At 47.3% G+C, this 68,113-nt stretch overlaps 2 protein-coding genes across 12 annotated transcripts; one reads left to right on the top strand and one right to left on the bottom strand.

Annotated features, from left to right (window-relative positions):
* Positions 1-17,276: 17,276 nt before the first annotated feature.
* On the bottom strand, positions 17,277-31,185 carry TSR3 (TSR3 ribosome maturation factor). 10 transcript variants are annotated; one of them, XM_063934562.1, is made up of 7 exons: positions 31,111-31,185; positions 28,262-28,388; positions 23,565-23,781; positions 22,676-22,869; positions 22,325-22,498; positions 22,170-22,233; positions 17,277-18,094 (listed from the first exon to the last, which is right to left on the bottom strand). In XM_063934562.1, exons 2-7 carry the CDS (start codon positions 28,374-28,376, stop codon positions 17,926-17,928), a joined length of 933 nt encoding a protein of 310 aa, XP_063790632.1. In that variant the 5' UTR covers positions 28,377-28,388; positions 31,111-31,185; the 3' UTR covers positions 17,277-17,925. The 10 variants fall into 10 exon arrangements, with proteins under 10 accessions (XP_063790632.1, XP_063790636.1, XP_063790633.1 ...); XM_063934566.1 differs by having other exon boundaries at positions 28,262-28,385; positions 31,111-31,184; XM_063934563.1 differs by lacking the exon at positions 31,111-31,185 and adding an exon at positions 30,974-31,086.
* GNPTG (N-acetylglucosamine-1-phosphate transferase subunit gamma) lies at positions 27,518-65,167 on the top strand. Of its 2 annotated transcripts, XM_063934557.1 has the most exons (12): positions 27,518-27,597; positions 31,018-31,190; positions 32,980-33,034; positions 33,742-33,809; positions 42,868-42,922; positions 44,690-44,773; positions 44,860-44,953; positions 54,837-54,951; positions 55,042-55,124; positions 62,066-62,194; positions 63,031-63,109; positions 64,899-65,167. In XM_063934557.1, the coding sequence occupies exons 1-12, from the start codon at positions 27,533-27,535 to the stop codon at positions 65,000-65,002; spliced, it is 1,104 nt and encodes a 367-aa protein (XP_063790627.1). In that variant the 5' UTR covers positions 27,518-27,532; the 3' UTR covers positions 65,003-65,167. The 2 variants fall into 2 exon arrangements, with proteins under 2 accessions (XP_063790627.1, XP_063790628.1); XM_063934558.1 differs by lacking the exons at positions 27,518-27,597; positions 31,018-31,190 and adding an exon at positions 31,244-31,284.
* Positions 65,168-68,113: the final 2,946 nt, after the last annotated feature.

The following is a 68,113-nucleotide window of genomic DNA, read 5'->3' as shown; positions in this document are numbered from 1 at the left end:
AAGCTCCATTAGGTTGGATGGGAAGCGTCGGTACACAGCCATTTTCAGATCTCTCAAGATTCAAGTCTGGGCTCTGGCTGGGCCACTCAAGGACATTCACAGAGTTCTCCTGCAGCCACTCCTTTGATATCTTGGCTGTGTGCTTAGGGTCGTCCTGCTGAAATATGAACCGTCGCCCCAGTTTGAGGTCAAGAGCGCTCTGGAGCAAGTATTCATCCAGGATGTCTCTGTACAATGCTGCATTCATCTTTCACTCTATCCTGACTAGTCTCACAGTTCCTGCCACTGAAAAACATCCCCACAGCATGATGCTGCCACCACCATGCTTCACTGTAGGGATGGTATTGGCCTGGTGATGAGCAGTGCCTGGTTTCCTCCAAACATAGCGCCTGGCATTCACGCCAAAGAGTTCAATCTTTGTCTCATCAGACCAGAGAATTTTGTTTCTCATGGTGTGAGAGTCCTTCAGGTGCATTTTGGCAAACTCAAGGAGGGCTGCCATGTGCTTTTTACTAAGGAGGGGCTTCCGTCTGGCCACTCTACCATACAGGCCTGATTAGGGGGATTGCTGCAGAGTTGGTTGTCCTTCTGGAAGGTTCTCCTCTTTCCACAGAGAAATGCTGTAGTTCTGACAGTGTGACATTGGGTTCTTGGTCACCTCCCTAACTAGGGCCCTTCTCACCCGATCGCTCAGTTTAGACAGTACTGGTGGTTCCGAACTTCTTCCATTTAAGGATGATGGAGGCCACTGTGCTCATTGGTACCTTCAAAGCAGCAGATACTTTTCTGTACCCTTCCCCAGATTTGTGCCTTGAGACAAGCCTGTCTCGGAGGTCTACAGACAATTCCTGGTTTCTTGGTTTGTCCTCCGACATGCACTGTCAAGTGTGGGACCTTATACAGACAGGTGTGTGCCTTACCAAATCATGTCCAATCAACTGAATTTACCACAGGTGGATTCCATTTAAGCTGTAGGAACGTCTCAAGGATGATCAGTGGAAACAGGATGCACCTGAGCTCAATTTTGAGCTTCCTGCCAAAGGCTGTAAATACTTATGTACATGTGATTTCCTAGTTTTTTATTTTTAATAAATTTGCAAAAATCTCAGAAAAAACTTTTTTCACGTTGTCATTATGGGGTATTGTGTGTAGAATTTTGAGGGAAAAAATGAATTTATTCCATTTTGGAATAAGGCTGTAACATAACAAAATGTGGAAAATGAGTAGCGCTGTAAATACTTTCCGGATGCACTGTACATGCTTCTGCGTATATAATTGTAGGTTATATATTTTTTGCTTTAAGAAAATGCTAATTCATTTATATAAAGGGTGCCCAAAGACATTTCTAAGCATCTGGTAATTATCCTCTAGTGCACAGGTTCTCAAACTCAGTCCTCAGGACCCCACACAGTGCATGTTTTGTAGGTCTCCTCACAGAAGTGCAAGTAAAATAATTAGCTCCAGCTGTGGACCTTTTAAAATGTATCAGTGAGTAATTAATACACCTGTGCACCTGCTGGGTTACCTGCAAAACATGCACTGTGTGGGGTCCTGAGGACCGAGTTTGAGAACCTGTGCTCTAGTGTATTGCGACAATAGTGTGTGAGGCGGCATTAGGGCAATGTGACAAGAGATGTGATGCAGAACAATTACATCTACTGTGCACAATATTTATTTTTGTGGTACACTGCATCATACACCGAGTATATACTATTTGTTATAGTATTCATTTACCTTGTACATTTATCATGAGCACCTGAAATACATCACCTGTACTCCTTCCTGGCTGCTTTCACTTCATATTGAGATTGTATTCACTAGATAATTTGTATCTTTAAAACTGGGTGTGCTGCATACAGATGTGTCCTCACGTCCAGACACCATACGGCGCAAGATGCCCGGCCCGACTGACGTCTTAGTCGCATCACAGACGCAGTGACACACCACTCGGTGTAATACAGACATTGGGCTGCAACTTTTACCACACAGGAATTAGTATTACAGGCGTACACAGTCACAGATGAAGCATAACAAAACATGGCATGAGAAAAAGCTGTGGCCGAGGCATTGCAGCACTTCGTATACAGATTCAGACTGACTGGCACACAGATGTACAAATGTCGCACATCATCAAACTGATCAGTGTAATCTAACAAAGTTTTGTCACTCCCAGGTGTTTAATGTATGTGAATAAGACGCTCGGTGTAGTTCAGTTGCCCTGGACTTGGTGCGCTGAGAGGGGCTGTTTGGCGCGACTGAAGCCGCAGTGTATGAGGACACAATGTGAAAAGCATAGATAATAGGATTTTAATACCTACCAGTAAATCCTTTTCTCGTAGTCCATAAGGGGTATTGGGGGAAACTAGTATGATGGGTATAGACGGGGTCCAAAGGAGCCTGTGCACATTAAATTTCTTCAACTGGGTGTGCTGGCTCCTCCCCTCTATGCCCCCTTACACAGGCAGTTATAGGTAAAAACGTGCTCGAAGGAGAAAGGACATATATGAGAGAAAGAACATGAAAACAGAAGGTGATGAGATTTACATATCAGCACATCACTAACATAGAACAACCAGCAACGGCTGGCAACAACAACAGCAACAGCTGAATAGGTAACTATAGAACAAGTACCTGCAGAAAAGTCCACACACAGAGGCGGGCACCCAATATCCCTTATGGACTACGAGAAAAGGATTTACCGGTTGGAATTAAAATCCTATTTTCTCTAGCATCCATAAGGGATATTGGGGGAAACTAGTACGATGGAGACGGTCCAAAGCTTCCAGAACGGACGGGAACGTGCGGAGACTACTGCAGCACCGCCTGCCCAAACTGGGTATCCTCTTTGTCCAGGGTCTCAAACTTGTAGAACTTTACAAAGGTGTGCTTCCCCAACCAGGTAGCTGCTCGGCATAGTTGCAAGGCCGAGACTCCACGGGCAGCCACCCAGGAAGAGCCCACTGAGTGGGCCTTCAGAGACTTAGGAACAGGTAAGGCTGCCGACACATAGGCCTGTTGGATAGTGAGCCTAATCCAATGAGCAATGGACTGCTTTGAAGCATGGCAACCCTTTTCTGCGCATCATAGAGCACGAACAAGGAATTCGTCTTTCTGACCCGAGCCGTGATCTTGACATAGATCCTCAAGGCACGCACAGCATCCAATGACTCTGGAGGAGCAGAAATGTCAGAACTGGATGGAATTACAACAGGTTGATTCAGGTGAAACGCAAAGACAACCTTCGGCAGGAACTGCTGTCTGGTACGGAGCACCGCTCTGTCCTCGTAAAAGACCAAATATGGATTTTTACATGACAAGGCATCCAATTCTGAGACACATCGAGCAGAAGCCAGGGCCAGTAACATCACCGTCTTCCCCGTGAGGGACTTGTCTTCTACCATCATCAGAGTTTCGAACCAGTAGGACTGTAGAAATTCCAACACCACATTCAGATCCCAGGGTGCCGTAGGCGGCACAAAAGGAGGTTGTATGTGGAGTACCCCTTGAAAGAAGGTCTGAACTTCTGGCAACACCGTCAACTTCTTAAAGAAAATTGATAGAGCTGAAATCTGGACCTTAATGGAACCCAGACGTAAGCTCTTATCCATACCAGCCTGCAGGAAACGTCCCAAGTGGAACTCAGCAGGCGGATACGTGCATTCCTCGCACCAAGAGACATATCTTCTCCAGATATGATGATAGTGTTTTGACGTCACAGGTTTCCTGGCCTGAACCATGGTAGCAATAACCTTCTTGGAAAGGCCCTTGTGAGCTAGGATGTTCTGCTCAACCTCAGTGCCGTCAAACGAAGTCTCCGTAAGTCCGGGTAGACGAACGGTCCTTGTTGTAGAAGATCGCTTCTGAGTGGTAGAGGCCAAGGGTCTTCGACAGACATGTCCAGAAGATCTGCGTACCAAACCCTCCGAGGCCAATCCGGGGCAATCAGAATTGCCTTGACACCTTGATTGCCGATTCGCTTTAGCACCTATGGGAGCAATGGGATCGGAGGAAACAGGTAGACTAGCTGGTATGGCTAAGGCGACGTCAGTGCGTCCACTGCCATCACCCGTGGGTCCCTGAACAATACCAGGGAAGTTTCTTGTTGAGACGAGAAGCCATCATGTCTATTTATGGGCAACCCCACCAGTCGATTATCTGCTTGAATACCAGATGGTGGAGTTCCCACTTCCCCGGGTGGATCGTGACACCTCAGGAAGTCCGCCTCCGAGTTGTCCACACCCAGAATGAAGATTGCTGACATGGCTCTTGCATTTCTTTCCGCCCAGAGTAGTATCTTTGACACCTCTCGCATGCAGGCTCTGCTTTTTGTCCCTCCTTGTCGATTGATCTACGCCACCGCCGAGGAGAGGCTTGAAGCAGAGCATTGTAGATCTCCCGAAGTTCCAGAATGTTGACTGGAAGGAGGCTTTCGTGGCCTGACCACCTGCCCTGGAACTGCGCCCCTTGGGTGACAGCTCCCCATCCCCTCAGACTTGCATCCGTCATGAGGAGGGTCCAATCCTGAATCAAGAAACTCCGGCCTTCCAGGAGATTGGAGGACTGTAGCCACCACAGGAGAGAAATCCTGGCCTGAGCTGACAGCTGAATCATCCGGTGCATCTGTAGATGGGAGCCGGACCACTTGCTCAGGAGATCCAACTCAAACGTTCTGGCATGGAACCTCCCATACTGGATCGCCTCGTATGAGGCAACCATCTTGCCTAACAATCTTATGCAAAGATATACGGACACTTGAGTAGGTCGGAGCACCATGCGGACCATCTCCTGAAGTGTTTTCGCCTTGTCCTCTGGTAGAAACACCTTCTGGGCCACAGTATCCCGCAACATCCCCAGGAACAGGAGCCTCTGAGTTGGCTCCAAGTGGGACTTCTGTAAGTTGAGGATCCACCCATGGTCTGACAGAAGATGGATGGTGCGGTCGATATGGAGCAACAAAAGCTCCCTGGATCTTGCCTTTATCAGAAGATCGTCCAGATAAGGGACCACATTGAGCCCCTGGACCCGGAGTTGAAGCATCATCTCCACCATCACCTTTGTGAATACCCTCGGAACTGTAGACAGGCCGAAGGGTAGCACCTGGAATTGAAAGTGATCGTCCAGCAGGGCAAACCGTAGGTACGCCTGATGAGGCGGCCAAATTGGAATATGGAGATAGGCGTCCTTGATATCCAAGGAGACTATAAACTCCTGTTCTTCCAGGCCCGCAATCACTGCTCGCAGGGATTCCATTTTGAACTTGAACACCCTCAAATAAGGATTCAAGGATTTCAGATTCAAAATGAACCGTCCGGCTTTGGCACCACAAGCAGGTTTGAGTAAAACCCCTTGCCACGTTGCGGTAGTGGTACTGGAACAATGACGTGGGACTGGACCAACTTTCAGATAGCTTGTTGCAACGTAACTTGCATATCCTCCAAAGCTGGTAAGCTTGAATTGAAAAAAAAATCGTTGGGAGGAGTACTGTCGAACTCCAGCCTGTAGCCCTGAGAAACGAGCTCTCTGACCCAGGTATCCTGGCAGGAAGTCTCCCAGATGCGGCTGAAGTGACGCAGTCGAGAACCCACCTCGAGATCCCCTCGGGGTGGGTGGGCACGTCATGCTGAGGCCTTAGTGGAAGTAGAACCGGTAGGCTGTTACTGAGAACTGGTGCTTGCAGGTTCTCTGGACTTACCTCTGGTGCCTCTAGCCCATAGGTCTGCAAACTCGGTCCTCATTACCCCACACACTGCATGTTTTGCAGGTCTCCTCAAAGAATCACAAGTGAAATAATTAACTCCACCTACGGACCTTTTAAAATGTGTCTGTGAGTAATTAATACACCTGTGCACCTGCTGGGTTACCTGCAAAACATGCACTGTGTGGGGTAATGAGGACCGAGTTTGCAGACCTATGCTTTAGCCACATTGGAGGCCCCTCTGGCCTTTGATCGAAATCTATGAGACCGAAAGGACTGGACAGACGGCCCCGGATAGGAGCGTCTCGCCGGCGGGGCCACAGAGGAGACAAATGTGGATTTTTCAGCCGTAACTTTGGAAATCCAGGTATCCAATTCAACCCCAAAAACCACTCCCCAGAAAAGGGGAGGGATTCCACACTACGATTGGATTCTGCGTCCGCAATCCAAAGAGGACACGGGTAGTGTCCTGAATGTGCTTCAGGAGGGTTACCATAGTAACCAAGGGCATATCTCCCGAGAGGCCCCCCTGAATCTGAATGGCCCAGGAATGAATAGCATGGGGCATCCAACAACGACTGGTCTTTGGGATAAATCGGCTGCTGTGTATATAGACTTTAGTGTAGTCTCTATCTTCCTGTCCTCAGGATCCTTCATGGTAAAGGAGCCCGGAGCAGGCAGCACTTTTTTAGACAGGCAAGAGACCGAGACATCCACCCCAGGGGGCTCCTCCCAAAATTTCCTACCTTCAGGAGAAAATGGGAAAGTGCGCAAAAACTTTTTGGACACATGGAGTTTTATATCTGGATTTTTCAAGGCCTGTTTGAAAAAGTCATCTAACTCTGTAGAGTCAGAGAAAGTGACATTAGTCTTGTTCTGTACAAAGAAGAACGACTGTTGTGACGCAGCGTCCTCTACGGGGAGCTTTAACACGTCCCTTAGAGCCAAAATCAGGGGTTCAATACCCTGAGCAGAATTGGAATCCCCACTAACGGGAACCAGGTCATCCCCATCATCCTGTATATCATCATCTGTATCAGATAGTAGGGCAGGTAACCGACGCTTCTGTGGTCCTGCATGAGAAAGGGGGGCTGTGCTAAATCTGCAACATCTTGTTGTAGTAGCTAAGTTTTATGCACATTAGCACTGAGCTGGGATGACATATCTGACATCATAGTCTTAAGAGACCCTAACAAGTGGGGCTCTGGACGCTCTCCCCCAGCCCCTTCACGGATTTGTAAAGATTGACTGCATTGTTCACATGAAACAGAATCAGTATATAATGGAGAGAATCTAGTGTGACATACTGTACACTGTACAGCTTGTTTACCCATGTTTCACAGTAAGCACAATAAAAGACACATACACACAGACAGTTATAATGCAAGACTCTCTTTCTCTGTGAGAGGAGACACAGAGAAAGAGAGGACACCAGCACACCCTGAGCTGCACTGCCCCAGTGAGGCTGTCAGCTCCCTAAAATACAGTAAACACTAACAATTTTAGTCCTAAATAGGATCAGGATAGTGTACACAAGCGGCTCTCCCCCTTTGCTACATCCTGTACCAGATATCCAGCGTGGCTGAGGAGTCAGGAAGCGCTGTGTATGCTGTATATGGCTGCAATAAGCAGAGGGAGGCGCCAAAACGCCTCAGGTCCCACTCTGAGGTAGCTCCGCCCTCTCCAATGGCACCTGAGTTACATATATATATTATACTGGCAAAGTCTCCTAGTTAGCTTAAAACAGCACACAAGTGCTAGTCAAGCCTTTAGTGCCAGTTCCACATGGGGCATTTTAGCGGGACCCACCCAGGAGGTTCCCGTACGCCGCGCCCGTGGTCAGCCGCACTTTGAACTGGGTGGTCCCCCCTAGCAGGGCCCCCGGTTTGTACTCACCATCAACGTCACCTTCAGGCAGCGTTTGGGGTGTACGGCGTGCTGCGGCTGTGACAGCCAAGGCGCAGTGCACTGCTGAACAACCCCTCAGGACAATGGTCCTACAGCGGGGTAGCGGCTCTGCACCTCGTAAGGCCGGTGAACGTGTGCCCCCACCCCCAACTCCCACGGTGCAGGTATGCTGTTGCCCAGACAGCATACCTAAAATAATAAAAGTTTTAAAGAAAATGAAGAAAACTCTCTGGAGCTGCACAGATATGCATCCTCTCCTGAGGGCACTTTTTTCTAAACTGCCTGTGGGAGGGGGCATAGAGGGGAGGAGCCAGCACACCCAGTTGAAGAAATTTAAAGTACACTGGCTCCTTTGGACCCCGTCTATACCCCATCATACTAGTTTCCCCCAATATTACTTATGGATGCTAGAGAAATGTAGTTGTGTGACAAATAAGCACCTCACATGGGCCCTCATTCTGAGTTGATCACTCGCTAGCTGCTTTTAGCAGCAGTGCAAACGCTAAGCCGCCGCCCTCTGGGAGTGTATCTTAGCTTAGAAGTGCGTACGAAAGGATCGCAGAACTGCTCCAAAAAAAGATTGTTCCATTTCTGAGCAGCTCGCAACTTACTCCTAGCTAGGGATCACTTCAGACTGTTTAGTTCCTGATTTGACGTCACAAACACGCCCTGCGTTCGGCCAGCCACTCCCCCGTTTCGACAGCCAATCCTGCGTTTTTATCGGGCATGCCTGCGTTTTTGCACACACTCCCTGAAAACGCTCAGTTTCCGCCCAGAAACACCCGCTTCCTGTCAATCACTCACCGATCAGCAGTGCAATTGAAAAGCGTCGCTAGACCTTGTGTGAAACTGCATAGTTTTGTGTGAAAGTACGTCGCGCGTGCGCAGTGCGCACCATACGCATGCGCAGAAATGCCGCTTTTTCACCTAATCGCCGCACTGCAACCGAAAGCAGCTAGCGATCAACTCGGAATGAGGGCCATGGTTCATACAAGAAACTTACATCTGCCCAGCTGTTACTAGACTTGTATCTTCTGTATTGGAACCACCTCCTGAGATGCACACACGCATTCCACTTCTTATCCTTGGTGTATGCTGCTGGAAAATCTATAGCGTATGTCCAGCCATGGAAATGAGATCCCATCAGTAACATTGCAGCAAGTCATTCCTTCCATCTCCGGATCAGGCCCTTTCTCACCACTGATGCCAAAACCCCCTTGTCCTCTCAATCAACTTCTCCTGCACTGACAGATAACAAAACTTCTTGTGTATTGAATTATGATATATAACAGGCTAGGTCTGCTCGCTGAAAGCATGTGCACTGTACTGTACGCAGTAACTTACTTGTAAACTCCAGGTCTGCAGACTAGAAACATTGCTTACCCCTTTTCCCCTGGTTCTCCTCCTATATTCTCATCAACGTACTAATCTGACTCCCACTCCCAGTGAGACGAGTGCAGTTTAATGCTGTCCAGCTACTGGTGCTCAGGCCAGTGACATCACTCCACTGCCAGCTCGGGAGCAGCTTCTCACAAAATCCATCCACTTGACTCTAGCGCTGCAGCACACAACAAGAGGTGGATGGGTTACTTCATTTTGTCATTTAATGAATGAACGTATAAGACAATGCTCTGCCTCTCGGGGTGAGTAATGTCATTTCCTCAGTCAGGAAAAGGCAGCATCGCCAGCATTCATTTACATGAGCATGAACTAACAGAAATATTAAAACATTAAAAAAAAGCATAAAATAATAGAAGACTAAACATTTGTATCTCACGTCTGAGGCGCCTGACACCTATCTACTGGTGTTACCATTCAGTGGCCAAATTATCTTAGCAAATATGGAGGTTCCCCCTAGTGCACTGGAGATACCCAACCTTCCTAATACATGTATAGAGCTATTCTGGGAAGCTGCAACACTAACCTGGCAGCAACCAAAATATACAATTCTGTTCTATGAAGGAAAGTGCCTCATAGAAAGTAATATTATCTGACCAGTATGTGTAACACCGATGATGCAGCCAGCTCATATAACACCATCCTGAAATAATCTGATTCAGCTGGCTAATGGGGAAGTGTATTGTGTAAAGACAAACACCTTAGAGCACTAGTTCCCAAACTTTTTAGAGTCACTGTGCCCTATAGTATCAGAATTTAACCCAACAAAATATAACCTTAGCATGAATGTGCGTGCATGTACATGTGGTAGGGCTATAGATTGTAAACTCCACTGGGGCAGGGACTGATGTGAATGGTGAAATATTCTCCCTAAGTGCTGCAGAATATATGTGCACTATTTAAATAATTGTTAATAAATTATATATATATATATATATATATATTATGACTTTCAACAGCAGCCTTCTTTAATCCGTTTACTGTATAAGCCTTCTGTGAGCTGCTGGGAGGCAATCATCATGGATCTGCAGTATTTCTGTAATAATATTCTTCCTTGTTACTTTTCAGTCTTCCTTCCTCCAATACCACAGTGTTGCATGTTGTTCCAGAAGCCCTATGATGTAAATAAGGCATCCTGTATGCTCAATTACTTCTCATAGATGTTTCCGCCACATTCTCTTTGGCAATAGAGGGCCTAAAATCTGATATCAGGATTTTGGTACTTACCGATAAATCCCTTTCTCCGATTCCACAGGGGCCACTGGAGTACAGTTACAATGGGGAAATAGTAGGCAGTAATTGGGAGCTGGCACTTTAAAAATTCTAACACTGTGGCTAGCTCCTCCCCTACTATGTCCCCTCCAAGCCAGTCTACATAAAACTGTGCCCGAGGAGAGCTGTAACAAACAAACTTGAATGTAGAGGAGGTTAACGCCGCCATGTAAACCAGGATAACACAAAAAAACAACTCTGGAACTTAACCTAACCAAAAAAGGTTAAACTGTACCAAACAAACAGTCACATAGTGATCTGCAAACCGTTAAACCAGAAAGGAGGAACAGCGCTGGGTGGGCGTCCAGTGTCCCCTATGGAATCGGAGAAAGAGATTTATCGGTAAGTACCAAAATCCTGATTTCTCCTTCATCCACTAGGGGCCACTGGAGTACAGTTACAATGGGGACGTCCCAGAGCTCCCAAAACGGGTGGGAGAGCGCTGAGAGTCCTGTAAGACCGCTCGGCCAAACTGCGATGCAGAGGCCGCAAACGTGTCAAACTTGTAGATTTGACAAAGGTATGTCGGCCCGACCAAGTAGCCGCCCGACATAAAGTAGTGATGGAGACCCCACGGGCAGCCGCCCACGAAGGTCCCACCGAGCGCGTAGAGTGCGCCGAAATTGAAGATGGAGGTTCCAGAGAAGCCGCCAAATAAGCTTGTCTGATGGTTAGTCGAATCCATCGAGACAAAGTCTGTTTAGAAGCCGGCCAACCCCGGCGAGCAGCATCGTAGAGAATAAATAAGGAATCTGACTTCCGAATAGCTGAAGTCCTATCCACATAGATCTTGAGCGCCCTGACAACGTCCAATGATCTCGAATCCGGAGAGTCCCCTGAGAGTGCCGGAACCACAATAGGCTGATTGATGTGAAAATCAGACATCACCTTAGGTAGAAAAGACATACGAGTACGAAGCTCGGCCCTATCCGTATGAAACACCAGGTAAGGCGACCTACAAGAGAGAGCCCCGAGTTCCGACACACGTCTAGCTGAAGCCAGCGCCAGGAGAAGAACCACCTTCCAAGTGAGATATTTGATCTCCACTGATTCCAGGGGCTCAAACAAAGAGGACTGCAGAAAGGAGAGGACCAGAGTGAGGTCCCATGGTGCTGTCGGAGGGTGGAAAGGAGGCTGTATTCGAAGCACCCCCTGAAAGAAAGTCTGAACTTCCGGCAGCAGGGCTAACTTTTTCTGAAAGAAAACCGAAAGAGCAGAGACCTGCACCTTTAGTGAACCCAATCGTAAGCCTGCTGAAAAACCCGCCTGCAAAAACCGGAGAAGGCGGGCTAAGCAAAACACAGAAGGAGAACATTCTCGATGTTCACACCAGGCTACATAAGCCTTCCAAATTCGGTAGTAGTGCGAAGATGTGACTGACTTTCTAGCCTGAAGCATAGTAGGTATAACCGTACGAGGAATCCCCTTCCTTTTCAAGATGGCTTTCTCAACAGCCACGCCTTCAAACATAGCCTGCGTAAGTCTGGATAAAGAAAAGGACCCTGCTGTAGAAGATCGTCTCGTAGTGGCAGGGGCCAAGGCTCGGCTACCGACAACAGGTGTAGGGTGGAGTACCAAACCCTGCGTGGCCAATCCGGAGCCACCAGGAGGACCAGAGCATCTTCTCTCTTGATGCGCTGCAGAACCCGCGGTAACAGTGGGAACGGAGGAAAGAGGTAAACGAACTGGAAATTCCAAGGAGCCGTGAGAGCATCCAAGCCCGCCGCCGCCGGGTCCCTCGTCCGAGAGTAGTAAAGAGGCAACTGATGGTTCAGGCGGGACGCCATGAGGTCGATCTGTGGTTTTCCCCACCGGCGGACCAGTTGCCAAAACACCTGGGGATGTAGTGACCATTCTCCCGGGTGCATGTCCTGCCGGCTTAGATAGTCGGCTTCCCAATTGTCCACTCCCGGAATGAATATTGCCGAGAAGGACAGAGCATATCTCTCTGCCCAGAGGAGGATGTTGGTGACCTCCCTCATTGCTGCGCGGCTGCGAGTGCCGCCCTGACGGTTGATGTACGCCACCGTCGTGGCGTTGTCGGACTGAACTCTGACCGATCGACCGCGGAGTAGGTGATGTGCCTGAAGCAGAGCATTGTACACCGCCCTTAGTTCGAGAATGTTTATGGGGAGAGCGGATTCGTCTATTGACCAGCGCCCCTGAAACTGATGTTCCAGGGTCACTGCCCCCCCAGCCTCTCAGACTGGCGTCCGTGGTGAGGAGAGTACAATCCCATACCCCAAACCGCCTTCCTTCCAACAGATGCGTCGACTAGAGCCACCAGAGAAGCGACGACCGGGCCTTTGGTGATAGTGTCACCCTTTGATGAAGGAACAGATGAGATCCTGACCACTGATGTAGAAGACACAGCTGAAAAGGTCGAGAATGGAAGCGACCGTACGGGAGAGCTTCGAATGCTGCTACCATTTTTCCCAGAAGGCGAATGCACAGATACACTGACACCCGACGGTGTCGAAGAACCGACCTTACCAGAGTCTGCAGAGACAGGATCTTGTCCTGAGGCAGGAAAACCTTCTGAAGGACCGTGTCGAGAATCATCCCCAGAAACAAAAGCCGTTGTGAGGGGTATAAGTGAGACTTCGGGAAATTCAGGATCCACCCGTGACGAATCAGAAGGTCCTGTGTCATCCGGATATTCTGAAGCAACAGTTCTGCCGAGCTCGCTTTTATCAGTAGATCGTCCAGATAGGGAACAATCGTCACACCCTGCTTCCGAAGTAGGGCCATCATGACCGCCATGACCTTTGTGAACACTCTGGGAGCAGAAGAGAGACCGAAAGGAAGGGCCTGGAACTGGAAATGAGCGTCCCGTAATGCGAACCGGAGAAACGCCTGATGAGGAGGCCAAATGGGAACATGCAGGTATGCATCCTTGATGTCTAGGGATGCCAGAAACTCGTTTCTTTCCAACCCCGCAATAACAGACTGAAGGGACTCCATCTTGAACTTGAATACCCTCAAATACGGATTGAGATCCTTCATGTTCAGGATTGGCCTGACTGAGCCGTCCGGCTTCGGTACAAGAAACAGGCTTGAGTAATAGCCCTGCTTCTGAAGATGAGAGGGAACAGGGATCACCACCCTTGCGGATAGAAGCTTCTGGACCGCTGCCTGTAAGGCAACTCCTCGGTTGTCGGAAACTGGCAAACCCGTGGTAAAAAACCGATGGGGCGGTTGTTCCTGAAACACGAGCTTGTAACCGCAAGAGATTAGATCCCGGACCCAAGCGTCTGGGCAGGACTGTACCCAGACCTCCTTGAAATCCCACAGATGAGCTCCCACCCTGTGATCCCCCAGGTGGGAGGGAAGCCCGTCATGCGGTGGTAGTGGCAGAGGACTTAACCTCTGACTGGGCTGAGGTTGCGGAGCCTCTACCCCTGCCGCCGCCTCTACCTCTATGGCCACGGAAGGCAGAAGCTCCACCCCTGGCCTGGCCTCGAAACCTGGAAGGGGCACGAAAGGATCGAAAAGAGGGACCCCTATATGGCCTGCGAGTAGTTGGAGCAGCAGAAGGAAGATAAGTTGACTTACCTCCGGTGGCCTGAGAGATCCAGGCATCCAGATCCTTACCAAACAGAAACTCACCCACAAAAGGGCAACGTTTCTGCCGCCCTTTTGGATTCCGTATCTGCCTGCCACTGCCGGAGCCAGAGAGCTCTGCGGGCCGCAATTGCTAAAGCGGAAATTCTAGCTCCTAGAATACCTATGTCCTTGGACGCCTCGCAAAGGTAAAGGGCTGATTCGCGGATGTGTTCCGCCAACTCTATCAATTGATCCGCTGGTAACTCGTCACGAATTCCAGAGGACAAATGCTCCGCCCAAGCTTCGATCGCCTTGTTGACCCAACAACCTACCTGCGCCGGGCGATGTAATACCCCTGCCGCAGAGTAAATATTCTTTAAGGTAGATTCCAACTTCCTATCTGACGCCTCCTTAAGCGAAGTTGCTCCCGGAACCGGTAGGACCGTCTTTTTGGACAGATGAGACACCGAAGGATCCAGAATCGGAGAGGTCTCATAACGTGTCCTGCTACCTGTGGGAAAAGGGTAGGAAGACAACAGCTTTCTTGATACCTGAAATTTTGCGTCTGGATGTTTCCAGGCAGCCGTTATGAGCGCATCCAGCTCCTCCGAAACTGGAAAGGTCACCGGCAGGCCTTGGTTGGTGCCAAACCTTGAAGGGCATAAGGTGTCTTGCTCCGTCTCCTCCACCTGTAATACTGAGCGAATAGCAGTAATAAGAGCCTCTATACCCTGAGCTACTGGTTCAGAGTCTCCGTACACCTGATCCTCATCAGTATCCTGTATATCAGCATCCTGAACATCTAACCCCGCCTCATCTAATTGAGGCATATCATCGTCAAAGTCCTGTAACACAGAGGCTAGCAATCTCTTTTTAGAAGCCTGTTGAGGGGGGCTAAAGGACGGGGCTTGGGAAGGGATCACAGCCCTAGAAAGCCCTTCTACGGACTTTGCTAATGAGACAGCCCATGCAGGTTCTGGCTCCGGTACCTGGACAAGCTGTCGGAACCGGGCCGCCTCCCTGTCTTCCCGAGAGGCTTTAAGTTCCCCAGTCAGCAGGGACATCACCTCTGTGAGTTGTGTCGTCCATGTTGGGACGCTTTGGGGTTCTGAGGAGGGCTTACCGATGACTCCTCACCTAAAACCAGAATTTGCTTTTGTGTTGCCTTGGAGCCTTTATTGGCCATGGCAGCACCTACCCTTGAGACCCTTCCCCCACAGTGAAACAGCAATAGTAGAATGGGTGGGAGGGGGGGGAAGCCGGGGAAAAACGCAGCCACAGCAGCCCAATCTGTCCTGCACAATACTCTGTGCAGTGACAGGCTAACTGTAAGTTATACTAGTGCCTGCAGTGCCCCCGAGTGCCCCCCTTCCCCACTGTAACAGCTCACTGTGTCCGTGGCCGCCGTCCGTACCACGCTGTTGAGACAGGAAATGCTCCGGAGCGCGCGCTACATCCGGGCGCGCAGAGCGGGACTAAGCCCCGCCCCCCTGCTCAAAGGCGCCAAGTTCAAACATGCTGTGCGCCGCTTTGCCGGATCCCCGTAGCGGCTGTGAGCCGCGCTGGCGGGGATCCGAGCAGGGAGGGAGGAGGGGGGGAGCGGCGGGCGGACGGGCAGCGGGTTTTTTTTTATTTTTTTTATAAATAATAATAAAATTAATAATAAAAGTAATAATAAAAGTCCGATTGTGAGAGGTGGGGGTGCGCTGTGTCAGACAATCACCCCCTTACAATCCCATTCAAACCCCCCCTTGTCGCCATCACTGGGGGGAAGAGGTACACACTCACCTTTCAGTGGTGGAGGGTGGCCCCAACACACGCCGCACGCCGCGGTGTCCGGCCGCTGATACCGCTGCCGGAAATCTTCTGCTGGATGGAGTGGCCCCGACACGCGCTGCACGCAGCGGTGTCCGGCCATCTCAGGAGAGCTCAGCGTCTCCCTCAGCCGGGGACCATCCCGAGCCGCACGCAGCTGCGATGGGACCCCGCCGGCAGCTCCCACGGTGCAGACTGGCAGTGGCAGAGCTGCCAGTCTGTGAGTGTGTGAAAGAAAAAGAAAAATAATAAAGAAAAAATAAAAATTCTTTCAGCTAAACCCAAGTGAACCAGCTCCCTTGGGCACAAATTAAAGACTGGCTTGGAGGGGACATAGTAGGGGAGGAGCTAGCCACAGTGTTAGAATTTTTAAAGTGCCAGCTCCCAATTACTGCCTACTATTTCCCCATTGTAACTGTACTCCAGTGGCCCCTAGTGGATGAAGGAGAAATACATGTAATGTAAACTCAATTACAGATGCAAACAGAATCCTAATTCCACTATATGCCCATATTCTGAGAGGTACGCTCCTGTGTGAGCGCGACGCCCCACTCCTCTGTCTGTGAGAGCCGCCGCCATTACACCATCATCTCCATTTGCACCGATGCCATGCTAGGTGCAGAGATTCCTCTGGCTTTGGTGTCCATTCTGTATATGCAGGACATCTTTGGCTCCCAGGCCCACGGTTCTCCTGCATGTGTTATTGTCACCTAGAAATGCTCATATAGAAAAATCGGTAGAAGCAGCTGCATTCAGATTTGCATGTGCCACAGCATCAGCCCCGAGCCTCCAGACTGTACCAGTCACCTATAAACTGGCAATATAACTTCTCCCTTCCACTAATACATTTTCCTACACAGCCACCTATTGGGATTACTTTCCCCATGGTCCGACTATACCACTTCATATCCTCTATAATGAGTTTTCCTCGGTGGTGTTGGTTGTGGATTAATGCATTGAGCAGGCTGCTATGGAGACGGAAGAGTAAAAAAGGAACTCCTTTGTAATCATGGTTCTCTGACACTCAGATGCAATTCAATTATCTGAGATGTGAGGCTGCGCACATCACGGATAATTCTAGGAGTGCAACATTGCGAGTTAAAATGAGAAATGTTGAGGTCTCATGGTGCCACAGATCTACGTGATGTTTATTAACACATCGCATTAACCCATGACAGCAAATCTAATATACACTTACACTCACTGTCTAACTTACACTCCTATTAAAAAAGGTGCCAGAAATCACCTAGTGTTACAAGACTTGTAGCAGCCTCCATACTCTGGGCAAGTCTGTAGATGTTTACTTTGTTCATTTTGGAAATTATATCACCAATTTTTTCCAGTTGCCGGAACTAGTTATAAGAATAAAAAAAATGAGACCACAAAATAAAAAATAAAAAGTGGTGGTAGGATTTATTCTTGGATTCCCTCAGAAAAAGCAACTGCTTACACTATATGAAACAGAGCTAACTGCTAATTTAATGCTCCTGGTATTTGCACAATCTTGGTCTATAGCAGGCCTGGCCAACCTGTGGCTCTCCAGCTGTTGTGGAACTACACGTCCCAGCATGCCCTGCCACCGTTTTAGAATTCCCTAATAACAAAACTGTGGCAGGGCATGCTGGGATTTGTAGTTTCACAACAGCTGGAGAGCCACAGTTTGGCCAGGCCTGGTCTATAGCATTCTCTGAGTTTGTATGGACGTTGCAGCACCAAGTGAGACAGGAAACACGGACATGCACGTCGGGTGAGGTCTTTATCACCACAGTCTGACACAGACAAAGAACTATGGGGGCAATTCAGATCTGATCGTAACGATCATTTTCTCTGACATGGGGGGGGGGGGGGGGGGGGGGGGACGCCCTGTACAGGGCTAGTCGGCCCCGCATGTCAGGCCCAAACCCCAAGGGTGCAAAAGCATTGCATGGCGGCGATGCTTTGGCTCCCGCTTATTAACTCCATGCTGTGCAGCATAGCTGCACTGGCAGGAGGCTACTCGCCGCGTCCCGGGTGACAGCGGCTGCGTGTGATGTCAATCAGGCAGAGGCTATCGCAGCCCTGAGATGCTGTTAGCATCTCACTGGCCTATCAAGGTGCGCACGCTGCAGCAATCCAGTCTGAATTACCCCCTATATCCCTCTGCAAGCACACTTATGGGATTATATTGAAACCAGTCACCTGTACACTGCAATTACTGAAACCATTTCATTTATAAACAGCTAGTCTACAAAAATACTGCATAAATAGTATACATTTCATAGAGCGTCAGTAATATTTGAAATTGCAGCCTTTTAGTCTCTAAGTCTCTTTTTGACTCCTTTCCAAATAACAGAATTACTAGCGACTGCGGAGTCCTCTTCATCATCATCACTCTTCTCTCCGGAGTGTGGCCATTCCTCATCTTCATCTGCAGCATCATCGCTGTCATCATTCTCACTCTCCTCATCTTCATTTGTCAATCTGTGAAAAGTACTTGTAGTTTATTTTAAAGCAAACTCTAATTAGTATGCCAAAGAAATAAATACACCGTCGAGTCACATTATTATGACCGCCAGCTAATAGCCGGAGTGACCAATGTGTGCACCACGGACAGCAGCTAGACGGGGTGAACTGTCATTTTAGACACGTCTGGTAGGCCCCAGGTTAATTTTGACGGCGAGCTGCTCCACTGTAGCGTGCCGGTCGGCCTTCACGCACCTTCGTAGCCGACATTCACCTCTTACATCAAAGTTTCCACGTCAGTTATTCATAATGGTGCCATTTGTCCAGTCACTGTACACCTTCACCACAGCAACACGCACACAGTAAACAAACTGCGATGTTCTAGAAATACTGGCACCTTTGGCCTGAAAGACGATAATCATCCCTTTTTGCAACTCGGATAAATTGCCCCATTTACCCATGACAGCAACGAGTGATATGTGTTCAGACGGCCTATCTCAAACCTTATATTCCCACCAAGCCAGCGCATGGCACGTCACATGCATCATGGGCTACATACTGCCGACGTCAAATGTAGTAGGTGGTCATAATAATGTGACTCGACCATGTATGATGTACATAACTTCAACTGGAGAAGTTTAGCGTTGTTCTGGAGACAGGTTCCTATAACATAATTATTCATTTAAAAATTCCTCAACCTCCTTGCCATTACAGAAACCTGGCTTACCAGCCACACTCCTAGCCCCAGAGACAGACATGGTGCAGTGTAGGCGTCTTAGGGGATGTTGCCCAAAGCAAGAAAGCAGATTCTGGCTTTGATCTTATAGGTACTATATAAATGATAAGTAGAAACCAGCCACGGCAAACATTTCCACTTCTATAAACCCACACATTAATAAATATACCCCCTAGTGTCTCTGAATTGGACCTGAGACATAGCCCGACTCTCCGAGAGTCTCTCTTACACCCTGCATCCATTGTCTCCACTCCACCTAAAAGATTTCATCCTTCCCATGGACACCATCAGCTCTACTGCCACACAACTACTTCCTCCTTTGGTCTCTCACAGAGTAACTCACCTTATAACCACTGTGATGGACAATCCCTTGACCTTGTTATCTCTAAGCTTCTGCATCATTTCTAGTCTCACCAACTGGGCCTTTCCCATCTCCGACCACATCCTCCTATTCTCCAGCCAAACCCAACCTCAAGCTACTCTCCCTGCACCCAAATCCATATGAACCCAGCGATACCCTAAATACTCTTGACTCACCATTTCTCAGATTAGAAAAAACTACTCCTGTCTCATACAACGTCCCTGCCCTGCCCTGATGTTGCCACCTCTTTCTACAACATACTCCACCTACACAATGCAGCCTCACCCATCACATACAGGGCAAATTCAGACCTGATCGGTGCTGTGCATTTTCGCATGCCAGACAGCCGACGGCCGTCTCAGCCCTGCAATCGCCACTGTGTTTAGCTGAAATTTAGAAGGCACGGTCTGGGCAATGCAGGCATGCCCGGACCATGCGGTGGGCGGGCCGCGGCGGCTGCGTGACGTCAAACGCAGCCACTGCGACAAGTAGCTCCCTGCCAGCGCGAAGGAGCTGCGCTGGTAGGGAGTTACTCTTCAAGTACAAAAGCATCGCCGCTGTGCGATGCTTTTGTACTTGTGCGGGGAAGGGGGGGGCCTGACATGCTGGGCGTCCCCCCACGTCTGTGTTACTGTTCGTAGATGTGCTAAATTATGGGACAGCAGGTGTGCCTGCAGTAGCCCACTGCTAACAATAAGCAGCTTCTCCCAAGGATCAGGAGGTGAGCACAGGGCCAGCACTGAGTAGCAGTGACTCATACCCCTTTTCCACTAGCTCAAAAAACACGGGTAAATGCACGGGGGCGCGCATTTACCCGTGTTTTTTGCAAGTGGAAAAGGGTAAACCCGGATCAAGTGACCCGTGAATCCCACCCGGCTATCTACCTGGGTAGGACACGGGAATGATCCGGGTAGGGTTGTAGTGTAAACGGGAGCCGTGTCGATGCGACGCGGCTCCCGTTTACACTGTATGGAAGGGCGGTGCTGGGAGATCATGTGATCTCCCTGCGCCACCCCTGCCGCGTCACTAGAAGCGTCACCAACCCGGCATATGCCGGGTTGTGACTGCTGATGGAAAAGGGGCCGAGCACGGGTCGCAGCAGGGGGCAGCTCCCGTGTCAGGCTCCCGGCTGCGACCCGTGCTCGTAGGTGGAAAAGGGGTATTAGTGTGGCTAGCAGACAGATGGTCTGATTCAGAGGTGAATGCAATGTCCAGGTTGGACGCAGTGGAGAGATTGCTGGGCACTTCACATGCATCACAGCTGCACTGCGGATGCTGGGAGGATTTATTCTCATAGTGAGTGACTGGTAGTGACCGTCTGGGGGAGGTAACGGGGGATGGCTACATAACGCAGGATGGGCGTGTCCTAGTCAGGGCCAGATTTAGGGGGGGCGAAGGGGGCGACCGCCCCCCCTAACACAGTCATAGCCACGCCCACTTTTGAGCAGATGAGAGCTCTCCGGGGAGAGCATGAGGCACAACAATGTGCTGCAGCTTATACCAAAGCAGCACAGAGGAGCCAGGAGAGCAAGGGTTACAGAGCATTTGCCCCTCACTTGCTGGTGTGTGGGTATTAGGGCTAATAAATACAATTACCCCATAGCACAGTCACATGTACGTACAACAATCCAAAGCTCTATCTCAGTCTCACTCAAAAAGTTCAGTCAGAAGTGAGAGAGGAGGAGTTAGGATTGCAGATGGGAGGAGTTGGGACTGTAGAGGGAGGAGTCAAGATTAAACAGTAAACCGCCCCTGGTCCTAGTCAGCCACTGCAAATTTGTTTACAGTTTGACTGACCCCGGTGTCTTAGTAGAGACATCCTAAGACACCATAGGATCGCTCAGAAGTTTGATTGGGTGACCAATGGGCGACCGATGTTGCATAGTTGCACATAAGCAGCGGTGTACACAAGACAGCAGCCAAGTCCGGTGTGTCCGGAACAGCAGTTGCACCTCTGCAACAGGCCCAGATCTGAAAGGGAGGGGGCACGATGACACATGTCCCAATTTTGCAATGGGGCCCACATAGTTCTAGTTACGTCACTTCCCTACTCCCACCTATACTACTCACAACAGCTAGCACATTCAGCTTAAGACCCGCGCACATCTTATAGAAAGTGGCATATGGAATGCAAGAGGTCAAAAAGCAGAATATGCCATCATTTCAGTTACTGTGGCATCACTGCTCACCAATGTAATGCCATAGAACAAGCCAGCAAGCCTATGTCAGTGTGTGCCTGCTGTATTATAGAGGCACCTTCCTCCTAACATGGCAGCTTGCTGCTGAGGAATGACAGAGAGAACTGTGGACTTATTCAGTAAAGTAGGAATGTTCGGGTACAGTAATACACATAATGTCATTTATATTAAGGATAAATTGTGGCTCTTTTTGTGCTCTAAGGAACTGCAACACATTAGTTATACAGTCAGATGGCGAGTATATGTATATTTATTTATTTATTTTATTTATTACCAGTTATTTATATAGCGCACACATATTCCGCAGCGATGTACAGAGAATTTTTGCCCATTCACATCACTCCCTGCCCCAGTGGAGCTTACAATCTATTTTCACTACCACATGTACACGCACACACATTCATGCTAGGGTTAATTTTTGTTGGGAGCCAATTAACCTACCAGTATATTTTTGGATTGTGTGAGGAAACCGGAGTACCCGGAGGAAACCCACGCAAGTACGGGGAGAATATACAAACTCCACACAGTTAGGGCCATGATGGGAATCGAACCCATGACCTCAGTGCTGTGAGGCAGTAATGCTAACCACTACACCATCCGTACTGCCCTTATGCTGTTTGTTTGCGATGTGCTGCTGCTTATGGAGAGGGCCTGCAAGTGCTAACAGTGTGGAATACTGCGGATGTCAGGAACCGTAGTACTGCTGCAAAGGCTGTTACTGTGATAGGAGCTTTTGCACAGCATTGTATAGATTGTGGCTTATAAAGTTTTTGTTTCATTTAAATATAAGTATTTTACCCTTTTGAGCTGATGACTCTGTTAAGATTAGAAAATTCTCTTCCAGATTCAACATCGAATGGATCTAAAATGATACAAACCATAGAAATGATGGGAGTATTTTACTTACATATGGTGACTCACTATAATATGCATACACACAGGTGGTAATGTACCTATTTCTTCCTCCTCTGTATTGTATGCACCAGCCAGGAACTCCGCTTCTACCTTCTTTACCTCCTCCACATCCTGGCACTTGCTGTATCGCTCAAGTAGATCCTTATTTAGTTCAAGAAAGACTTTTCCCCATTTAAACTTCCGTAGTAGAATTGTGGCCAGTTCTGGAAATCCTTGAACAAAAAATCATACAGCAGAATAGAGAGAGGCCCTCCACTTCATCGTGGCCCCGCTTCATTGTGGCCACACCCTTACCGGAGGAGGCAGTAAGAATATCAGCAAGAATATGGGCAAGTATAATGCAGAATAAGGACTCTTGCAAACACAATACATTCAGACCATTTCCTTACCTACTATACAGAACGTTGCAGCAAAAGCTTCTACACAAGACAGTTTGCACGGACGCCCATAATTCACGGGGTTTGCAGCCACCAGATACGGCAACAGGCGAGGATGGCTTCCTTTCATTTTGGAAAACGGCGTCTCATCCAGCTTAGCCCAGGAGCAATCAATGACCGCCACGCCACCGTCTGCAACTGTCTGTCTGAGTGAAGTGCAGACAATGAGTGCAAAAGCGCTCTTCCAGAACCAATTATGTCCTAGTGACTGGAGTCACAACGCTCTAAGAACAGATTGTTTTAGCTAAAAAAGTTCAATTACAAATATTGAAATGATTTCACTGTGACTTGAATCTTACTCAAAAGGAATGTTAGGGGCCTCATTACCAATGCAGACTCTAAGGGCAATGAAAAAAAAACGACAAAAAAAAGTGTGGACCCACCATGCTGCTTCTATGGACATGTTACATGTTAATGCTAAAACAGCAGATAGTTGTAACACACACAGAACTATTGCATCTGATATCTGGATAATAAAACAAATGATCAGATATTTATTAGTCATGTTGCAGAATGAGGTCAGAAGATTATGTCCATCGTGTGCCAGGGGTGATCTGACTGCTTGGCCCCTGAGCCGAGGGGCTGGATCTCCTACAACTTGGTCATATACTGTAGGGTTTGTGGGCAAAGCATATACTAATCTGGTTGCACAGTGCACAGGCTCAGTCCCTTTACAGCAAACATAAAGCAAAGAGCATACTTGGGAACGACTATGGAGTAAAGATTATTCCTCAGGAAGTGCTCTGAAGTTTACACATATAATTAAAGGATAATGTATATAATATAGTAGTGCGAGATAAAAGTGTTAAACAACAAAAAGGTTTTACAACACATCACTCACTTGTCAGCGGGGGAGACGTACAGAGTGCCCATAGGGCTTAGAATGAGCCCATTGAACCTCTGGTTTAGACGAATGCTCCTGACCAGACCTTTTCGTACCAGCTTCCGACCTGTACATCTCTTTGGATCACAATGTCCTAAATCCCACATCGCCAGTGGGCAGGGGAACTTCACCTTAGCCTCTCTGTCTTCCACTTCATCGTCCCTCTGTATACTAGCTTCCATGGCCAAAAATAAGACAGATAAAGAGTGACGTTAGAGACTGTGGACCTGATACAGAGGTGAGCGCTAACTGCACGCCTTCACATGCAGCGGATCTGAGAAGATATGCAAATAAATACGTAGAAATTGATGGCTGTTAATAACCACTTGTCCCATCTACTCTGCCCATAGATAGAAATGAGATAGATATATTAGAAATATATGAGATAGATGTAGATGGATTGGTATGAGGTAGGTAGGTAGAAGATAGAGATAGATAGATAGATAGATAGATAGATAGATAGATAGATAGATAGATAGACAGACAGATAGATAAAGAAGGCAGGTAAATATATAGATATGAGGTAGATAGATATGACCAGCGGCGGCTCCTACCTGCCCGGGGGGGCGCCGCTGCCCTGCCTACCTGGAGAGGAGAGCCAAGCCCCTGTCAGCCGAGTCCCAGCATCTGCACAATGGATCTGGCAGATGGTGAGACTGGTGCATGTGCAGAAGTGGCAACCCAACGGCACATGTGTGAAACTCTGGTTTCTATGGACTGCATCGGCTGCAGCCCACAGAAGGCGGCTAGGGCTGCATGAAAGGCAGGTGGTGGCTTCCCACAGGAAGCCCTCTCTCTCTGCTAATCACAGCCTGGTCTGGCACTCCCAGAAGGAGGAAACACCTCCCAACAGGACTGCCTGTAGCGTCTGACTGACAAGTAGAACATCCAATAGGAAGGCACTGCTAGTCACAGTGAAGCCAGTACAGACTATCTGTGTGAGAGGAGTGAAACTTGCAAAACCATTTTGGGATAGTCCAAGGTTAATATCGGGCCCAGTGTCTCGGTATTTCAGAGCCAAACCTTGTATAACCCTTTTTATGTTACAATATTTGCTCTTGAAGCCATTACATGCACTGTGTGCTGCTACTTAATTTTCTCTCCACTAACAAGCCCTAAATGCTTTTCTATCTTGTTTTCACCCCAAATGTATTCCATTTAATATGTATGCAACATTTTTACCATAGCTTAGTATCACACATGGGTAGATGACAGAGGTGTCTGCGTTAATCTTGTTTTAACTGAACCCTCTCCTGATATAGACAAGTAAAAGGTGCACATACAATAGATTGGTCACAACCGAGTTTCAACCATTTTAGAGTTTTGTGGGTTTCTTCGGGGGCTGGTATGCTGCCGGTTTCATCAAGATCTAGATTGTGAAGTCAACGAATATTCTTTCAGAGAGGAAACCTCCGGATCCCTCTACATCTGTCCCTGATAATGGCTGTGCAGGCTGACAGCTGCACATGCGTAGTGAGCACAGGTGTCGAATCAGAATCAGCATGATAGTGTAAGTCATAACTCTGCTTCCAGCTCTTTAGCTCTAATAAGAGTCCATTCAGGCTGTGTGCCAGCCACAGGTTGTTATTAAATGTGTGTCAGGCTCCGGAGATTTACCTCTGGCGGGTGCTCCCGCGGGTTACCATCCCGCTGGTTGGCGCGGCTGCAGCGAGCTGCTGGCGGCGGGTCCTTCTGGACGGATGTGCGGCTGCCAAGGGCCGAGGGTCTGGAGAGCCGGGTGCTGCGGCGGGGATCGCTGAAGTAAGGTCCTCTAGTGGTGACACAGTATAGTGCGTCAGAGACAGAAGCTGGCTTAAGCTGTGTGCTAACTGTTTCCTGTGCTGGGGGCAGCCATGTTGGAGACCAGAGTATTACCAATGAAGTTCCCAATCTGTGTCCAGCCAATCCTGCGTGTTCTCCTCTTACAAAAGGGGGCTGGCTCAGAGGGACAGTGCCAGTGCTTCATGTTACCTCCTTGTGAAAGGTTCTCCAGCTCTGTGCTCCCAGGTTACTTCTGGTTCCCTGGTCCTGGTTGCTCTCATCCATCGGTTACCTAAACGTTGCTGCAGTCTTGCTGTCTAAGTCCGTTACCACTCGTGGAAGCGCTCACGGGGTCCCAGGTCGTAGAGGAGCTCCCGGTGCTAACGGCGGTTCCCGCAGACATCTTCATTTCTTCAAAGTCCAAGTTCTTCAGCCTCGTCTTTCAATTACAAACCAGTCTTCATTTCTTCAAAGTCCAAGTTCTTCAGCCTCGTCTTTTAATCATAAAACACAGTCTTCAGTTCTTCTTTACCTGAGTTCTTCAGCTTCACTCTTCAAATCATTTAACCATAGACTCTAATTCTTCCAGTTTCTTCAATTGCAACAATATTCGTGTACAGCCTGATTATTCATTAAAACTACAATTATCTTCCATCGAAGTCCTCCTTTTCTTTACGCCCTCCGGCCAACGTTAACACTAAAGGCCCATACACATTAGACGATGTCGCTCTGTGAGCGACATCGTCTAACGTCTCCCTCTCCCGGGCCGGCCGGTCGGCGGCCGCCTGTACGCACTGAGCGATATGACCGCTCATATCGCTCAGTGACGTCACGCCCCCGCCAGCCCTGCATGAAGGTCGTGGACGACAGTCCACATCCTTCATGCATGCCCTACCGACATCGACGATCGTTGCCGACCCGCGGGGCCGCGCATCGGTCGTCGCTGGCGGCATACACACTTAACGATATAATGAGCGACGTCGCTCAAGGAGGGGGAAAATGAGCGACGTCGCTCATTATATCGTTAAGTGTGTATGGACCTTTAGTTTGGCTTCCACCCCATGAGGAGGAATTACATTCAGCCACCTCGTTTACTCTCCTCACAGGTAGCTGTCCCTTCAGCCAAAACTCAGTTGTCGGAACCCCAACTTACGCCGAGCGTGACAATTTGCATGAAAATGTTCATTTCCATGCTGCGAATTTAGGTGATATTATCATAAGTAATCTGCGTCATATGTGATATGATAAATAGGTTACTAATGCAACTGCTATTTTTGTATAGAGGCATCTGCCGCCCGCTTCTCAGATCTGCCGCTTGCGTACTCGATGCACCATCAGACAACCACTGTGTAGGAAGAGGCAGTGGTTGGCCGTGCCACGCCTTCAAAATGGTTGCGACACGTCTGCGTTTGAGTTGCCACACTCATGTTACCTCCAACTAATAGTCACTACAGTATGTGTCCAGCACTGTGTCCTATTCCATACTAGGAGCACCGTCGCATGACCATTACGGTACACGTACAGTGTGATTTCTCAAAAGTCAACATACTAAGCTTATAAACTCAATTTTTGCACAAACAAGACACCTGTTACCATCTGGAGTGGACAGTGCTCCTCATGTTATTTTCTTCATATCTTAAAAGGATATCAGATACATATGGCTTATAGTGCCGAGATTGCATGGGCTGAACAAGTAGCGAGACCAGAAGTTACCAAGTAGCAGAAAGTGATCCCCAATCGTCCCTGAGCCCAAAGGCTGCAGCAAGTAGCCAGTAGGACCTGGCAGCCTTTTAAAACACTTGTGGCACAACTGCTTGTCCAGAAGGACCTCACTTAGCTCTTTGCTGATGACAAAGCTGTCTTGGCCTTAGAGAATTGATTTCACATCTATTCTCTCCTTGAACCGTTATGGTGGAACCCATACAATTTTGCTGTAGGAATATTTCACACATGTAGACCCTGGGCTCATGTGCACAGCATCTATACACCGCTGCTCTGCTCAGAACAGCGAGTGACAGGAGGGATCGACCAACTGCCCCCTCCCCACGCAACCCCCCCACCCCCCGCAGGATACTGCAACCCGCGGGCGGGACAAACCGTGAAAAACAGGACAGTACCGTCAAAATCGAGACAGTTGGGAGGTATGCAAAGGGGTCCTCGTCACCATGAACCAAGCAAATCCATTCAGTGAACTGGGGCAAAACACTAACACCCATCTGAAGCAGAGAAGGTGAGAAAAAGACACTTTCCAGGTGGGCAGGTGGAGACGTCCGCTTTCTAGGGAAGAGATTTGGGGCCGAGGTTGTGATGGAGAGGATGGACTAATTGTAGTGGCTGGAAAAGGCTGATTGTCTCCCAAATTACACTACATTGTCTTTACATGTACCAATTACAGTAAGCAGCATATTGTGACTGAACTCCATGTAGGAATTGCTGCTGAACTCCATGTAGGAGTTCTCTGTCTTGTGTTTCCCATTAATAATCCTCAGGCATCGTCTATTGATTTTATGCCAGAGTTAAAGATAATCAGGTGCCATACCCCCCAAAACACTGCATGCAGGCCAATCTAGCAGCAGCGATAGCGATGCGCGGGGCTGCGCATCGCTATCGCTGTAGGGGGCTACACACGGAGCGATAATGCTTAAATTCTAAGCAATCTAGTCAGATTGCTTAGAATATCGCTCCGTGAGTACCCCCCTTTATTCCCTCCTTCTGTAGATAAGTGCCACTTAGTGTTACATTTCACCACTCAGTATTTATCCATCTCAGCTATATTACATGTTCCATAAACACAGCTCTTGCCTGGAGCCTCTCTCTCCTCCAGCATTTCATCCTAGTTCTAGATATTGCTCTGCAGGTAATACATAAGGCACATTACTGGGGGCAGAAATTACCATGTAGAGCTTCATGGACTTCACACGTAAATGTCTCCAGACTTTTAGAGGTTTTCTTAAACCTGGATTCCTTCTGTTTAGGCCTAACAGCTTTCTGTGGCTTCTTGGGTCCCATTGTAGTTCACTACTGAAACACAAAATAACAGCAAGTTTAATATATACACATCACTTTATAGGTGTATGTGTGTGTATGTATGTATATATATATATATATATATATATATATATACACATATACACACACACACACATCACTTTGCTTGGATGTGTCACACACATGCCAGTTAGAGCACCAGAGGGATTAGACAGCTATCTTTCAGGATTATAACAGATGCTCATTAGGTTCTCCTTGAGGGTTGGCAATCACCAGACCACCTGTCGGGATCCCGGCGGTCACAATGCCAATGCCGGAATCCCGTCAGGCGGTGAAATGCCGCTGCTGGAATACCGGCGCCACAGGCTTTTCTCCCTCTATGGGTGCCCCGCAAGGAGCTTTCTAATGCTCGCACCGCTGCCGGAATACTGGTGACTATATATTTGATGACCCTCCCCCTTGCTCTTCAGACAATGCAGTCTCTTCTACCTTTCTTTGCACTCTGCATGTCTCATCTCTGCTGGTGTCAGTGCAGTCTCTTCTAGCTCTCTATACTCTTTGCATGTCTCATCTCTGCTGGTGTCAGTGCAGTCTCTTCTAGCTCTCTATACTATTTGCATGTCTCATCTCTGCTGGTGTCAGTGCAGTCTCTTCTAGCTCTCTATACTCTTTGCATGTCTCATCTCTGCTGGTGTTAGTGCAGTCTCTTCTACCTCTCTGTATGTCTTATCTCTGATGGTAACAGTGCAGTCTCTTTCACCTCTCTATACACTGTGATGTCTCATCTATACTAGTGTCAGTGGAGTATCTTCCACCTCTTTACATGTCTCATACAGTATCTGCTGGTTTCAGTGCAGTCTTTTCTACCTCTCTGCATGTCTCATCTCTGATGGTGTCAGTGCAGTCTCTTCTAGCTCTCTATACTCTTTGCAGGTCTCATCTCTTCTGGTGTTAGTGCAGTCTCTTCTACCTCTCTGCATGTCTTATCGCTGTTGGTAACAGTGCAGTCTCTTTCACCTCTCTATACACTGTGATGTCTCATCTATACTGGTGTCAGTGGAGTATCTTCCACCTCTTTACATGTCTCATACAGTATCTGCTGGTTTCAGTGCAGTCTTTTCTACCTCTCTGCATGTCTCATCTCTGCTGGTGTCAGTGCAGTCTCTTCTAGCTCTCTATACTCTTTGCATGTCTCATCTCTGCTGGTGTTAGTGCAGTCTCTTCTACCTCTCTGCATGTCTTATCTCTGCTGGTAACAGTGCAGTCTCTTTCACCTCTCTATACACTGTGATGTCTCATCTATACTGGTGTCAGTGGAGTATCTTCCACCTCTTTACATGTCTCATACAGTATCTGCTGGTTTCAGTGCAGTCTTTTCTACCTCTCTGCATGTCTCATCTCTGCTGGTGTCAGTGCAGTCTCTTCTAGCTCTCTATACTCTTTGCATGTCTCCTCTCTGCTGGTGTTAGTGCAGTCTCTTCTACCTCTCTGCATGTCTTATCTCTGCTGGTAACAGTGCAGTCTCTTTCACCTCTCTATACACTGTGATGTCTCATCTATACTGGTGTCAGTGGAGTATCTTCCACCTCTTTACATGTCTCATACAGTATCTGCTGGTTTCAGTGCAGTCTTTTCTACCTCTCTGCATCTCTCCTGGTGTCAGAGCAGTCTCTTCTACCTCTCTATACTCTCTGCATGTCTTATCTCTACTGGTGTCAGTGCAGTCTCTTCTACCTCTCTATACACTGTGCATGTCTCATCTCTACTGGTGTCAGAGCAGTCTCATCTACCTCTCTATACACTGTGCATGTCTCATCTCTACTGGTGTCAGAGCAGTCTCTTCTACCTCTCTATACACTGTGCATGTCTCATCTCTACTGGTGTCAGAGCAGTCTCTTCTACCTCTCTATACACTGTGCATGTCTCATCTCTGCTGATGTCAGAGGCGAGCAGTCTCTTCTACCTCTCTATACTCTCTGCATGTCTCATCTTTGCTGGTGTCAGTGTAGTTTCTTCTACTTCTCTGCATGTCTCATTTCTCCTGGTGTCAGAGCAGTCGCTTCAACCTCTCTATACTCTGCATGTCTCGTCTCTGCTGGTGCAGTCTCTAGTAAATCAACCCTTAGGTTTGGGCACACCACAGCTTTAACCGGCTGTGGAACTACAAATCCCAGAATGACCTGTCATGCAAGCTAGGGTTTGTAGTTTCACAATACCTGAAGAGTCACAGGCAAGCTCTTCTACCTCTCTACATGTCTAATCGTTGCTGGTGTCAGAGCAGTCTCTTCCACCTCTCTATACTCTCTGCATGTCTCATCTCTGCTGGTGTCACTGCAGTGTCTTCTACCTCTCTGTGTGTATCGTCTCTAGCAGTCTCTCTATCTCTCATACCAGTGACTGTGTAATTATCAGACCTCAGCTCTGAGTCCTCTCTCGCTGCTCTGCCTCAGCTCTATGCAGGATTCACACGTGTTCTCTGCAACAAGAATTAGTGTCACATCCCCACCTGACCAATATTTAAAATTCTTGCCATTTCTGAGTAGATCCGATCATCTGCAACAAAAATAACAGCAGCTGCGTTACATGTCCTTCCGTATTGACTATGTACAGAGAGATACCTTCCAAACCTCTGCGCCACAAACTCGTTTACATTCTTTAACAGTGAGCGCTGCAAGAGAAAAGAAGCAAAACACAGCCTCCCGCTTCACACCAAAGCACAATGCTGTCTGTATCCCAGAAAACTGACGCTGCGCACCTGGGCTGCTAGTTCCGGGTTGTGGAGAAGTCATGTGACACAGAGGATGGAGTTCCTGCTGGGGCTGCTCATGCTGCTGGGTAAGTCCCTGTATATAACTGTATTATATATAAGTATATGTAATGCGGAGTCCATTTACTCTGCACTGCCCAATGCAGAACAGGGAGCTTGCCTGTAATTTTTTAGTTATTTTGAAACTACAAGCCCCAGCTTGCAACAGGACATTCTGGGATTTGTAGTTCCACAGCAGGTTAAAGCTGTGGTGTGCCCAAACCTAGCGGTAGATTTACTAGCGACTGCATGTTAAAGCTTCTAAAAATGAAAAGTGTTGCTCATAGCAACCAATCAGAAAATCTGTCATTTGCAATAAAGTAATGATAGCTAGAATGTGATTGGTTGCTATGGGAAACAATTTTTATTTTTAATTTTACAGTTTTAGAACTTGTAGTAAATCAGTGTAGTTTCAAAACTCCATTATTACAAGCTTGTTTGTATCCCCTCCATATACCCCTTTCACGCCGCACAAATAACCCGGTATCGAGCCGGCATACTGCCGGGTCGACACGGGTCAGTGTGCAGTGTGAAAGCACCAAGTCCGAATTCCTGGGTCATTTGGTGAGAGGGGAGGCTGCGCTCACATGGGGGGTATTGATTAAGAGTGCAGCTGACCTGGAGGTGTCCCACCTCCTGTTGCAATTTGTATTTGGTATTGGTCAGCGCGCTCTATATGGGATAACGGGGGATTGTGTGGTGAGAAGTGTGAATATTCACCAGTGTGATGATGTTTATCTGTGTACCTTATGTGAATTGGTGCGATAATGATAACTCAGTATGGGTTGTGTCACAATGCTTTATTGAAAATGTCACCGGGTCAGAGTCTTGGGTTATCAGTGAGTGATTGTCCCAGGATAATTCACCACTTATCAGGTGTGTCCTGCAGACTACCCTTGAGGTTTGTCACAAACACAGCCTACGACCACACCACTCATTGCCGCACTTCAGAGGGGTCTGACAGGCGAGACGCCGCACCAGTCACACCTCAAACCACAATACAGACATAGAGCCAGAGGACACATAGGCCTAACCACACCTATGGTAAAGGTAGCCCTTAGGGCATACCTGACATTTTTACCTGAGTGGTAAACCTCATCAGTATACCATTAAGGAGGGTATACTAGATAAAAAGGGTAGTCTGCAGGACACACCTGATAAGTGGTGAATTATCCTGGGACAATCACTCACTGATAACCCAAGACTCTGACCCGGTGACATTTTCAATAAAGCATTGTGACACAACCCATACTGAGTTATCATTATCGCACCAATTCACATAAGGTACACAGATAAACATCATCACACTGGTGAATATTCACACTTCTCACCACACAATCCCCCGTTATCCCATATAGAGCGCGCTGACCAATACCAAATACGAATTCCTGGGTCGGCTGACCCGGTAATTCAACCTGGGTTATAAGCAGTGTTATTCCCAAGTTGAATACCGGGTCAGTGGCTGCATAAACGGATTCCCGGGTCAATGTGATCCAGGACCCGTTTACTAGATAGGGAGAGGCGGCGCGGGGATGAGCTCATCTTCCAGCGCCGGCTCCACCCCCCGGCGCTATAGCAACCACCCCGGCATATTGCCGGGTCGGACAGCCAGCAAAAGGGTTAGGAGAGTCTCCAATGCCGGATCCCACCCAGGAAGAACCCGTTTCCAATTCCCGGGTGGGATCCGGCATTGGAGATGTGAAAGGGGTAATAGACAGGGGCAGTGCTGCCTAGCTGGTCACTGGTACTTTGTATATGTGATGTGTGATATAATATGCACCATATGCCACTAGCTGAGCCTAATCTTTTGTTTTTCAGTCCAAAATGCTGCAGCAACAAAGATGAAGATTGTGGAGGAACCAAACTCTTTTGGGTAGGTGTTCAGTGACTCTGAATTGCCTCATTCACTTCCATTTACATAGCATTTGTCGTACGGTGTAAAGGTTAGCATTACTGCCTCACAGCACTGAGGTCATGGGTTCGATTCCCACCATGGCCCTAACTGTGTGGAGTTTGTATATTCTCCTGTACTTGCGTGGGTTTCTTCCGGGTATTCCAACTTCCTCCCACAATCCAAAAATATACTGGTAGGTTAATTGGCTCCCAACAAAATTAACCTTAGCGTGATGTTGTTTGCGTGTACATGTGGTAGGGAATATAGATTGTAAGCTCCACTTGGTCAGGGACTGTTTTGAATAGCGGCCAAATACTCTCTGTAAAGCGCTGCGGAATATGTGTGCGCTATATAAATAACTGGTAATAAATAACAAATTTGTACAGTTATAGTAATACCACACGCTGATTACACGCTGTCACTACAGAAACACCAGTTTACCTGGGTCAGATGTCTGTAGGTTTCCTGGTAATTGTAATGGGAAGATTTTTTAGCTGACATAACTGCTTTAGGGGGCACGAGACCAGTGATTATAATAATCAGGCTAGTATGACAATTAAGCAGAAGGCAAGCAGCCAAAGGTGTGACTGTAAATAATGCATTAGATGTCTGCTGCGGAACATTAATTGCAATGTATTCATGTTACAATGAGTGGTGCTGACTTCTAATACACATTTCTTTCTAAGGTTAAACAACCCATTTTTATCACAGATAAATAAGCTGCACCCGAGGACGGAGCCCTCTCCAGTCTCAGGTAACACAGATGTAATGGGAGGGTTGTTCTATGGTATTTAGAAAAATAAAACTGTAAAGATCTGGTGTGTTCAATGCATTTATGCTGATGACTAATGTAGTGGTGTGCGCAGGGCCTAAACTAGGATTTTCGGCACCTGGGGCAAGGCAGTAATTTGCTCCCCCTTCCAAAAAAAAAAAAATAACCTTTTTTTTTAATAGAAAAAGAAATGAAAGGTACAAAAAAAAAATTGTCTCAGGAATATCAGTCAGGCAGCATCTCAGCAATTAGCTCCTATTAATAAGCTTTATATTGGTGCAACCTGCAAAACGGATGCTTCCACTGTGTATCAATGACAGATACTCTGTAACTTGAGCTTAGATAATTAACTGATCTATAGCAATTCATTTACTGAGGCCAGGTTAGCTCAGTGCCAAGTTTTGGAACAGACAAATATCTCCCAGACAAAACGCGCTAGTTTAATTAAATTGGTATAAATAAATATATAAATAAATCTAAATAATAAAATCATGCACAAGTTGTTGTTATTAATTATTATCAAATAAAAGTTTCATATAATAGCAACTCCTTTAGTATGTTAACCTAGTAAAAAAATAATAATATTAAAACAGATAAAACAATTCTGAGATTTATATAACAGGAAAGGTGTTGGGAGATTCGAGTTCCTGCACAAAGCTTCTGTGTATACTAAATTATAGAGTATAAACCAATGTAAGTGACCGTCGCTTCTCCTCTACCCTGGTCACTGCATCCCATGCACGAATCCAAGATTTTACCCGCGCTGCCTCCTTCACTGGAATGAGTTCCCTCGCTCTTAGACTCTCCCTGACCTTGCAAAGCTTCAAACGGGCACTGAAGACCCACCTGTCCATCAAAGTGTACCCTTTTGCATAACCTAGTTGCAAGGCCACCCTCCCACCCCTCTGCCTCATGCCTTGGCCATCTATGCCTCGCTTACTTCTTACCATCAGGCCGCCTTTCACTTGCTCGCACCTCATGTCACCTGTCTCCCCCTACCCCCTAGATTGTCAGCTTCTTGTAGCAGGGTCCTCTTCACTCCTGTTCTTACAGCCCTCTTCTCTCACACTTCGATTACAGCTCTCTCCTACGTATACCTGCATCTTCTCTCGCTCGTCACTGTTTACCTCTTCCAGTGGCTGCCTGCCCCCAGTAGTGTGACAACTACTCCTTTGCTTCCTTTTATCTCGGCTGTAGTGTGTACTGAGAATTGTTACCTGTGCTCTGTTTTTAGTTTTTCTGTTACTGTAATGTTAAGTTCATATACCCTGTTTTGCTCTGTGTGCCTTATGTACGGCGCTGCGAAACACTTCTGGCACCCTATAAATAAAATGTGATAATAATAAAAAGTTACATTGACATGTAACTTTGGGATAACATTGGGATATTGTCGAGCGACAGCGAAAATGGCACCAACACGGTCACGAGCTTTCTGGCCTCCCAGGATGCATTGGGGCCTCCACTATATAGTCCCGCCCACTGATTCAGTCAGATCAGTTTTTTGCTTGGTGCGGCAGGAAGCCGCATGGTCACAGGGCTGCTGTGAAAGCAGCCTCAAGTTTTCATTACTTTATTTTTATAGACTTACTGTTTTGGTTTGAGCGACTTCTCTTAACAGCGTCTTAAACGTGTATTAGAAAGAGTCGCTCCAACAACTCCCCACCGGGTCGCAACAACGCTTACCTTCGCGGTACAGTGCTGTCTCGACGGGCGTCTGTGTCGGATGTTCTAGCAGGTCCAGCAGACGTTACCAGGCTGTGGCCAGAGCATGGGGAGACAGTGAGTATATGGACTTCCTCTTACTAGAGGGGTCAGAACACAGCTACGCTGATTTGGTGGAGACTACAAACAGCGTGTTGATGCGCCGAACATCTCGAGTGTGACAGCGCTACGCTCCGGGGATCATAGGCGCCAGGACTAGGTGAGGCCGCGATCCTGGGAGTTTAAGTCAACAGGGGGTTTCAGACGCTCTCCTGGCCGTCCCTCCTCCGAGTTCATGGCCAGTTCCCGCGGGTCTCTCGTTTCATGAACTGAATGACCTCACTTCCGGCTCAGACGCTACCACGAGGGTACTCGGTCGCAGCTTAGATGCTGCGGTTGTGTACACTGGATATAAACCCGCCCAGACCGAGTCGCAGGCCTTTAGTGTCTGCATGCACGTGGAGTCGCTCAGCGTCCGTGTCCGTTGGTGAGCATCCGTGTCCGTTATCAGTTACCAAGAGCGGCAGTGTACACCAGTAGCGTCTGAATCCACTCAGCGTCTTTCGAGCGTCTTTGCTTGGATATGGAAGTGTGGTGAGTCTCCCTGTATCCCGCTCCCTGGAGGCAGGGTATACAGTACTAAAAATTCCTTCTACTTCTTAGTGTGCACTGTTAATTTTTAGTACCTATTGCATATGAGACCTGTATATTACTGTGTTTTCTGCATGTTATGTTGAAAAAGAACCAGTTAAACAGAAGTACAATTTTCCTACTTATGTATAAGTTATTATGGAGGTTGTATTCTCATATGACAATGTCTAATGCTTTAACATGTGACTGACAGCTAGTATGTGTGCTGACTTTTCTGTGTAATGTCAGTCCTGTTCTGACCCTCAAATCAGGTGCACTGTGGTCAGATTGATTTCACCTCTATATACTGATTATAGGGTGTGGTTCAGTCACAAAATTGTGTAGTCAATATCAGAAAAAATGTCTGTGAGCGGCAAAAGTGATGAGGAGAATTTGTCAAGCACTCCTACAGCCCTAACATGCTTATCTTGTAAGTCAGGGGTAATTGATATGATTCAATTGGTCACTTATGAGGGTTTGTGTGCAAACTGTTTCGCTTTTCAGCGAAGTAAAAAACAGGAGTTAGTTCAACCTCCAGTAGAGCCACCATGGAATATGTTCGCAAAGACTCTGTCTTCAATAGCGGACAGGTTAGCTCCAGTAGCACCACCTCAAGGGTTAGTTTACACTATGAACCCATACATGCAGCTTCCTTCCTATGGTTTGGTTCCAGTAGCCTCTACAAGCAACCAAGGGGTAGGTAAGACTAAGACAGATACGTCTGTATGGCAGACTACACAAGAGGATACATCGGATGATGGTGCGGAAACAATAGATTCAACTCCGTATGATGATCAGTCGCAGAGCTTTAGTTCAGATGATGTAGCTGAACTCATTAATGCAGTAAAGGCTGTGCTTTCTCTGGAAGAACCAGCCAAGACAGCGTTAAAAGCAAAAGCACCTGTATTCAAACGAACAAAGTCAGTGAAAGCTGAATTTCCAGCGTCAGAGGAGTTGACGGAAATGATGGATGAGTCTTGGGCAGCGCCCGGTAAAAAGTATAAGATTCCTAGGAGATGGGATTCTTATTATCCATTTCCTGCTGGAGATTGTTCGAATAGAGAAGTTCCTCCAAAAGTAGATGCACATGTTCTGCGACTCGTGCACAAATCTGCTTTGCCACTGTCATCTACCTCTTTGAATGATGTCACAGACAGGAGGGTAGAAAGCCTATTGAAAAATATTTTTTCTCTTGTGGGTGCAGTGGTAAGACCTGCTATGGCTTCGGCCTGGGTAGCAAAGGCAATGGGCGAATGGATAGAGGAACTAGAGAATGACATCCCCTCTCCTACTAGGGAGCAAGAGGATCGTCTTTGCCGTTTAAGACAATCTGCCCAGTATTTAGAAGAAGCAGCCATTGATGTAGGCACTGTTGCTTCTAAAGCTTCAGCCCTGGCAGTAGTCGCTCGCAGAGCAGTCTGGCTACGGACCTGGAAGGCAGATGCGGAGTCCAAGAAGGAATTGGAAGCATTGCCTTTCGTGGGTAATATATTATTTGGAAAACCTTTATCGGATATCCTAGAGTCAGAGGCTAAATCGAAGAAGGTCAGATTTCCGGCTACCTACAACCCTAATTCCAAGGGTTTAAAATTTCGCTCATTTCGCTGGCAAAGCAAAGCGAAAGGTAAAGAGGAGCTTAAACAACCCCAGTTTAAATCCAGGGGTAAGAAGCAGTGGGCTAGCAAAAAGCCAGCTTCCAAACCTGAACAAAAGCCCTCAGCCTGAAGAGACGGGCCTCCGCCTGGAGGATTCCAGGGTTGGGGGCCGACTCCTGCAATTTGCACACACATGGCAACAGTCAACAACAGATTCCTGGGTGCAGAAGGTAGTATCTCAGGGGTATGGGTTCCCATTCAGGAGGCAGCCTCCTCAAAGATTTTTTTGCACCAGCCCGTCTCGTATAGAGTCGAAGGCCAATGCCCTGCAAGAAGCAGTCCAAAATTACTGCAGTCAGGTGTGATTGTCCCAGTACCTCCATCACAAAAGGGACAGGGGTATTACTCCAATCTGTTTCTAATCCAGAAACCAAATGGGTCATATCGACCAATTCTAAATCTGAAGATGTTGAACAATTACATATGGATCCCGAAGTTCCACATGGAGACGTTACGCTCCATAATGTTGGCTATGGAACCGGGAGACTATATGGTATCTCTGGATGTGCGGGATGCTTACCTACATGTGCCTATAGCACTATCACATCAGTGTTACCTCAGGTTTGCCATCCTCAAGGAACACTTCCAGTTCCAAGCTCTGCCCTTCGGGCTAGCTACAGCACCCAGGGTGTTTACCAAGATCATGGTGGTTATGGCAGCTTGTCTGCGCAAACAAGGGATAAGGATATTCCCATACCTAGACGACCTAGGTGATAAGCAGATGATAAGGATTCCAGTAAATGTAAAAAGGTCTCTAGCATGGTGGCTACAGACAGACCATTTAAACAAGGGGAGACCCTTTTGTATAAAAGAGTGGCAAGTCCTGACGACAGATGCCAGCCTGCAAGGTTGGGGGGCGGTACTCGGAAGCCTATGGTTCCAGGGAAAATGGACCGCAAGGGAAAGTCGCCTGCCGATAAATCTGTTAGAAATAAGAGCCATTTACTTGGCCCTAGTTCAGGCAAAGGACAATCTACAGGGAAGACCAGTCCAGATCCGCTCAGACAATGCGACGGCAGTAGCATACCTAAATCATCAAGGAGGGACTCACAGCAAGAGTCTGATGGAGGAAGTAACTCCCATTCTAAAGTGGGCAGAACTCCATCTCCCAGCATTGTCAGCAGTATTTGTCCCGGGTGTACTAAATTGGGAAGCGGATTTTCTCAGTCGGCACACCATTCAGGAAATCGAATGGGCACTACACCCAGAAGTGTTTCAGACACTGGTGAACAGATGGGGTCTACCGGAGATAGACCTTATGGCGTCTCGTCTAAACAACAAAGTTCCGAGGTACGGATCAAGAACAAGGGACCCAGGAGCAGTCCTGGTAGACGCCAGTAGAATGGAGGTTTCAGCTGGCATATCTGTTCCCTCCAATATCTCTGTTACCCAGAGTAGAGAGAAAGATAAAACAGGCAAAAGGAGCAATCATTCTAATAGCTCCAGCTTGGCCAAGAAGGCATTGGTACACAGATCTGTGGAGAATGTCCGTGGAAGCACCGATACTACTCCCTCAACGTCCAGATCTGTTAATGCAGGGTCCTTGTTGTCACAGTCATCTGGATCGCCTGTCTTTGACGGCGTGGCTGTTGAAACCTCTATCTTAGAGGCTAAAGGATTTTCAAAGCAAGTAATCCAAACCATGCTTAGAGCAAGAAAGCCTTCTTCGGCCCGTGTATATCATAGAATATGGCAAGCCTATATTCATTGGTGTTCTGGAAAAAATTACAATCCAAGAGCCTTTAAAGTAGCTAGAATTTTGGATTTTCTGCAGGCAGGATTGGATAAGGGGTTGAAGGTTGCTTCCTTGAGGGTGCAAGTCTCAGCGTTGACTGTATGGTTTCAGCAGAAGATTGCTGACCTACAGGATGTACGTACGTTTTTCCAAGGAGTAGTACATATTCAACCTCCATTTGTTCCTCCTGCAGCTCCCTGGGATTTGAATTTAGTTCTTAAATTTCTCCAGGGTCCTTTGTTTGAACCACTTGAGAGAGCGGATCTTAAGTGGTTAACGATTAAAGTTCTTTTTTTACTGGCAATGGCGTCAGCCAGAAGAGTGTCAGATTTAGGAGCATTATCATGTAAGTCTCCTTTCCTAAGTTTTTTTCCAGACAGAGCAGTTCTCAGAACGAGATCTAGTTATCTTCCAAAGGTGGTGTCAAAGTTTCACCTGAATGAAGAGATTGTAGTCCCAGCTTTTCAGGTATCGGGACTATCTGCGGGAGAAGCGTCACTGGACGTGGTCCGGTCTTTAAAAATCTATATAGATCGTACTAGTGCCATCAGGAAAACATATTCCCTCTTCATCTTCTACGGATTCCATAGGAAAGGTTGGCCTGCTAGTAAACAGACGCTGGCGAGATGGCTCCGAGTGGTAATATCTGAAGCTTATTCTCATGCAGATCTCCCTATTCCGGCTAATGTCTCTGCACACTCTACACGTAAGGTAGGTCCTTCTTGGGCAGCACAACAGGGTGCATCAGCAGAACAGATATGTAAGGCAGCCACATGGTCTTCCATAAACACATTCATCAGACATTATGCCTTGGATACTTTTGCCTCTCATGACGCAGACTTCGGGCGAAAGGTCCTCCTGTGCAATCAGGAGCGTCCCCACCACTAAAATGGCTTTGGGAATCCCAATGTTATCCTGTGGATAATCCTGTGGACCCAGCCAGAGAAATAAACGTTATGGTAAGAACTTACCGTTGATAACGTGATTTCTCTTATGTCCACAGGTATCCACAGGGATCCCACCCGGACGCATCTGATTTGAGGATCTAGACAAACACTAAAAACCTCTTCCTTCTTGTATGGAAGGGTGTGCATGTGTGTTCTTATCGCCTGTACAGGTCTCTACCTAATGTTCCTGCCTATAATCGCTGTGGAAAGAACTGATCTGACTGAATCAGTGGGCGGGACTATATAGTGGAGGCCCCAATGCATCCTGGGAGGCCAGAAAGCCATTTTCGCTGTCGCTCGACAATATCCCAATGTTATCCTGTGGATACCTGTGGACATAAGAGAAATCACGTTGTCAACGGTAAGTTCTTACCATAACGTTTATTTCTTTGTTGGAGGCGGCTTGGGCCCGGGTCAGTTTTTTGTTTTAAAGAGGGGGTATGGCTATGCCCCCCTCAGTACCCGGGCCCGTGGCCGCTCTTGTCGGCCCTGACAACATAGTTAAAATGTTAACATCTGCAAAATGTCTACAGATGACATGTCAACATAGTGAAAATATTGACAATACAAATGTTAGGGTTACAATTGCTAGTTGAGATATCATGCTTGCATGTCGGCGTTTTGTCTGTCGACTTAATATACTGAACCTTATTATAAGTGAGGTTTCTCCAGTCAGAATTGTTGTCTCTATTATTTTGAATGTATATCAAAGATAAGTTATGCTTTCAAAACACTAGTTAGGTCTAGTATAAGCGTCAACAATAACAGTCAGATTTAGTATCATTTGATCAAAGCAAAATGTACATGTCAGTTCATCAGTAGCACCAGGTTACTACAGTGGATTTCAGGTGTAATGAGTACACAAGAGTATTATGCTAATGCATAAATTGTACATCAAATACAATAGGTTATTCCAATAGATAGAAGGTTACACAGTAAATACTATTTTAGCACAGTCTGACAACAAGGGAACCATCACACTGATGAGTGTTTACTGGAAGTCTGAACCTTGTTTCCAAAGTGTAGAGAGGAGGAGCGTGGCACATTGAGTAACTTCCCTACTGCTCTCTGCCATATACCATAAGGCAGTATTTACTGTATGTGCATCAGCAATGCTGAAGTAACAATGTGTTGCATCTGCTGTCAGTTTAATTGTTTAGGCCAGGGGTGGCCCAACAGTCAGAGGCAAAGAGACAGAAAAGATCTGTAGTCAAGGGCAAGAGCCACTGCCCCTTTTTTGTGCGCACACCTTTCAGTATGATGTTTGTAGGAGTATGACCTTGTGTCATAACCCTGTTTTTAGTCATGTTGTACAGTGCCACATACATATAATGCCCCAGTACAGTGCCACATACATATAAAAATGCTAAAAAATGGATGCCTCCACAGTGCCAGACACACATATGTCCCCACAGTGCCAGATACATATATGCTTCCAGTGCCAGGTACACCTTTGCCCCATAGTGCCAGGTACACCTTTGCCCCACAGTGCCAGATACATATATATGCCCCGCAGTGCAAGCTATGCCCCCAGTATCAGATACACATGTTCCTGCAGTGCCAGCTATGCCCCCAGTTCCAGATACACATGTCCCCGCAGTGCCCCACTACCCCTTCCCCCCCCCCCCCAAGTTCAGCTCACCGCGCTGCAGCTGTTTATGAGGGGAGGAGAGCGCAGCGTGCACCTCTCCTGCCCCTCAGTCTCTGGCGGCTGTGTTTATCTTCAATTTGGCGCCGGTCCGTGAGCCAATGAAAGCTTGCGGTCCGGCAGCCAATCGGAAGCCTTGGCTGCCAGTCCGCGAGCTCTGACTGGCTCACGGGCCAGTGCCGAATTGAAGCTAAACACCGCCGCCGGAGAGAAGTGTGTGTGCCTGGCTGTGTCAAGCAGTGGTGGCCAGGAGCCAACCGAGCAGCATGCAGCGGATGAAAGAGCCGCATTCGGCTCGAGAGCTGCTGGTTTAGGTAATCAGTGTAATCAGTGCTGGGGTTACATGAATTTGTAAGGTGTTAAAGCTTAACTGATTAGATTGAAAATAAGGTAGAAAACTATATGGCACAGTATCTGCACATTTCTGTTATATTCCACAATCAAAATGGGTTATGAAAGTGTCATGGCCATATATAAAGGCGCCTACCCTGAATTGAAATACACCAGTAAGTAGAGGTGGCACTCAGCGACTTGGTACTAAGAGTAATACAAAATTAACTTCAAAGAGTTTCCAACGTTTCGGTTTTACTAACAAACCATCTTCAGGTATACAAATACATAAATGAAGCACCCATTTCTCACTATATTCTGTTGAATAAAAGCAGTATCCTGTTTTATGTGCCACTGGATTCATATTGACTTGTCTTCATGTATTGCATTACAGGTCCATCACACCTTTTCAGGCTGGCCGGGAAGTGCTTCAGTTTTGTGGAATCCACGTAAGCTAATGCTGGCATCACAGCATACAGAGTCTGGTTTAGTTTATGGGTTAAAGCAGTGGTTCTCAACCTCGGTCCTCAAGTACCCCCAACAGTTCATGTTTTCCAGGTCACCTAGCAGTTGAACAGGTGTATTCATTACTCACTGACACATTATAAAAGACCCACATGTGGAGCAAATTGTTTCACTTGCAGTCCTGTGAGGAGACCTGGAAAACATGAACTGTTGGGGGTACTTGAGGACCGAGGTTGAGAACCACTGGGTTAAAGTAATAATGAGTGTGGAGCCTGGGCCCTGTTATAGAACGTGGCAGTTTTGGGTGGGGTGGTCTTCAGTATGCCGGCTGTCGGGATCCCGGTGCACAGTATACCGGCGCCGGAATCCCGACAGCCGGCATACCGACACTTATTCTCCCTCGTGGGGGTCCACAACCCCCCTGGAGGGAGAATAAAATAGCGTGGCGCGCATCACCGTGCCCGCAGCGTGGCGAGCGCAGCGAGCCCGCAAGGGGCTCATTTGCGCTCGCCACACTGTCGGTATGCCGGCGGTCGGGCTCCCGGCGCCGGTATGCTGGGAGCCCGACAACCGGCATACCATGCTACACCCTTTTGTGTGTGTGAAGCTATATTTCATTGCTCTGAGTGCTGCTAGGAAAGCGTTTCTCTGCTGAACGGAGGCATGGATACACTAAACTGGTCCCATTAAAAGTAAATGGTGAAACCCGTTTTGTACAATGGAAATGGGTGTGTGCAACTTTTCCATTTAAATAAAACACAGTCGCAATAGGAAATGTCATTTCAGCGGTGCTTTGCGAAAGTAGATGCACTGTGCCCCACTCCCCCTGTCTGCCTGTGCAAGTGTCCTACATCGCCCGCTACAAACCTGTGCTGCACAGTGGAAATCTAGGGCTACTTGGGCAAACCAAGTTCTGCTCTTTGTAAATTACCTGTAGTGCTTTTATGTGCCCCATTTTCTTGGCGGTGGATAGCTTTTAATGTCCACTAAAGCTAAACTGGTAGTTCAGATTGAAGAGGTACTGATTACATTCCACAACTCTCAGGAACACTGATTTTTGTTCTACGCACAGCAGACTTCCTTTCCACAACACTGCCCACATACAGGTTCTTCAGCCTGATCAGCAGATGAAAAGAATGATGAATTGTTTCACTACAGTGTGCACGCTCCCTGGCATAAATCAGCTGCAGCTGCATTGTCATCAGCCCCAGTGGTCAGACCAAGGAACAAAGCATCTCCTGCATCTATGGTGGCTTACACACAATGCACCTGTAGTCATCAGCTTGTGTGATTAGCACTAGTTCCCTGGGAATTGCTAGGCTGCATTCTCAGGAATACTGGTTCAGCTCACACACCCTCATTGATTGCCTTGGAGGCTTACATTTTTAGGGTTACACCTATTCGTGAATAGCACTAGACTGATTGGCATAGTTTATACCCCCTATTACTTGAGTGTGACACAGTAAAAAAAAAAATGAATTGTCCTTGTTGTAATGGTCAGTCTCTGTCCTACGTAGGTGCACATTGCATGCAATATAGAAATGCATAAGTACAATATTTATATATATATATATATATATATATATATATATATATATATATATATATATAAATTTATAGAATTTGTGAGCGTCCTTTTTTTTTGTGGATCATGTACAAAGTACTCAAATTTGTTTGCACTGAAACGTTTAGCAATACAAGAACAGATTTGTACATTTACTTGAATGTATTTGTTGTCTCCCTCATACTAGATACAAATACGAGCTCTGCCCTTTCCACAACATCACCCAGCATGAACAGACATACCGGTGGAACGCCTATAGTGGTATTTTAGGGTAGGAGCCAATGATGGACTGACTGGTCTACAGCTAGCTTTGTCCGTGACTTAAAAACTAATCGTCCTGTGTCTATTATGTTTTAGAATATGGCAAGAATGGGAAATTACAAACAATACATTCAGCGGCATGTGGATGAGAGAAGGGGACACTTGCGGAGCCAGAAACCGTCAGACAAAGGTCTAGCTGGATTCTGTGGTATCGCTTGTGTTCTGTGTGTCTGTATGGTTATAACACCTGTAATGTGCTCTAGTGTTACATCTCGTATGTCTGACCCTTTTCTGGTTTTCTCACAGTCATTTTGTGTACTAATCACTTTCCTGTTAGGTTAGCGTTGAATTGTATAACTTATGCCATATCTTTTATACAGATGGGTCCACGTTTATCTTGACCTTTAATAGGATTAATTGAAACTGGGCAGTCAGACTTAATCCCCTGCTTTATTGTTCTCTGTATTGTATTGCAGCTGAGAACAATAGATGAAGGGTTTATGTTAATAAATCATGTTGTGCCTAGGCGCAGCAAACTAGCCAAGATAACCGTGGACCCATCTGTAGTTACTGAATTTCTGCAACCTAAGCACACACGTATAGACTAAACCTGAATGAAACCGATTGATGTGCATCTTGTGCTTATGGGCGTTTGGCCTGTTTGATGCCCAGTCCTTTAACACCACCTACACCCCCATTGTCTCCCTGTGGAGCCCTATGGAACCCGAAGAAGAAGAAATAAGCCGCAATCCTGTATAAATTTTGCAGGCACAATGGGGGTAATTCCAAGTTGATCGCAGCAGGATTTTTGTTAGCAATTAGGCAAAACCATGTGCACTGCAGGGGAGGCAGATATAACATGTGCAGAGAGAGTTAGATTTGGGTGGGGTGTGTTCAATCTGCAATCTAATTTGCAGTGTAAAAATAAAGCAGCCAGTATTTACCCTGCACAGAAACAAAATAACCCACCCAAATCTAACTCTTTCTGCACATGTTATATCTGCCCCACCCCCCTGCAGTGCACATGGTTTTGCCCAATTGCTAACAAAAATCCTGCTGCGATCAACTTGGAATTACCCCCAATGTGCTGTATATTACTTACCAATGATTAAGCAATGTAGATCAGTTATAATACATCAAGTGAGTGAGCTCCACACCTAAACGCTACCATTGTCCCTCTTTTTTTGGCCTTGATATATCTAGTAATAAATAAAAATAGTTATATTCACCTCTTACTTCTTATAATGGATGCAGTAAAAGACATGTTATTGTGGTAGTATTAATTACAGATCTTCAGTCTTATTGTTACTAGTGTAAATAACCCCATATCATCCTCTTTGAGATTCACTATTGCAGCAGCTGTCGGTCAGACAAACTAAAGGGGGGTACTCACGGAGAGATCGCTGCTTAAAATCTAAGCAATCTGACTAGATTGCTAAGATTTTAAGCATGATCACTCCATGTGTACCCCCCACAGCGATAGCGTTGGGCCATGCATCGCTATCGTTGGTGCTAGATTGGCCTGCCATGCAGGCCAATCTAGCAGGTCGCTCATTTCACCCGCTGGGTGAAATGAGCGGCCCTCCCGCACGCTCAGCACACATCTCTTCCACATCGGCCCGTGAGTACTGGGCTTAAGATTTTAGAACAGATTTAAACGAATACTTAAGACACATACAGTATATTGAGATCTTGAGGTGGAATGTAATAGGGAGTGAGAATCAGAAAGTGAGGAGTTCTGTTTTTGTTTTTAAAGTGGCAATCATTTACATGGCAAAATCAACCTGGTTTTACCATTAAATGATTGCCACTTTAAAAAAACAGGATAACACTCTCAAAATATCTCACTTTCTGATTCTCACACCCTATTACATTCCCTCCCATGTCTTGCATGGTGTTTCCAATATTAAATTACCTCTTTAAACAAACTATAAAAGCCAGGGAATTCTGCACATTTCTCTCTATGCCATAAGAAGATTTAGGCTATAATAAATAAGGGTAAAATGTACTAAGGCCATATGCAGATGGTAGTCTTTATGTAGCCCACCTTCCCTCCAATCGGCTCCGCGACATGTGGATTGCTCGGATAGAGTTGGGGAATGCAGAGAAAGCCTGATCATTCTTTTTGTATTGTATCATCGAGATCAATGGTTATTAAGCAAGAATTCACTTTTCCTGCTTTCACCTACTGCAGCAATTACCAATGAAAGTGTAGTTATATGAGAAAGTGAGTTCAGTAAAGTACTTGCTAGACAGTGGCTGGGGCAGCGCCTATACCGCTCACAACACCTGAGTGTGTTGGGCTGGTTTTATATTTATTTTATGTTTTATGTATATCTACGTTCCATATAGGCAGGATTGGGCAATCTGTGACTTTGTAGTTTGTGCACTAACATAATAATGAAGCCATAAGTCTCTTATGTGTTTAAAAAGGGGGCAGTCGTGAGGCTTTAATCTTAATTAGTTTGCTACCAATGTTAAATAGATTGTTTTTCCTAGTTGGCATAAAGCAGGCCTGGACAACCAGTCGCTCTTCAGGTGCTGTGAAGCTCCAAGCCCCAGTATACTGTGGCAGATAGCTCATAGCTAGCAGGGTAAGCTGGGGCTCGTAGTGTCACAACAGCTGGATAGTCACGTGTAAATCTTCAAGGCACCTGAAACATGTCCGCAGACCTGCAGCAAGATGGCACAGGAGGGCACCATGAAAAGAAAAGCTGGGACTGTAGAAAATGGTTGTATTTATTTCTGCCAAAAATGGGATACATTTTTGAAAGCTGTTCCGCAGGTAATTCTGTAAAACATGTGTCTGAGCAACTCCTCAAATATTTGTTTAATAGTATAAACTGTTCTATTAACCACATAACCATACCTCCCAACTTTTGGGAGGTAGAAAGAGGGACTCCCTGCGTGGCTGCCGGGGACGGGGGGAGGGGGAAACTCCCTGCGCGGCTGGCCTCAGAAAGGGTCACAATCGCTAGGCATTCCCCCATTTCATGTCACTATGGGGGCATGGCCAGCCCCGTCCATCCTGTCTCCATGAATAGACTCCGTGCGCATGTGCACAGCGTCTATTTACCGCTGCTCTGCTAAGCAGAGTAGCGAGTGACAGGAGCCACCCAACTGCTCCCCCACCGCAGAACACTGCTGCCCGCAGGTGGGACAGTCCCAGAACATGGAACTGTCCCGCGAAAATCGGGACAGTTGAGAAGTATGCATAACTGACAATTTTTCTCCCTACAAAACAGCTCATAAATTATTTTTCTGCTGCGCGGTACACTGGTATTCTACGGGGAATAACATCTGGGTGTAGAGTTGGATCTTCATCCGAGGCACCAACAGGCTAAAGCTTTGACTGTTCCCAGGATGCACTGCACCGCCTCCTCTATAGCCCCGCCTCCAGGCACTGGAGCTCAGTTTGTAAGTTGGTGCTTGCTGTGCAGGCATCTAACAGGGAGGGCTGTGCTAGGCAGCCCTGAAAAGAGCTTTTTAGAAGACTTCAAGGGCCGAAGCACTTTATATGTCATTCTGACATACTGTGCTGCAGCTCCGTCACCTTCCCCAGCTGCGCTGCATACTCCCGCGGCCTTGTTCCCGGGTACTTGCAGCGGAGTCACATCGGACTTCAGGCAAACACCGCTGAGACTCCTGGATCGCGTGGCTGCACATCACCGTTCCGGTCGCGGTCCCAGGAGACGGACCACACCGCTGGCATGGACACTGTACTGCACAGGGATCCCACTATATCCACCAGGTCAAGGGTGCAAAGGTCGGATTGACTAAAATCCATTTGTTATAGGCTCCACAGTACCCGATGGTGAAGTACAGCATAGGGGATAAGGTGCTGACCTGTAGCCCCTCCTCCAGCTCCAAGTCCAATCTACTGCTGGTGTTCCCGCCCTAGAGTTGCATTTCACTCTCTCTCACTCCCTGACTGAGATTTTGGCGTCATCTTCACTACTAGCTGGGCTGATCTCCGGGTCTGCACGGCTTTCTCTCTTCTGTAAAGCCGTCTGCCTCATCAGTGCTGTTCATTTACAAACACTTAAGTATTCTACATGTCATTTTAGACAGTGTTCGTTAAGAACAAGTGTACTCTTATCTGAATATTTAGTACAAGTATTCTGTGATATATATCCAGTATCTAATGTGCATTGTTATATCTATACTCCTACATAGTAATAGGTAGATTACTAGTCCAGTGCAGTTTTATTGTTTATATGTAATAACTTCTGCATTGTACATATGACTGTGTGTGCCTGGAGCTGTTGTGTGGATTCCATTCTTGTGTATCACACTACTCGCTATCACTATATTTTCTACCCTGGGAGGCTAGGTGCGTCAGGGCCTCATATATACTATATATATATAGATATATATAGATATATAGATAGATATAGAGATATATATAGTACTATACAGGATATACTATTTTGCATTTTTCTCTGTGTGTTTCAGTCACCTCATACTGCTCAAATCCTCTGTTTGTGCTTGGTATTTACTGTCACATAACACAGGGTTATTTGCAGGTATTATACTTGTCTGGCTATATTATACTGTCACGCTCTAAGGCTACATTCCTTATAATGTCTGCTACACAGGGCGGGAAATTTGCGGACGCTCCTGCATCATGCAGCGCTTGCCCCACGGATTTACCTTAGGGGGAAGTTTTAGCTACTGGTTCAGGCACTGTCATTCATCCCCCAGCCTGCCCGCAGCACCTGTGGCTACTCAGTAACCACCCTGGGAAGCATTTTCAAATATGCTATCTACACTGGTATCGCATCTCACGCCCCCTGTGGGCCCTCCTGTGCCATTACAGCCACATATTGTCCCTGTGGTGAACCCGCCATGGGCGGATTCACTATCTACTCAGGTGCAAAAATGATATCAATCTTTGATTGCTCAACCTACCCCTCGCCACTCGAAAGGGGGCCAAGGGGTCCTATAAGCGGGCCATTTCTTCCTCCCAATCAACTAATATTTCAGATAATTCTTCTGATGAAGATGGGGAATATACTGATTCATCAGACACTGATACAGTTGCTTCTGATGAGGATTCTATAACCCAGGTTGATGTTCCTGACCTAGTGGAGGCTACTAAGCTGATTCTCCAAATGGAGGATAACGCTGAACCGACTTCTACGTCTAAGAAACCTGCTAAAATCAAACGGCAAAAGGTTGCTAAGGTAGTCTTACCACACTCTGACCATTTAATTGACATACGTCAGGAATCCTGGGCATTTCCAGGAAAGACTTTTTCCCTGTCCAAGAAGATGCTAGCTTGTTACCCTATCCCTGCGGAGTTGAGTAACAAATGGGAGACTCCATCGCCGGTGGACTCTCATGTCGCCGGTCTTGTGGTGTCCTCGACTCTGCCTGTCACCTCGTTGAAGGAACCGACGGGAAGTCTATTTACACTCTTACTGGTGCTGTGCATAGACCCACTATGGCAGCCTCTTGGGCTGCAAAAGGAATTGAAGTTTGGATTCAGGCAATTGAAGATGAGCTGCCCCAGGATTTTTCTGTCACTGCCAGACAATATTATCTGTCTTATATTACCACAGCCTCCCATTATATTCAGGAGGCGGCCTCTGAAGCAGGTGTAATGGCGGCCAAGGCATCTACTACGTCTATCCTGGCTCGTTGAATTTTGTGGTTGAGGTCCTGGAAGGTGGACCTGGACTCCAAAACCACCTTGGAGGTGCTCCCTTTTAAGGGAGACATACTATTTGGGAAGGATCTGAACAAGATCGTAACTGATTTGGCTACGGCCAAGACTGCGTGTCTCCCAAATACAAATCCTTCTGCTCCGAATGCTAAAATCACCACCTTTCGTTCCTTTCGACCTCCAGTGAAAGCAAAGGGTCAAGCGTATTCGCGACAGGATCGTGCTTCCAAATCCACTAAGCCTAAATCTAAACAATTGTGAGCTGCCCATCAGCCTGCTTCCAAAAAAGACAAGCCTGCTGCATGACGTGGCGGACCTCCCTCTGGGGGACCCCAGGGTGGGAGGCCGACTTCTGCAATTCGCCCAGGCCTGGTTAAAGACCACTTCAGACGCCTGGGTGCGGGAAGTTGTCTCTCACGGGTACGCAATCTCTTTCAAGAGACGTTCCCCTCGCCAGTTCTGTTCAACGGTAATCCCCTCGGATTCGTTGAAAGCGCAAGCTCTACACCTGGTTGTACAATCCCTCCTGGAAACAGGAGTGGTAGTACCGGTACCTCTGTCCCAGAGAGGCAGAGGATACTATTCGACCCTGTTTCTCGTTCCGAAACCAAATGGGTTTCTCCGGCCTACCCTCAACCTCAAATCATTGAACTAGTTTGTGAGAGTGTCCAAATTCCGTATGGAAACCCTGCGCTCTATTGTGCTGGCCATGGAACCTGAAGACTATGGTATCCCTGGACATACAGGATGCCTTACCTGAACATACCTATTGCCATTTCGCATCAACAATATCTGTGATTTGCTATTGGCAACCTTCATTTTCAATTCCAGGCTCTGTCATTTGGACTAGACAAGGCACCTCGGATTTTCACCAAGGTCATGGCCGTGATGACGGCTTTCCTCCGTTGTCAGGGAATCGGGATTCTGCCGTATCTGAACGACTTGCTGATCCTGGTGAACTCCCAAGATGTCCTCCTCAGTCAACTGGAGATGTTGGTCCAATTCCTACAAGCCCACGGGTGGCTCATCAATTGGAAGAAGTCCTCGCTGGTCCCTGCTCAGAGCATGGTGCACCTGGGGGTGCTACTGGACACACACAGCCAAAGACTGTTTCTGTCTCCAGAGACGGTCATGAAACTTCAGGACAAGATTAGATACTTCCTATCTCGCCAGAGAGTGTCGATACACTCGGCAGTGCAAGTACTAGGCCTCGTGGTGTCTGCTTTCGACATGGTGGAGTACGCTCACTTTCATTCTCTCCCTCTGCAGAGGTTAATCCTTTTCCAAGTGGGACGGCCTGCCTCATCGGATCAGGTCTCCAAATGATTTCCTTGACTCCGGAAGTTCGTCTGTCACTGAGCAGTTGAGCAGGGGCCGTCCCTTCTGGATCTCCAACTGGGCCAGTCTGCGAGGTTGGGGCGCGGTGTTGGAGCAACACTCTCTCCAGGGTCGGTGGACCAGGGAGGAATCTCTCCTCCCGATAAACATTCTGGAATTGCGGGCAGTGTTCAATGCGTTGACACTGGCCCTGCCTCTGGTAAAGAACAGGCCTGTTCAAGTACAATCAGACAACGCCATCATGGTGGCGTACATAAATCATCAAGGTGGCAATCGAAGCTGCATGGCAATGATGGAAGTGTCAAAAATTCTCCAACGGTGGAACGCCATCTACCAGCCCTATTGGCAGTGTTCATTCTGGGAATCCTCAACTGGGAAGCGGACTTCCTCAGTCGTCAGGACGTGCACGCCGGATCCAGAAGTCTTTCAATTCCTAGTGGACTAGTGGGGCCTACCAGATGTAGAACTTATGGAATCTTGACACAATCACAAGGTTCCGGTCTTCGGAGCAAGGACAAGAGATCTTCAAGCAGCGTTCGTGCATGCACTGGCAATTCCATGGAACTTTCGGCTGCCATACGTGTTCCCTCCAGTGTCACTCCTGCCCAGGGTAATACGGAAGTACAAGCAAGAAGGAGGAATACTACTTCTAGCAGCTCCAGCGTGGTTCAGATGGCATCAGACCTGCAGGGTCTCTCAATAGAGCGTCCTCTTCTACTACCTCAATGCCCGGACCTCCTTGTTCAGGGCCCTTGTGTCTACCCGGACCCGGCCAGACTGGCTTTGAGAGCAAAAGGTTTCTCTGAGGCAGTCATTCAAACTATGTTGAAAGCCCATAAACCAGCTTTGGCTCGGATTTATTACAGGGTCTAGAATTCTTACTTCACATGGTATGCTGCTAAGAATTATGATGCATTTAACTTCAAAACTTCCAGACTTTTGGCTTTTCTACAACAAGGCCTAGACTTGGGACTTCGACTGGCCTCGCTCAAGGTCCATATTTCTGCCTTGTCGGTGTGGTTTCAGAGAAAAATTGCATCTCTTCTTGACGTTCACACTTTCACTCAGGGTGTTCTCTGGATTGAGCCTCCCTATGTCCCTCCTGTGGCTCTGTGGCATCTGTCTGTTGTTTTGAATGCCCTACAAGAGTCTCCATTTGAACCTCTTGAGTCTGTGGACTTTAAATGCCTTACGCTTAAGGTCGTGTTTCTGTTGGCTATTGCCTCTGCTAGGAGGGTTTCGGACTTAGGAGCTTTGTCCCGTCGTCCATCCTTTCTGATTTTTGACCGTGACCGGGCAGTTCTTCGAACTCGCCCAGGTTATTTACCTAAGGTGGTATCTTTTTTTCACCTTAACCAGGAGATTGTGGTTCCGGCCTTCATCTCATCTGGTTTGTCCTCCAAAGAAAGATCTTTGGATGTGGTACGGGCTCTCCGTATTTATGTGGAAAGGACTGCCTCTATCAGGAGGTCAGACTCCTTTATTGTACTGTTTGGTTTTCACAAACGTCTGCGAATAAGCAAACCTTGGCCAGATGGATTAGAATGGTGATTGCACAAGCCTATGCGCAGGCTGGGCTCCCAGCTCCTGCTGCTATCAAAGCCCATTCTACTTGGTCTGTTGGACCTCTTGGGCGGCCCGCCATGGCGCGTCCGCAGAACAATTGTGCAAGGCGGCTACATGGTCCTCAGTGAACACGTTCATCAGGTTCTATGCCTTTGATACTTCCGTCTCCCAGGATGCTTCCTTTGGACGCCAGGTTCTTGTGCCCGCTACAGTGCGTCCCCTCCCATGAGGAACTGCTTTAGGACATCCCCGATGTTATTCCCTGTGGAATACCGGTGTACCCGGCTGCAGAAAAGGAGATTTATGGTAGATTTACCATTGTTAAATCTCTTTCTGCGAGGTACACTGGATTCCACGGGGCGCTGACCCTGACACACTTAGCTTCTTTGGGTTTGTATGTCATTAGCTGCTAGTCCCTTCTTCTGTCGTGAGAATGTGGTTCTATGTGACTAACATCTACCGTCTCTCTTACCTGCTACTGCATTGGACTGGTTAACAAAACTGAGCTCCAGTGCCTGGAGGCGGGGCTATAGAGGAGGCGGTGCAGTGCATCCTGGGAACAGTCAAAGCTTTAGCCTGTTGGTGCCTAAGATCAAGATCCAACTCTACACCCCGATTTTATTCCTCGAGGAATCCAGTGTACCTCGCAGAAAGAGATTTAAAATGGGAAAGTGGTATTTTTATGAAAACTAGTTATTTAACAAACCATATATATCTGGGGGGTGTTTTGCACCTCCCCCCAATTATACCCCTCCCTCCCCGTGTCCATAGGCCCCAATTATAAAATAGCGTACCACATCCCCCGGTCTTAAATTCTAATAAGCGTACCTCCACATCTCCTAGTAGTAAAGAGAAAACCCAACATGTTTTATAACCCCAATCCCCCCCCCCCCCCTGTTAACAGCTCCTTTTTCTGCACCCCATCCCCCCCCCCCCCCCCCCCCCCAGCATAATTTAAATATTTTCCCTACTCTCCCCCACTGGTTATCGTTTATCCCCTAGAGGTCACCCCCCCCCCCCCCCCTTTTTCCCCATGCAGAGCACAGCGGAGCGTGGGTCAGGGGGGACTGATGATCAGTCCCCACTTCTGCAGCTGATCTCTGCACGCACAGGGGTAAGCTAGGGGATTACCCAGCACATGCGCTCCAGAATGCTGGCTGCACGGCATTCTGGGACGTGATTCTGGCAGTGATGTCAGGGGTCACAGACTGCTGCCTCACTGCAGGTCCGGGGCATACAGGGGGGGCTGTGGATGGCAGGGACAGCAGGTCATGTGATGCGACCTGAGCGGGTAATGTACTCCTGGCTCCGGTCGCATTACATGCCAGGCATGTGGTTAAAAAAAACAGCATCTGTGGGCATGTCAGTCTTCTGTACAGCGTTTCCTCTGGAACAGGTTTCATACATTTCCGTGCATATGTGACTGTAATACTTCTCATTCAGAATGATTGGTGCACTACAGCTTGTGTCACTTACGCCATGCTGACTTCTTTGTCCATAGGTTCTGTTGGTGTGCGGAAAACACAACAAGTTGTCCGAGGTTTCGGAGCCGAGCACGTGTGTCTATTCCATGACGTTCCAAACCCCACTTGTTTGCCACCCGCATGCACTACTAGGTAGGTGCAAGGAGAGGAGTTATGCCCCTTCACCAGGTTCGCATTTCTATCCTTATGAATGAGCCCTAACCGTCGGTTTTCTGTTTACAGTGTACCCCACTCTAAGTGAGGCATTGCGGAGGCGGTGGGATGAAGCTGAACAGTCTTTATATGATGAACTAATTACCGAGCAGGTAGTATTATGCCAGATTAGTACAAATACTTACACCTCTTATGTATGTGATTGTGCACACGCCGAAATGCACACAAGTTGTTTTTAAATATTTAAAGGTAATATATAGGTAACGAGACGCACAGCTACAAAATGTTACTATTTTAATCACTGCTTTTGCTTCAGCATCAAAACACTAGTGACTAGATGGTTGTTAAGATACATGGGGCCGATTTCAGTTTACAGCGGTAAGTAACCTACTATAAGCTAGCTTGAGGAAGACTCTAATAGCTGGTCTTATATTGTGCCAGATTGTGTAGTACTTGAGAATAGAGTTTATAGATGAGTACTGCAGTGGTAAGGAGTCTGGGTGCCTGCACCACCTACCTTTGAGGTTCCTTGCTGCAGTATGAAGGCAGATGTCTGTGGTCTGTGCCGGGAGGGGGAGAGGCCACGCACTGCTTTGGTTATTCCGCGCTGATCCCTGCCAGTGAGCTCCGAAGCAGATATGCTGGCCTGCCTTGATCACCATGTGGGAGAGAAGTGCACGCAATATACTGAATAGAATTATGTCACATTTACTATATGTTCAATCCTGGTTTTAACCGAATATTTGTTATTGTCATGTTTTATTATAATTTCTCTGACGTCCTAGTGGATGCTGGGAACTCTGTAAGGACCATGGGGAATAGCGGGCTCCGAAGGAGGCTGGGCACTCTAGAAAGATTTATGACTACCTGGTGTGCACTGGCTCCTCCCACTATGACCCTCCTCCAAGCCTCAGTTAGATTTTGTGCCCGGCCGAGGTTGGATGCACACTAGGGGCTCTCCTGAGCCTTTAGAAAGAAAGTATAGAAATTAGGTTTTTTATTTTCAGTGAGACCTGCTGGCAACAGGCTCACTGCAGCGAGGGACTAAGGGGAGAAGAAGCGAACCTGCCTGCTTGCAGCCAGCTTGGGCTTCTTAGGCTACTGGACACCATTAGCTCCAGAGGGATCGACCGCAGGCCCAGCCTTGGTGTTCGGTCCCGGAGCCGCGCCATCGTCCCCCTTACAGAGCCAGAAGCAAGAAGAGGTCCGGAAAATCGGCGGCAGAAGACATCAGTCTTCACCAAGGTAGCGCACAGCACTGCAGCTGTGCGCCATTGCTCCTCACACACACTTCACACTCCGGTCACTGAGGGTGCAGGGCGCTGGGGGGGGGGTGCCCTGAGAAGCAATAATAACACCTTGGTTGGCAAAAATACCACAATATATAGCCCCAGAGGCTATATATGTGGAAAATACCCCTGCCAGAATATAGGAAAAAGCGGGAGAATAGTCCGCGGAAAAGGGGCGGAGCTATCTCCTTCAGCACACTGGCGCCATTTTTCCCTCACAGCTCCGCTGGAAGGAAGCTCCCTGGCTCTCCCCTGCAGTCTACACTACAGAAAAGGGTAAAAAAGAGAGGGGGGGCACTAAATTTAGGCGCAGTATACATTTATATAGAAAAAGCAGCTATAGGGGACATAACTCAGTTAGTCCCTGCATTATATAGCGCTCTGGTGTGTGCTGGCATACTCTCACTCTGTCCCCCCAAAGGGCTTTTGTGGGTCCTGTCCTCTGTTGGAGCATTCCCTGTGTGTGTGCGGTGTGTCGGTACGGCTGTGTCGACATGTTTGATGAGGATAATGATGTGGAGACGGAGCAGATGCCTTTAGAAGGGATGTCACCCCCTGCGGGGCAGACACCTGAGTGGATGAGCTTATGGAAAGAAATGAGTGCACGTATAGACTCCTTACATAAGAAATTTGACGACATGCCAAATGTGGGACAGCCGACTTCTCAGCTCGTGCCTGTCCAGGCGTCTCAAAGGTCATCAGGGGCTCTGAAACGCCCGCTACCTCAGACCGCAGACCCAGATGTCGACACATACTGACACCAGTGTCGACGACGATGAGTCTAACCTGATGCCCACTAAGGCCATTCACTGCATGATTGAGGCAATGAAAGAGGTGTTACACATTTCTGATATAAATACAGGTACCACTAAAAAGGGTATTATGTTTGGGGAGAAAAAACTACCCGTAGTTTTTCCCCATCAGATGAATTAAATGAAGTGTGTGAAGAAGCGTGGGCTTTCCCTGATAAAAAATTGGTAATTCCTAAGAAGGTACTAATGGCGTTCCCTTTCCCGCCAGAGGATAGGTCACGTTGGGAAACACCTCCTAGGGTGGATAAAGCGCTCACACGTTTGTCTAAATAGGTGGCACTACCGTCTCCGGATACGGCCGCCCTCAAGGAACCTGCTGATAGAAAGCAGGAGGCGATCCTGAAGTCTGTATACACACACTCAGGCATTATACTTAGGCCAGCTATTGCGTCAGCATGGATGTGCAGTGCTGCCGCCGCGTGGTCAGATAAACTGTCAGAAAATATTGACACACTAGACAGAGACACGATCCTGCTAACCATAGACCATATCAAAGACTCAGTCTTATATATGAGAGATGCACAGAGGGAAATCTGCCGGCTGGCATCTAAAGTAAGTGCATTGTCCATTTCTGCTAGGAGAGGCTTATGGACTCGCCAGTGGACAGGAGATGCAGATTCTAAAAGGCACATGGAAGTTTTGCCTTATAAGGGTGAGGAATTATTTGGGGATGGTCTCTCGGACCTAGTTTCCACAGCAACGTCTGGGAAGTCAGCATTTTTACCCCATGTCCCCTCACAGCCTAAGAAGGCGCCGTTTTATCAGGTTCAGTCCTTTCGGACCCAGAAAAACAAGCGTGGAAAAGGCGGGTCTTTTCTGTCCAGAGGCAGAGGTAGGGGAAAAAGGCTGCAACAAACAGCAGGTTCCCAGGAGCAAAAGTCCTCCCCCGCTTCTTCTTCCAAGTCCGCCGCATGACGGTGGGGCTCCACAGGCGGAGCCAGGTACGGTGGGGGGCCGCCTCAAGAATTTCAGCGATCAGTGGGCTCGCTCACAGGTGGATCCCTGGATCCTCCAATAATAGTATCTCAGGGGTACAAACTGGAATTCGAGGCGTCTCCACCCCACCGGTTCCTAAAATCTGCCTTGCCGATTGCTCCCTCAGACAGGGAGGCGGTGCTAGCGGCAATTCACAAGCTGTATTCCCAGCAGGTGATAATCAAGGTACCCCTACTTCAACAAGGCCGGGGTTACTATTCCACACTATTTGTGGTGCCGAAACCGGACGGTTCGGTGAGACCCATTTTAAATTTGAAATCCTTGAACACATACATAAAAAAATTCAAGTTCAAGATGGAATCGCTCAGGGCGGTTATTGCAAGCCTGGACGAGGGGGATTACATGGTATCCCTGGACATCAAGGATGCTTACTTGCATGTCCCCATTTACCATCCTCACCAGGAGTACCTCAGATTTGTGGTACAGGATTGCCATTACCAATTCCAGACGCTGCCGTTTGGACTGTCCACGGCACCGAGGGTATTTACCAAGGTTATGGCGGAAATGATGATACTCCTTCGAAAAAAGGGAGTTTTAATTATCCCGTACTTGGACGATCTCCTAATAAAGGCGAGATCCAAGGAACAGTTGTTGGTGGGAGTGGCACTATCTCAGGAAGTGCTGCACCAGCACGGCTGGATTCTGAATATCCCAAAGTCACAGCTGGTTCCGACGACACGGCTACTGTTCCTGGGTATGATTCTGGATACAGTCCAGAAAAAAGTGTTTCTCCCGGAGGAGAAAGCCAGGGAGTTGTCATCTCTAGTCAGAGACCTCCTGAAACCAAAACAGGTATCGGTGCATCACTGCACGCGGGTCCTGGGAAAGATGGTTGCTTCTTACGAAGCAATTCCCTTCGGCAGGTTCCATGCCAGAATCTTTCAGTGGGACCTATTGGACAAATGGTCCGGATCGCATCTTCAGATGCATCGCTTAATAACCCTGTCTCCAAGAACCAGGGTGTCTCTACTGTGGTGGCTGCAGAGTGCCCATCTTCTAGAGGGCCGCAGGTTCGGCATACAGGACTGGGTCCTGGTGACCACGGATGCCAGCCTTCGAGGCTGGGGGGCAGTCACACGGGGAAGAAACTTCCAAGGACTATGGTCGAGTCAGGAGACTTCCCTTCACATAAATATTCTGGAACTAAGGGCCATTTACAATGCCCTAAGTCAAGCAAAATCCCTGCTCCTACACCAGCCGGTGCTGATCCAGTCAGACAACATCACGGCAGTCGCCCATGTAAATCGACAGGGAGGCACAAGAAGCAGGATGGCAATGGCAGAAGCCACAAGAATTCTCCGATGGGCGGAGAATCATGTACTAGCACTGTCAGCAGTGTTCATTCCGGGAGTGGACAACTGGGAAGCAGACTTCCTCAGCAGACACGACCTCCACCCGGGAGAGTGGGGACTTCATCCAGAAGTCTTCCAGATGCTGGTAAATCGTTGGGAAAAACCACAGGTGGACATGATGGCGTCCCGCCTCAACAAAAAGTTAAAAAGATATTGCGCCAGGTCAAGGGACCCTCAGGCGATAGCTGTGGACGCTCTAGTGACACCGTGGGTGTACCAGTCGGTTTATATGTTCCCTCCTCTGCCTCTCATACCAAAGGTATTGAGAATAATAAGAAAGCGAGGAGTAAACGCAATTCTTGTGGTTCCGGATTGGCCAAGACGAGCGTGGTACCCGGAACTTCAAGAGATGATCTCAGAGGACCCGTGGCCTCTGCCGCTCAGACAGGACCTGCTACAGCAGGGGCCCTGTCTGTTCCAAGACTTACCGCGGCTGCGTTTGACGGCATGGCGGTTGAACGCCGGATCCTGAAGGAAAAGGGTATTCCGGAAGAAGTCATTCCTACGCTTATTAAAGCCAGGAAAGATGTTACGGCAAATCATTATCACCGCATATGGCGGAAATATGTTGCATGGTGCGAGGCCAAAAAAGCCCCAACAGAGGAATTTCAACTAGGTCGATTTCTGCATTTCCTGCAAGCAGGAGTGAATATGGGCCTAAAACTAGGCTCCATTAAAGTACAGATCTCGGCTCTGTCGATTTTCTTTCAAAAAGAACTAGCTTCAGTACCTGAAGTTCAGACATTGTGAAAGGAGTGCTGCATATTCAGCCCCCGTTTGTGCCTCCTGTGGCACCTTGGGATCTCAACGTGGTGTTGAGTTTCTTAAAATCACATTGGTTTGAGCCACTAAAAACCGTGGATCTAAAATATCTCACGTGGAAAGTGGTCATGTTATTGGCCTTGGCTTCAGCCAGGCGAGTGTCAGAATTGGCGGCTTTATCATGTAAAAGCCCTTATCTGATTTTCCATATGGATAGGGCAGAATTGAGGACTCGTCCCCAGTTTCTCCCTAAGGTGGTGTCAGCGTTTCACCTGAACCAGCCTATTGTGGTGCCTGCGGCTACTAGGGATTTGGAGGACTCCAAGTTGCTAGACGTTGTCAGGGCCCTGAAAATCTATGTTTCCAGGACGGCTGGAGTCAGAAAATCTGACTCACTATTTATCCTGTATGCACCCAACAAGCTGGGTGCTCCTGCTTCTAAGCAGACTATTGCTCGTTGGATTTGTAGTACAATTCAGCTTGCACATTCTGTGGCAGGCCTGCCACAGCCAAAATCTGTAAATGCCCATTCCACAAGGAAGGTGGGCTCATCTTGGGCGGCTGCCCGAGGGGTCTCGGCTTTACAACTTTGCCGAGCAGCTACTTGGTCAGGGGCAAACACGTTTGCTAAATTCTACAAATTTGATACCCTGGCTGAGGAGGACCTGGAGTTCTCTCATTCGGTGCTGCAGAGTCATCCGCACTCTCCCGCCCGTTTGGGAGCTTTGGTATAATCCCCATGGTCCTTACGGAGTTCCCAGCATCCACTAGGACGTCAGAGAAAATAAGAATTTACTCACCGGTAATTCTATTTCTTGTAGTCCGTAGTGGATGCTGGGCGCCCATCCCAAGTGCGGATTGTCTGCAATACTTGTAAATAGTTATTGCTAACTAAAGGGTTATTGTTGAGCCATCTGTTGAGAGGCTCAGTTGTTTTCATACTGTCAAACTGGATATAGTATCACGAGTTGTACGGTGTGATTGGTGTGGCTGGTATGAGTCTTACCCGGGATTCAAAATCCTTCCTTATTATGTCAGCTCGTCCGGGCACAGTGTCCTAACTGAGGCTTGGAGGAGGGTCATAGTGGGAGGAGCCAGTGCACACCAGGTAGTCATAAATCTTTCTAGAGTGCCCAGCCTCCTTCGGAGCCCGCTATTCCCCATGGTCCTTACGGAGTTCCCAGCATCCACTACGGACTATGAGAAATAGAATTACCGGTGAGTAAATTCTTATTTTTATCTGGTTTGTGTTGTCACCATTCTAATATTGCTACATTTAGAATTGACCAGATGTATTGCAACTGGAACTGTTTTAAGTGTACTGTTATCTATTCTTGCTTCCAGTATTGTGTGTTTAACTGATTAAATACATTTCTTAGTTTACATGAAGTGCACACCCTATCAATTACACCCATAGAAAATATGTCCCACTTCAGATACCTACGCCAATTAATCAGATTATTAACAAAGTGGCCAGGAAAGGATCACAAGTATCTGTGGCTGCACTAGATCTATATTACACTTTATGTTCACAATACATAATGATTCAGGCACAAAAGTGCAGGGCACCCCACTCTTTACTATGAAATACAGAGAATTATACATATCCTTAGATACAAATCCTTGGCGTATTGTAATCCCATTTAATATCGCCCTAAAGGGGCTTTCCATCTTCAGGTAGCTATGATGTATAAACATTTACAAGCCCCTATAAAACTTTTTTTCTTTTAAACAACCTTCTGTGGTCTTCAGCCATTTGCTTGTATCATCAGGCAGACCTGTATATTGTCCTGCCCGTAGGATAGGACACACAGCTGCTCTATCTATAGATCATTGTACCTGTAATGTGTAGAGACCTGTGTCTGTTACTTTTCATGTGCAGGGTTATAGGAAATTGCTGCAAGACATATTTCGGGAAGCCGGGTACTATAAGTCCAAAGAAAACGAAAGTGGAGTAAAACAGAACCAGACAGAGCATAAGGTGTTTGAGTCGTTGGAGCAATGTAGCACGGTATGTTTTATTCACTCACCGTGCAACGATATCATATACATTCAGGGTACTCATCGCTGTATTTCTCTATATACAGATGTGTCGCCATATATCTAGCCTCTACATGTCATGCAGCATGAGAAGACTATGCTGATTAATTTGTCATGTGACACTTGTATATTGTGTGTGCTTGAATCTATATGGAGCAGAACGTGTATTTGAAAAAAAGCTGCTGCTGCTACATTGTAGCACTTTGTGTACAGATTCAGACTCAGTAGCAACAGATATACTAGTGTCATATCAAATTAATCAACACAGTCTCCTCATGCATCCTAGTCGCACTGCGACTAAATCTGGCCGTACACCTAAAGATTTATTGCCCAGTCTGGCTAGTTATAACGAAAATCTGGTAATGCATGGGAGCAAATGACCATTGACCATTTGCTCTGAAATGCTGGAAAACTGACAAAAACAATTGTTCAGACAAATTGGTCAGTTTGTCTGTCTGACCAGTTTTCTCTGTTTTTCAGTGTTTGGGAGCAAATGGTCAATTATCATTTGCTCCCATATATAACCAGATTTTCATTCCAACCAGCCAGATTGAACAACAAATCTTTAGGTATACGGCCACTCCAAGACGCATTTTTGGCAAAAAAAAGACACCCGATGCTAGAATATTCTCACATGACCTAGTGTGCTGAGAGGGGCTGTTTGGCGTGACTGCAGCAAAGATGTGAAGACACATCTGTACCATATAAAACCAAGGATCTATCTACAAAGTGGTGCTGGTTTATCACCTAGTGTGGCAGGTAATGCATGTTTATAGCCTGTGAATTATACTGTGGTTTGTCTTTCAGGCTCACGCTGAACTGTCTGAGGAAATAAAGCGACTTCAAGGCATTTTAGAAAAACATGACATTTCCTATAATAAAAATGGTTAGTAAAACCTGTCAACAACACATTGCTGTAGATCAGTGGCTCTCAAACTCAGTCCTCAAGGACCTCACACAGTTCACGTTTTCCAGGTAACCCAGCAGGTCCGCAGGTATTCATGACTCAGTGACACATTTTAAAAGAACCAAAGGTTGAGCTCATTATTTCACTTGTGATTCCGTGAGGAGACCTGGAAAACGTGACCTGTTGCGGGCCCTTGAGGACCGAGTTTGGGAACCACTGCTGTAGAGCATCGTTGGGGAGAATCTTTGTTTTTTTCAACGATTTGTTTTTATATTACAAGTAAACTATTAGTGATATTTGTGCATTATTCATATATAATACACAAACTAATTTATAACCACTGATATAAAAATGTGCTTATTATACTATATAAGCCTTTTGAAAAGATATGAGTTTTGTAATTATTGTTTGGGTCAAAAATCCACCTCAGTCTTCTATTTAGGGAAATGCTGATAAATTTTTATATGTTTAACTATTTATAATTGTTTGTTATATCAAAAATGGTAAAAAAAATTTTTAGAGATGAGCTGCACATTGGGTAGTTTAACTACCTCAGTTAAATTGCTTAGCTCAGTCATAATTACGCTTATGAATCTGTCCCTTATCCTATTAGGTGGGTGAGTTACCGCACGGTAATAACAGGCTTTTTAGCCCGATAACGCTACTGGTCTATCCATTTCCAGCCAGTTTTTACCGTGCGGTAAATCATCTGTAATCGCCGATAACACTTTTTATCCTTGATAACATAACAGACCCATGTGTTTCTGTCCGATAACTGGTCTCCTGGGGCTGCATAATCCCAGATAACTGCCGGTTTATGGGGCTGATAGGACAGGCCAGGGGGGATCTTTTATCTGCGTTAACTCACCACAGCTAATAGGATACTGCCCTTAGACCCTAATTCCGGTCTGATCACTGGGCTGTGTTTTTTGCTGCCCTGCGATCATATAGTCGCCGCCTACAGGGGGAGGGGAAAATGCTGTGCAAGTGTGCAGTCTGTGCGCAGCCCAGGACTTACTCAGCCGCTGCGATTGTATCCTCCTGATCGAGGCCAGAGCTGACGTCACACACCCTCCCTCAAATTGCCTGATCCCGCTGGACACTCCTGGAAAACGGTCAGTTGCCACCCATGAACAGCCTCTTCCTGTTAATCTTCTTGTGAACGCCTGTGCGTTCGGATTTTTCGCACCATCCCGTCCCTAGGCACTGATGTTTGGTGCTGTTGTGCGATGCGCAAGCGCAATGCGGCTCACATGCATGCGCATTTCAAAAACGCACAGCAGCGCTCAGATCTGAATGGTCCCTTAGTGTGGCTGGCCTTGGACTGCAACTGCCAAATGCCTTTTCAGCCCGGCAATTAAAATCCAGACTGAGTTCAACTGTGTATGGCCTTTGTTTGTGATAGGTTAATCCTCTATAACATTTTGTTTTGATTTCAGCAAGTTTGGTCTAAATAGGCCAAACTGGCTGGTGAAATTGGTATGCATGGCCAGCCTTGCGCCCAAGGGTTTTAACTTGAGTGATCTCAAAACATTTTGTATTCCCCTATTGTCCCCGAGACAAAAGGGAGGATGATTAGGAACTAGTGCAAGAATTTTAAAATGTCTTGTATTAATACACTTCTTTAGCTAAACAAGTAGATAGGTTAGAAGTCTTTAATATCTGCTTATTCTTCTTTCAGAAGGCAGCAGATATAACAATCATTTTCACATACACGTCAAGCATTAGTCAGCGTTTCCTTTTTAATATTTAATATTTTTCTCTTAAGGTTCAACTCGAGAAATTACGCATCCAGTTGCTTTAATCACACATACTGCAAGAATAGAAAACCATCATCCACGCGGCGATACTGGTGAACGAGAGTCTTTATAGCACCAGCATTGTTCTCTGAGGACTGCAGCACTAATCATTTGGATTGTCAGAATTGCTTTAATCACAAAGATACTGAATGCTATCATTTGTTCTAGACCACTGAACATATGCTTACTGTGGGTGGTTACCGTAGTTCCATACAAATAAAGACTATCATTAAGTGTATGAAGTATCTTTGCTGTGGAACAGGGATTGCTGTGGCATGCTGCAATTGTCTGGCTCGAGAGCACTTTGAATGTGTTTTGAGATGCCTTATGTGACCATAATCAGCCAGGTTATTTGCAACCAAAATAACTTGACATTGTGTTGGGTTAATATTCAAAATCCACCTGACTATGGGTTGATAGAACAGCATAGAAATCAGGTCACGTTAATATGCACATCTGTAAGGTCATGTATAAGCTTTTATGTAATATATTCCCTTTATAACACCTGCCTAACCGGATGTTTGCACACTTGTTAGACTGATGTGTGGTCCCCTTGCATGTTCCAGTTGTAGCTGCTGTTATAAGAGGATAACTGCACATAGGGCCTGATTCAAGTTTGGATGGAATTGCACAGTTACAAGTAAGCCGCTGTGCAATTCCATATCATTAAAATGTAAATGCAGCCGGAGGCGTCTGTAGTGTTTGCGTACAAATATAAATCAGACCCATAGTAAGATCACAGTTTTAGTTTGATTGCATTTTCCTCTGGGCATGGTGCCTATGTGAAAGAGGTTTCTCCGAAACAATTGTGCCATTTTAGCCAAGGCGGCACTATAAAAGAGGTGATTATTACTGGTATGTTTGCAGATGTTAAGGGGGTGTTTATTCTCTGTCTGTCTTAGTCCATCTTCCCCCCCCCCCCCCCCATCTCATTATTCTCTTCCCATATCTGTGTTTACATAATCAGTCTTTCTCTGACGTCCTAGTGGATGCTGGGAACTCCGTAAGGACCATGGGGAATAGCGGCTCCGCGGGAGACTGGGCACAAAAGTAAAAGCTTTAGGACTACCTGGTGTGCACTGGCTCCTCCCCCTATGACCCTCCTCCAAGCCTCAGTTAGATTTTTGTGCCCGGCCGAGAAGGGTGCACACTAGGGGCTCTCCTGAGCTTCTTAGTGAAAAGTTTAGTTTTAGGTTTTTTATTTTCAGTGAGACCTGCTGGCAACAGGCTCACTGCATCGAGGGACTAAGGGGAGAAGAAGCAAACTCACCTGTGTGCAGAGTGGATTGGGCTTCTTAGGCTACTGGACACCATTAGCTCCAGAGGGACCGAACACAGGCCCAGCTTCGGAGCTCGGTCCCGGAGCCGCGCCGCCGGCCCCCTTACAGAGCCAGAAGCAAGAAAAGGTCCGGAAAAATCGGCGGCAGAAGACATCAGTCTTCAACAAGGTAGCGCACAGCACTGCAGCTGTGCGCCATTGTTACTCAGGCACACTTCACACTCCGGTCACTGAGGGTGCAGGGCGCTAGGGGGGGGCGCCCTGAGCAGCAATGTAAAACACCTTGGCTGGCATAAATACACCACATATAACCCTCAGGGCTATATGGGTGTATTTTAACCCCTACCAGAACTTACAAAAAAGCGTGAGAAAAGGCCGCCGAGAAGGGGGCGGAGCCTATCTCCTCAGCGCACGGGCGCCATTTTCCATCACAGCTCCGCTGGAAGGACGTCTCCCTGACTCTCCCCTGCAGTCCTGCACTACAGAAAAGGGTAAAAAAGAGAGGGGGGGCACTAATTTGGCGCAGTTTTATATTAACAGCAGCTATAAAGGGAAAAGCACACTTTTATAGTGGTATTCCTGTATATATATAGCGCTCTGGTGTGTGCTGGCATACTTAGTGGGGTCCTGTCCTCTATCAGAGCATTCCCTGTGTGTGTGCGGTGTGTCGGTACGATTGTGTCGACATGTTTGAAGAGGAAAATGAGATGGAGGCGGAGCAATTGCCTATTATACAGTTGTCACCCCCTAGGGAGTCGACACCTGAGTGGATGAGCTTGTGGAAGGAATTGCGTGACAGTGTCAGCTCCTTGCGACAGACAGTTGACGACATGAGACAGCCGGCTAATCAGCTTGTGCCTGTCCAGGGGTCTCAAACGCCATCAGGGGCTTTAAAACGCCCGTTACCTCAAATGGCAGACACAGACACGGATACTGACTCCAGTGTCGATGATGAGGAGACAAACGTGACTTCCACTAGGGCCACACGTTACATGATTGAAGCAATGAAAAATGTATTGCATATATCTGATAATACAAGTACCACTAAAAAGGGTATTATGTTTGGTGAGAAAAACTGCCTGTAGTTTTTCCTGTATCCGAGGAATTAAATGAAGTGTGTGATGAGGCGTGGGTTTCCCCCGATAAAAAACTGATAATTCCTAAAAGGTTATTGGCATCGTACCCTGTCCCGCCAGAGGATAGGGCACATTGGGAAACACCCCCTAGGGTGGATAAAGCGCTCACACGCTTGTCTAAACAGGTAGCACTACCCTCTCCTGATACGGCCGTCCTAAAGGAACCTGCCGATAGGAAGCTGGAGAATATCCTAAAATGTATATACTCTCACACGGGTGTTATACTGCGACCAGCAATAGCCTCAGCCTGGATGTGCAGTGCGGGCCTGGCGTGGTCGGATTCCCTGACTGAAAATATTGATACCCTTGATAGGGACAGTATATTATTGACTATAGAGCATTTGAAGGATGCATTTCTATATATGCGTGATGCACAGAGGGATATTTGCCGACTGGCATCAAGAGTTAGCGCGCTGTCCATTTCTGCAAGAAGAGGTTTATGGACGCGGCAGTGGTCAGGTGATGCGGATTCTAAAAGGCACATGGAAGTATTGCCTTATAAGGGGGAGGAGTTATTTGGGGTAGGTCTATCAGACCTGGTAGCCACGGCAACTGCTGGTAAATCCACATTTTTACCCCAGGTAGCTTCTCAACCTAAGAAGACGCCATATTATCAGGCGCAGTCCTTTCGGCCCCATAAGGGCAAGCGGGCAAAAGGCGCCTCATTTCTGCCCCGTGGCAGAGGGAGAGGAAAAAGGCTGCAACAAACAGCCAGTTCCCAGGAACAAAAGCCCTCTCCCGCCTCCGCAAAGTCCTCAGCATGACGCTG

Source organism: Pseudophryne corroboree, chromosome 7 (assembly GCF_028390025.1).
Source record: "Pseudophryne corroboree isolate aPseCor3 chromosome 7, aPseCor3.hap2, whole genome shotgun sequence".
Classification (NCBI taxonomy): Eukaryota; Metazoa; Chordata; class Amphibia; order Anura; family Myobatrachidae; genus Pseudophryne; species Pseudophryne corroboree.
Note: the sequence above shows the minus strand (reverse complement) of the source record. Positions and strands in the feature narration are given on the sequence as shown.

Coding starts and splice junctions, on each gene's coding strand:
- GNPTG (XM_063934557.1), top strand. CDS start 27,533: ATGAACCAAGCAAATCCATTCAGTGAACTGGGGCAAAACACTAACACC. Junction 31,191..32,979: donor GGGGCTGCTCATGCTGCTGG/GTAAGTCCCTGT, acceptor TTTGTTTTTCAG/TCCAAAATGCTGCAGCAACA. Junction 62,195..63,030: donor CGTTGGAGCAATGTAGCACG/GTATGTTTTATT, acceptor TTTGTCTTTCAG/GCTCACGCTGAACTGTCTGA.
- TSR3 (XM_063934562.1), bottom strand. CDS start 28,376: ATGGGACCCAAGAAGCCACAGAAAGCTGTTAGGCCTAAACAGAAGGAA. Junction 22,234..22,324: donor TACAGAGGAGGAAGAAATAG/GTACATTACCAC, acceptor GTATCATTTTAG/ATCCATTCGATGTTGAATCT. Junction 18,095..22,169: donor AGAGTCATCAGCTCAAAAGG/GTAAAATACTTA, acceptor TACTTTTCACAG/ATTGACAAATGAAGATGAGG.